This window comes from Protomyctophum bolini, assembly GCF_963924005.1.
Source record: "Protomyctophum bolini genome assembly, chromosome: 11".
NCBI lineage: Eukaryota > Metazoa > Chordata > Actinopteri > Myctophiformes > Myctophidae > Protomyctophum > Protomyctophum bolini.
Window position 1 is genome coordinate 31233629 of NC_137872.1, and position 72089 is coordinate 31305717.

The 72089-nt window shown below is 41.3% G+C and overlaps 3 protein-coding genes across 3 annotated transcripts in view; 1 reads left to right on the forward strand and 2 right to left on the reverse strand.

The window, feature by feature from the left end:
* LOC308324012 (uncharacterized protein) overlaps positions 1 to 13640 on the reverse strand; it is a 15640-nt gene extending 2000 nt beyond the window's left edge. Inside the window, exons 1-9 of the mRNA XM_080775908.1 lie at positions 13501 to 13640; positions 12802 to 12976; positions 11081 to 11212; positions 9827 to 9928; positions 7811 to 7912; positions 6940 to 7041; positions 3285 to 3416; positions 702 to 803; positions 1 to 426 (exon numbers count right to left, since the gene is read on the reverse strand). The exon at positions 1 to 426 is cut by the window's left edge and continues 2000 nt beyond it. Coding sequence (XP_080632034.1) covers positions 1 to 426; positions 702 to 803; positions 3285 to 3416; positions 6940 to 7041; positions 7811 to 7912; positions 9827 to 9928; positions 11081 to 11212; positions 12802 to 12835 — 1132 coding nt within the window. The 5' untranslated portion in view covers positions 12836 to 12976; positions 13501 to 13640. The remainder of the gene's footprint in view (positions 427 to 701; positions 804 to 3284; positions 3417 to 6939; positions 7042 to 7810; positions 7913 to 9826; positions 9929 to 11080; positions 11213 to 12801; positions 12977 to 13500) is intronic.
* A 33218-nt stretch (positions 13641 to 46858) lies between these two features.
* Positions 46859 to 53842, forward strand: LOC308323844 (kelch repeat and BTB domain-containing protein 11-like). The gene is made up of 3 exons (XM_080775698.1): positions 46859 to 47691; positions 48704 to 48932; positions 49325 to 53842. The coding sequence occupies exons 1-3, from the start codon at positions 47121 to 47123 to the stop codon at positions 49830 to 49832; spliced, it is 1308 nt and encodes a 435-aa protein (XP_080631824.1). The 5' UTR covers positions 46859 to 47120; the 3' UTR covers positions 49833 to 53842.
* Positions 53843 to 66813: 12971 nt separating this feature from the next.
* LOC308324594 (frizzled-2-like) lies at positions 66814 to 69929 on the reverse strand. Its single transcript, XM_080776706.1, has one exon. The coding sequence runs from the start codon at positions 69679 to 69681 to the stop codon at positions 68020 to 68022; it is 1662 nt and encodes a 553-aa protein (XP_080632832.1). The 5' UTR covers positions 69682 to 69929; the 3' UTR covers positions 66814 to 68019.
* Between the last annotated feature and the right edge of the window lie 2160 nt (positions 69930 to 72089).

Below are 72089 nucleotides of genomic sequence, written 5' to 3' on the forward strand. Positions count from 1 at the left end.
TCTTAAGATGATACTTTGTGGTGAATATTTTCCCACACTGGCCACAGCAGTGGCCACAGCAGCAAGGTTTTTCTGTTGTGTGAATTTTCTGGTGTGTTTCTAGGAGAGACTTTGTGGTGAAGCTTTTCCTGCACTGGCGACAGCAGGAAGGCTTCTCTTTAGAATGCATTTTCTTTTTGTGTTTCTTCAGATAAGACTTTGTGGTGAATATTTTCCCACACTGGTCACACGAGTAAGGTTTTTCTGTAGTGTGAATTATCTGGTGTTGCTTCAGATAAGGCTTTGTGGTGAAGCTTTTCCCACACTGGCCACAGCAGTAAGGCTTCAGTAAGATACCTGAGGCAGGGAATCCCAGGAAATCCTCATCACTTTCCTCTTTAAGCATGTGGTGGATCTGTTGGTGCCGTTCTCTGTCCATGGCTTCACCTGGACCACATTGGAGAAAACAAAACATGGAATGTGTCACTTGTGTCCCACATGGAGCCAAACATATAGACCTGCTAGTGAGGAATTCACACCACCTTGGGTAAGAACTACTACTACTACTACAAAACTACAAAAAGAAAAAAATAAATGTCTGAATTATGTTTGTGATTTTAACAAAAATAAGAGAGAAAAGAGCTCTAGTCTGGCTGCTACCGCAAAGAGTAAGGGGGCAGAAAGCAAGAAATAATGCAAGAAAGAAACAGCATGAAACATACCGAGGTCCTTGTAGTCTTCTTCGGGTTCCTGTTTAATAGAAACAGTACTGGCTGGAGCTGGAGGACTCATCTTCACCATCAGGCTGGACTGTAGAGACTGGTCTGAAATGAAGGAACAGAATAAGGACTTTCATGTGACATGGATGGCTTGTACACAAAGTCTGAATGTAAAACAGAGGGAACAGAGGATGTGAATTGAAAATTTGAAAAGGTGTCTTCAAAAAGTGTTTCAAAGACCCGGACAGTAACACAAAATACATCACCAACATTCAAGTGATGTTGAACTTTGGTAGAACCTTGGGTTGTAGATACCTGGAAACGTTAAAAAGGCTAAACATTGAACCAATATTTGTTGAGCAAAAGCACATATTGCACTTATGCTTTCAACAGAGGCGTTTTGTAGCACGACGCAAAGTGCGCATTTGCGTAGAGTCCCGAGGCGGTAGAGGCCCCAAGATGATCAACATTGCAGCCCGACAAGCCTGATCCGTAGCAGTTGCTTTTTCCCCAATAGTGAATGAGTTTCCAACCACGCTACGATGGTTAGTCACTGCTGCTATTTCCAATACAATTTCAAAATAAAATAAATAAAAATGTGTTGAACGATCACATATCCAATAGTATAGAGAAAGGAATACTCTTGTCTTGAAATGTGCAATGTTTTAGTTTGAAGGGTACCCCTTAACTTGACGGTCATCGTCAGCTGTACGTCGTTTCCTCCCAATGCATAAAACAAAAACAGCAAACAGACCAGTCTGCCCTGGACATACGGAATATTATAAACTGTAATATGAATACAAGACTTTGGGGTAAAAAAATGTGTTCATCATCCATTTCAGAACTCTGTGAGTAAATGCTGATATGATGATGACGTTTTCTTTCACTGCAGCACCCAGTGATGATGTGTTGGTTGCAAGTTGTCGCCAATTAATCCGTCTCTAAAATGTTCAAATATTAATATTTCATATTCTTGGCATTGGCTCTTGTTGCACAAATGTTGGTCTAATCAAATGCAATGCAAATATAGGCTACATTATATTTTGTCATGAAGACAAAAACAGCTGCCTGTGCTGAGCTTGTAGATACATATTTTTTGGGGGAAGTCGCAGCAATGTCGTGCAGGTGGTGTTCTGTGATTGAATCATGTCGGTTTGTTCGCTTGCACTTGACTGAGTGACTGCAGCCACCACCATGAAAAATTATCCAAATTTATCCTATCCTCAAAAGAAGAGGCTACTGCTATTGGTACTAGCGCTGCTGTTAGGCTCAGTGATGATGCTTCTGATGAAGATGATGGTGGTGGTGGTTGTGGTGATGAAGATGATGATGGTACTACTAGGGCTGTTACTACTACCAGTGACAGTAGTGACAGTGAGGCTAGTTAGTCTGCTAGTTAGTCTGTCATTGAGGACAAGGTGCAATCTGAACAAGCACAGTCACCTGCAGTGAGTGACACCATACCTGATTACCTCTTTGACCAGGAAAGCTGAGTGATAGGGAGCGGTGTGACACTGTCATTAAAGGGCGCAAGCGCACGCGCATTGCAGACGCGCACAATTTCACGGGCGCACGAGGAGCCCCCTGCTAAAGCTTTGCTGACAGCCCCCAGATTGCTAAATCCGCCTCTGGCTTTCAACCATGAGCTGGCAAAAATATGAACCAGCTATACGACAGTTTGAAGGCTGATAAATATGCCAAGCCACTGCAGAACAAATCTATTTTTTTTTTTCTTTTTTTTTTTAAACATGTTTATTCATTTTCTTTATATTACAGAAATATTTTCAACAATTGACATATATTTTTCCCCCCCACATCCCTCTGGCAGCACAAATACAAACAAAATCTTAAAACGAAATGAATTGACAATAATAAATACAAAACAAAAATAAATAAATAATGACAAAACAAAAAATAAAACGAAAATAAAACACATTACATACAGTTAAACAGATTCACAATGTCCATCACAGTTCCCTACCCCCACCCCCCAGCTGACTACTCAGATAACCACTATACATCCAAAGCCTCTTCAATATCACCTCGCCTAATGAAGTTCAAGAAATTCTCCCATATCTTATAGAATACCTCAGGTTTCTTCCTAATTGCATAAGTTAGTTTTTCATGTGCCAAACTGGTTGTTAAATTCCTCAGCCAAAAGCCGATCGTAGGGGCATTGACATTCTTCCAACATAGCGCAGAACAAATCTATTTAATTAATTTCATCATGAATCATGATTACCAAAGAGACCAAAACGTTAAGACTATGTTATCACATTTGGTTTATTTTAGTACATGAAAAGGCTTTTATTTATATTTAGTATAGTAGGCTACTCATTTATGAAAGACAGACATAATTAATAGCATGAACAAAGATATATTAGATGTTAAGATGAATACAGTGCTACACTTTTTTTGTATACCGCCTCTGGGGTCAATAAAGGTGTACATTATCAGTACTCAGTATAAACTCAATACTTATGAGTTTATATCGACTATGACTATGACTATGACTATATCCATATAATTTTACTGCAATAACAACATAGACAAAACATATTTGTTCATGTTTAACACCCCACTCACCACACTCAAAGTCCTGGAAGTGCTGGGGTAACCGTCTCTGTCTCTTCCCCCGGGCTGGGAGCTCTGGTGAAACAGTCCTGGCTGGAGATGGAGGACTCATCTTCACCTGCAGGCTGGACAGTGGAGACTGGTCTGGAATGAAGGAACAGAATCAGTTATGTTAAATGACATGGGTTGTAGATGAAGGTTGGATCTAAAACAAGAGGGAACAGAATGTAAAACATGATTTAAAAGAGGCAGTGTCAGTGATCATCATTCCCATGCTTCAAGCAATCTTTGGTAGAAACTTGAGTTGTAGATAACTGGGCATGATACAACAACAAATACTGTCCATCTTTATTATCCCTGCAATAACAACATGAACAAAACATGTTTTTACAATCTATATATTAGAATGTATTACAACTATGATAATTATATAGCCCTAGGATCATGGCCAAAAGAAAAAGCCACACACCAGTGTAGTTGAGTATTTAGCATATAAGTCATTATAAACAGCTTCATAATGCCCAACGTGTGTGTAAAAAGATTGTAATCTGCTTATAACACTAATTACAGTTAGAAAAACTGTAAATACAGTTAAGCAGTAACCAGATTACAATCATTTTTAAGGAACATTATAAATGCATTATAGGCATAGTCTGTAGACTAAAGCATGGGATGCATAATCGTGTAATTTTTTTTAAAGTAGACTGGTGAGTTTTTACTCTGTTAACATATAGACATCCATATAACTTGATCACTGGCTGCAGGCTTCAACATGGTATCAAGTGTTGCTACAACTCTGCTCCTTAGAAGATGTTTAGATTAACGGCACCGTCGTTTGGTGGATTTATTCCTAAATGCTGCGCATTCATCATCATAGGCTCTGCTATAGAAGAATACCACTTCACATTGAAACATCAACTTCATAGCCTAAATAAACAGGCCTCGGCTTACCTCGCTGCTGCGCTGCACACCACCGTGGGAATAAGGGGGCAAAATGCGTCTTAAAAACAGGCTACAAAAGTATAAGCAAGGACAAATGCATATTCCCGCTCTCGTTCTTGGCTCCTTTTGTCAATGGAAAGCTCATTCTGTTGTAAAGCTCATACTCATCGTCTCTTTTCCTGCAAGATCTTAAGCCTGTTAAATAACATGAGAAATATCCCTAGCCTTGCCATGCCCATGACCTATTTTAAAACAAAATGTGAGACACCATGCAGAGGCAATATTAGATGTCTGGTCAAATGTGACATCAAAGCATTTAATAGCAACTCAAGTAGGCTAGGCCTATTAGGTTGCTAACCCCGTTGTCCCATCCCGTCCCACACAAGCGATACTTCTGTCCCTCAAATTAAGTTTGTTCACCCTAGCTTCATCACAAATGACAGGTTTCATGAACATCTCATAAAGGCTTACATGACCACAGCAGTGTGCGAGAATGTAACAATTAACTTTTGGCCACTTGAAGAAATAACCCTTTTTCCATAACTTAGGTTTCATTAAATCCAATAATTGTGTGCATTTTTGCATAATGATTCAATGTGTCAAGTCTTCAATGTAACATATACCAATGTAACATAACTAATGTGCATGTACTCAGTGGACAAAGTGCTCAATCCCACTCTTTACCATAAGTAATCACTTACTCAACTTAAAAGTTAAAGTACTGGACTACTTCCTTTTCAAAAATAAAAAGTGCATGCTTTTAAAACACTTATTCAAAAGCACACATTAAAATATTTTCTTTAATATCAACTACAATAAAATATATTCAAATTATCAAAACATGTTGTGATGCAACACGTGGTAGTTTTGTATATATATATTTTTTAAAAGGGCTTAATTAAATTCTTTGTATTCTTGTAAGATTGAGTTCCTTCTTTATGTAGTGGAGTCAAAAGTCCAATATTGGTGTTAGAAATGTATAAGTAATAAGCTAAAAACAAGTCAAAACACGGATCTCAGGTAGTTTTATTGTCCGTTTATCACATGTTTACGTGTAAAAAAAGAAAAAAGGTGAAATTATTTTTCATACATGCTCCCATCATTTCAGTTTTCAGGAAAGGGAAGAATAGAGATAAGAAAGAACGAGATAAACAGGTCGTCTGCTATTCAAATATTCCAGATATGAGTTGAGTGAAATAATATACAAGCAGGTCAGATAATCCTGATATAGATAAGAGTCAGATATGGTATACGCACAAATGCTGTATATAGGGGGCATGGTTATGAGGCAGTTATAATAGCACAACGGAATATCTCAAGCAAAAGTATAAATGAAAAAAAAATGATTTTCCATTCTATCGTGACTATCGGACTATTCATGTAGCTTGTTGGAACGGCCAGCTCCAACAGCTGCTGCAACCATTTAAGTGTATGATTCACCGAGTGATACATCCATCCAAAAATGGTTGCTAGAAATATACAGTATATACAGAATACTATATTATTATCCCACTTTAATAGCCGTGCCAGGACTTAGCTTAGACCCTGGTGTATGTTGTTGGTGCCCTTTTAAAGAAATGTGAGCACCCTCCAGTGCCCCTCCAGTGGTCACTGCATGGCATGCTCCCTAAACAATCTTTAAATGTCCCGACTGAGTAAAACTCTTCCCACATCGTTCACAGCTATATGGCTTCTCTCCAGTGTGAATTCTCTTGTGCGTTGAGAATATAACACTGGTCACACTTAAGGCTTCTCTAGAGTATGCTTTAATTTCTGGTGTGACTTAAGACTATTCAAGTAAAGCTTTTCTCACATTATCACACAATCACAGTAGTAAGACGTCTCTCCAGTATGGATGCACCGATTACTTTTTAAATCACCTGAACTTCAGGCTGAAGTATGAAAACTCTCCCACACTGGTCACAGCAGTAAGGCATGTCTTAAGCATGTCTTAAAACGTACTGGTGTGTCTGAAGATGATACTTTGTGGTGAATAGTTTCCTACACTGGCCACAGCAGTAAGGCTTTCCTGTAGTGTGTATTCTCTGGTGTGTTTCTAGGAGAGACTTTGTGGGGAAGCTTTTCCTGCACTGGTGACAGCAGTAAGGCCTCTGTTTACATTGCATTTTCTGGTGTTTCTTAAGATGCTGGCCTTGGGTGAAGCGTTTCCCACACTGACCACAGCAGTAGGGTTTTTCTCTAGTGTGAATTCTCTGGTGTGTTTTTAGGAGAGAGCTTGTGGTGAAGCTTTTCCTGCACTGGTCAAAAGGGAGATGTATTGGTTTCGCTGGGGGCAGTGCAGAACAGGTATCTGAGATAGAAAACAGATTATTCATACATATGTAAAATAGCAATATTGTAGAGATCTGCAATTTCTCAGATGAAGTCATTTGCAGATACAAAGATATATGCTAACATTCTTTAATGGACACCAGCGACATGAAGATACAGCCAACGTTTGTATAATACAAGAACCGTCGGACCGAGTGGTCGGCGGAAAAATCGAGGGGCGAGATGGTTTAGGGGCGACCGTACCCGATACCACTGGAACAGGTCTCTGGTCCTGTCGGTTATTTTTTGAATCAGGAGGGACCCATGAAGAGCTATTTATTTTGATTTATTTTTACTTTACAGAGATCAGAGAGATCAGAGACCAGAGCGCTGGCTGCCGCCGCAAGGAGTAAGGGGAGCAGAAAGCAATAAATGATGTAAGAATGAAACGTACCAAGGTCCTTGTAGTCTTCTTTAGGTTCCTGTTGAATAGAAACAGTCCTGGCTGGAGCTGGAGGACTCATCTTCACCTGCAGGCTGGACTGTAGAGACTGGTCTGAAATGAAGGAATTGAAAGGACTTTCATGTGACATGGATGGCTTGTACACAAAGTTTTAATGTATAACAGAGGGAACAGAGGTAGTGATTTGAATAAGTGTTTTTCAAAGACTGGACATTAACACAAAATACATCCCCAAGACTCAAGTGATGTTGAACTTTGGTAGAACTTTGGGGTTGTAGATACCTGGACACGATAAAAGACATTGAAACACTGAACCCCTTGGGTCAACATTCTTTGAGCAACAGCACATATTATACTGTATTAAATGTAAAGGGAGGAGACAATGAGACATGCACATCCACACCCAAAATTGGGCAGATGCTAAGCAAAAAGATATAACATGAGCAGCAGCACAAATCCTACAACTGGAACCTACAGTGTGCAGGGGTTCTCTTTTTAGTACACATACGGTATTCAACCATTAGCTGGGGTGTAAGGTGCCATTGACTGAAATTATATTGACAGAAATATGAACCAGCAATGCCAGTTTGAAGGCTGATAAATACGCCAATGCACTTCAGAATTTAAACAATTTAATTCATTTCATCATGAATCATGATTACCAAAGTGACCAAAACGTAACACCATGTTATCACACTAGTTTAATGTAATACATGAAAAGGCTTTAACTTGTATTTAGTAGTAGTAATCATTTGTGAAAGACAGACATAACGGATAGCATGAGCAAAAATTATGACTTGCGCAAAGCACAAGCGCAAAGGGGGCAGAAAGCAAGAAAAGAATGAAACAGCATGAAACATACCGAGGTCCTTGTAGTCTTCTTCAGGTTCCTGTTTATTAGAAACGGTCCTGGCTGGAGCTGGAGGAATGATCTTCACCTGCAGGCTGGACTGTAGAGACTGGTCTGAAATGAAGGAATTGAAAGGACCTTCATGTGACATGGATGGGTTGTACACAAAGTTTGAATGTAAAGCAGAGCGAACAGAGGTCGTGAATAAGTGTTTTTCAAAGATAGTAACGTAAAACATCACCAATATTCAAGTGATGTTGAACTTTGGTAGAACCTTGGGTTGTAGATACATGGACATAAAAGACTAAACATTGAACCCCTTGGTCAACATTTGTTGAGCAACAGTACACATTTCACTTATGGTATTCAACCATGAGCTCATGCAGATGTTGGTTGCCATTGACAAAAATACGAACCAGCTACGCCAGTTTGAAGGTCGATAAATACGCCAAACCACTGCAGAACAAATCTATTTACCGACCAAAACTTAAGACAACGCTATCTCACAGTAGCTTATTTTAATACATGAAAAGGCTTTCGCTTGTATTTAGTAGTAGATAAAGTTCTCAAACTCTGCCCTGAACTGGACCTGGCCGGACCGGTACCGACCCAACGGTTTAGGGCCGAGCCTCAGGCTCAGTGATTCTTTCTTTTTGTGTTTCCTTTTTTCTAAGAATGTTATTATAATAAAAATAGCAATTCTGTTATGCGTGTAAAGTGTAGGCTATAGCCTACATGTATGTATTTATTATAAAGAGGGCTGCGCTATAGGCGATTCATTGTGACAGGAGGACGACGAGTGGAGGCGGGTGGCGCAGTGCACTGGCATTACTGCACGCAGGTAGCACAAAGTGAACGGAACGGTGGTTGGTTATACTGCTGGCTGGCCTCTGGTTTGCAAAACTTTACACACCAAATGAGCTTCTAACCAGTTAACTTGCCATATGCTTAAATGTTTTATCACACATTATTATTATTATCACACGATAGCTGAAGCGTCAGGTTTCCGTCATGTTGCACTGAGCCATCTCGTTAAACCCAGCTGGCTGCGATGAATAACCTAATCATTAATCAACGTCATCAAACGATCCATATAAATGATATCACACACACTTACGTGTATAGCGTTTAGAGTTATGAGTTGATGACCACGCAATGTTACAGTCCACTCCAGGCTACTACAGGCTATTTGATTTCCAAAATGCTTAGTATTATAACCTCCTTCCATCAGTGCGCCGAAGCCTATGCTCATGCCTATGCCTATGCGTGCCTATGTCCAAAATAACATCTGTATAAGCTGGACTGTAGAGACTGGTCTGAAATTAAGGAATTGAAAGGACTTTCATGTGACATGGATGGCTTGTACACAAAGTTTGAATGTATAACAGAGGGAACAGAGGTTGTGAACTTTGAATAAGTGTTTTTCAAAGACTGGACAGTAACACAAAATACATCCCCAAGACTCAAGTGTTGTTGAACTTTGGGGTTGTAGATACCTGGACACGATAAAAGACATTGAAACACTGAACCCCTTGGGTCAACATTTTTTGAGCAACAGCACATATTATACTGTATTAAATGTAAAGGGAGGAGACATGCACATCCACACCCAAAATTGGGCAGATGCTAAGCAAAAAGACAGGGTTCTCTTTTTAGTACACATACGGTATTCAACCATTAGCTGATGAGGGTGTAGGGTGCCATTGACTGAAATTATATTGACAGAAATATGAACCCGCAATTGCCAGTTTGAAGGCTGATAAATAAGCCAATGCACTTTCAACAGAATTGAAACAATTTAATTAATTTCATCATGAATCATGATTATCAAAGTGACCAAAACTTAACACCATGTTATCACACTAGTTTAATTTAATACATGAAAAGGCTTTAACTTGTATTCAGTAGTAGTAATCATTTGTGAAAGACAGACATAACTGATAGCATGAGCAAAGATTATGACTTGCGCAAAGCACAAGCGCAAAGGGGGCAGAAAGCAAGAAAATAATGAAACAGCATGAAACATACCGAGGTCCTTGTAGTCTTCTTCAGGTTCCTGTTTATTAGAAACGGTCCTGGCTGGAGCTGGAGGAATGATCTTCACCTGCAGGCTGGACTGTAGAGACTGGTCTGAAATGAAGGAATTGAAAGGACCTTCATGTGACATGGATGGGTTGTACACAAAGTTTGAATGTAAAGCAGAGCGAACAGAGGTCGTGAATAAGTGTTTTTCAAAGACATCACCAAGAAAGAAGTGATGTTGAATTGTGGTAGAACCTTGGGTTGTAGATACCTGGACATAAAAGACTAAACATTGAACCCCTTGGTCAACATTTGTTGAGCAACAGTACACATTTCACTTATGGTATTCAACCATGAGCTCATGCAGATGTTGGTTGCTGTTGACAAAAATACAAACCAGCTACGCCAGTTTGAAGGATGATAAATACACCAAGCCACTGCAGAACAAATCTATTTACCGACCAAAACTTAAGACAAAGCTTATTTGAATACATGAAAAGGCTTTCGCTTGTATTTAGTAGTAGTAAAAAAGTTCTCAAACTCTGCCCGAACCGGACCTGGCCCGACCGGTACCGAGTCTACCGACCCAACGTTTTACCTTTTTTCTAAGAATGTTATTATAATAAAAATAGCAATTCTGTTATGTGTGTAATGTGTAGGCTATAGCCTACATGTATGTATTTATTATAAAGAGGGCTGCGCTATAGGCGATTCACTTGTGACAGGAGGAGGACGAGTGGAGGCGGGTGGTGCAGCGCACTGGCATTACTGCACGCAGGCAGCACAGCAGAGAGAAGTGAACGGAATGGTTGTTTATACTGCTGGCTGGCCTCTGGTTTGCAAAACTTTGCACACCAAATGAGCTTCTAACCAGTTAACTTGCCATATGCTTAAATGTTTTATCACACATTATTATTATCACACGATAGCTGAAGCGTCAGGTTTCCGTCATGTTGCGTCCGTCATTTCGTCATTTCACTGAACAGACAAAACATAATTTTATATGTTAAACATTATTTTGATTAACTTTAATTAAATAATGAATCAATCCTGGAGGGCCCCCTTGTGGTCATGTGTATGGGTTCACATAACCCAACAAGCTTATGCAAATTAGTAATTACGCCACTGAACACTACACAGTCCAACCATGAGCCGACCAACACTCTCCCTAGTAACCCACTCACCCCACTCAAAGTCACACTGTCTCTAGTAACCCACTCCCCCCATTCAAAGTCACACTGTCTCTAGTAACCCACTCACCACACTCAAAGTCCTGGAAGTGCTGGGGTAACCGTCTCTGTCTCTTCCCCCGGGCTGGGAGCTCTGGTGAAACGGTCCTGGCTGGAGATGGAGGACTCATCTTCACCTGCAGGCTGGACAGTAGAGACTGGTCTGGAATGAAGGAACAGAATCAGTTATGTTAAATGACATGGGTTGTAGATGAAGGTTGAATCTAAAGCAAGAGAACAGAAGGTGTAAAACATTTTCAAAGTAATCCAGAATACATTCCCAAGCTTCAAGCGATCTTGAGTTGTAGATACCTGGGCATGATACAACACCAAATAGTGTCCATCATCTTTATAATCCATCTTTATTCCCTGGAAATCATTTTCTCAGCAATAAGTTTGGACCAAATTAGACTTGTTTTCTGATTCACTGGCCCTCTGGTTCTGGCCCTTTTGGAGGGTCAGTGGCTTTCCAAGATCACTGGCCCAGAAACGTCAATCAAGAATTAACGCTCATAATAAAGGAAGAAAACATACAATACAACTAACTTCTATGCATTGCTATGAAGCAATTGTTAATTTATTAGATTGAAAATATCATGGTCATTGCATAATAAATACAATAACATATCTGCTATGAGTATTATTTTTACAATGCACTTTCAATTCAAGAGGTAGCCTACAGTAGAAAGATTATGTTAGGCTACTCTTAACATATCTGATTATTTTAGTAAGTGGTGTCACATTCTTGTCACACATTTGTACTGCAGCTACCCAATTAATTTGTAGGCTGATTCAGTAGAACTCATGACTTGCGTGTTGTGTATCATAATATGTTGGCAGACGTACACTTCTGTATACTTTAGAAAGTAGCCTATATATTTTATTTTATCTTGTAGGTCGGCATTAAAATAGAGATGATACCATCGATCGGCCAATATTCACTCCAAATGACGTGATTGGTGATCTGCAATGTACCCAATATGGATAAACCAATCTTTTATACCATTTAATTAAGTGGTATCAAAGTCAATCAGATATATAGTATAATATTGTTTTACATATGATAGACCTAAACATCCCTCCCCACACACAGGGAACAGTTTTAATGTGGGGTTTGACATAAAATAATTTAGGAAATATTACAATTTTCGCCATACGTACATCTGTATCGGAAGTCCCAAAAAACCTGATCGGAGCACCTCTAATTAATACAGATCTGACAAAAGGCTAACAGTATAACAGTATAACTCCAGCAGTTAAACCCAAGTGGGCAAAACCTTCTCTCTTGTTTACAACCTGTCACTCTCCCTCAAATATTCAGCTAACTTTCTTCTCTGATTTTGCCTGGTATTTGGCCAGTTACCAGTGGATTTAAAAACATTTCCATTTCCAAAATTACCACACAAGATGCATAGTGTTCAATATCACTGACTGCATCGGCGTTGATATTTTTTTAAACTTCATTCAAAGCACCAATGACCACGTGGAGCCTGCCTGGAAAATTACATGGGGGTCCTTAATGTGGTGTGGGCATGGCAACATATAATAATAACGCATTATGAAATGATTAGAATGAATTACAATTGTGAGAATTATATAGCACTAGAATCCAAAATAAAGTCTGTGAGTGACCAATGTAGAAGTGTGATACTTTACCATAGTCATATATAAACAGCTTTATTATCATTTAAAATGTGTACTTGTGTAAGTGTTTCTAACCAAACTAACTTTAATGTTAACTTATGTACATACCTATTCTGTATAACTTGACCACTGGCTTCAACATGGTATCAAGTGTTGATGCTACAACTCTGCTCCTCAGAAGATGTTCAGATGAACACTGGAGAATGAACTGTGGGCTGTTGGGTTGTCTCTTTGTTGTGATGTTTTCCAGTTCCTCCAGGAAATACACGGCACCGTCGCTCGTCTGTTTGGTAGATGTATTAAGTTTAAATGCACTTCATTCAACATCACGCTAGAAAATGCACCAATGCATATTGCATATAATGATGAAACACAATAATTAAGTAGCCTAACGCATTCGTTTTAGGAGAGAGATATGGGCGGAGCCGGAGCGTGCCTAAAAATGACTTGTTCCCCGGTCACCATGTTGTTTGTTTGTTAAGACAAAACAAACTAGCTACTCGAAAAGATGAGTCAGTTTCTGAGATGGAAGCCTATGGTTGCTTGATCGACAGATGAAAGATAGTGTGTAGACAGTCCAAGTATATAGTTGCTTGCTCGACATGAAGCATGCATAGGACCACGTGCAGTTTGCGTTTGCAAACAACGTGACGCCGAAAGTGGGCTCTATAGGTCACTCACTACGTCTAACGTCTCTAGCCCTGAAACATGGGCGTCATGTGAACCATGCTACTACGTCCAGTCCTCACTACGCTCGTTAAACATCAACCTCATAAATAGTCTAAATAAACATAGGCCTATGCTTACCTCGCTGCTGCGCTGCACACAAACGAGAAGGGAACGAGTCCACTTCACCAAAAATGCGTCTTAGCAACAGGCTTACACTGTTCCTTAAACGATTACAATGTTAAGCATGCATAAATATTGCCGCTTCTCCTTCTTCTTGGCTGCTTGCGTCAAGTTGCGTGGAGCTACAAACCCCGCCCCCTCCCTCTGGGACGCGCGGAAGGAAGGAGGGAGCGCTCGTTTTTCCCATATTGACTTCAGACCTATGCTTCAGACAGACAAACACTAGGAAACTAGTAATCAGGACTGTTTTTAAAAGGGATGACATATTCTATTCACATATTTTAGACTTCACAGCAACTGGTGCAAAAAAAATAAGAATAATTCATGAATAAACAATTCAACACATCTATGCTATGTGTTGATCTGTCATTCAATATTGGCCTTTTTTGTTGATATAATTGTTAAATGCTTCATCTACAGGTGACCAGATGTTCCCCTTTGCGTGGGACAGTCCCTCATTTCCAACTAAGACTTTTCAGGCTTCCCACTCCCACAATTAAATTGAGACCCTATCCCACATTGTGACTGGCAGGCTCAAATGCCATAATAGTTGGCTTTCTGTTGTACAGCTTTCGTTGTCTCTTTTCCTACAAGATGTGTTTTAAGCCTGTTAAAATAACAAGAGAAATATCCATAGATACAACCCATTTAAAAAAAAGTCAAGCTCAGATCTCAGGTAGTTTTATATCACAGGTTTACATGTGTAAGAAAATAAAAATAAAAAACAAGCTCCCATCATTTGTAGTTTTCAGGAACGGGAAGAATAGAGATAGAAAGAACAAGATAAACAGGTCAGCTATTCAAATATTCCAGATATGAGTTGAGTGAGAATTATTATATATATAGAATATAGCAGCTCAGATATTCAGTAGAGTCAGATATGGTATTTACTATTTTCACAAATGCTAGGGTGCATGGCAATGGCAAAGATATGATGCCATCCCCTTCCGATTAACTTTCGGCCCCAACCTGTAAATACTGTATATTTCATGTTTAGAGGAAATGTATATGTTGCCTTAAATTATTATTGTTATATCACTTACTATTACTATGTTAACTTATTATTCATGTCATGTGTGAGTGGATAGGACCCGAATGGAAACAAGGTCGCAAGGTCTTTCTTCGGTGAAATCCTTTTTTGGACAAAAATGCATGACTGTACTTTGTGCTGTTTGCATTTATGTTGCCTAATAAAGTATTCAATCAAAAAAAAAAAAAAATGCCGTGAGTGATAGTAGCACAACGGAGTATCTCAAGCAAAAGTAAAAATGAAAACAATGATTTTCCATTCTACCGTTGTTGGTAGGACTATTATTTCTGTAGCTTGATGGAACGGCCAGCTCCACCACTGACCCTGGTACATTTGAGGTGATTCATACTAAACTCATCATGCATTTATGCACAAATATTATTCTGATGAACTTGTTTCTTTGTGGCATATCAGAAACAGAAACTCAATGTTGAAAGATATCTGGATTCCTCCTGTACACGTATACTATAAAAGCATTATCAAATAATCAAAATCAGTTTGATCAAAGTTATCAAACACAAATTATTGGTTTTAATAGAGATAAAATCACACCCATGTGAAGTGAGGGGAGCTCTTATCATCGTACAATCGTACATCATCATGGTGTAACATAGACACTTTGCCTATTTGCTCAGACACTATGACATAAAATTCTCCATTCATTGTCAATGGGAATTTAATGTTTGTGTAAGACAAAAATCACAGCCGTGTGAAGTGAGGGGCGCTAATATGTCTAACTCATGTTTATTAGGTGATGTATTTGATATAAAACAAATGGTGCCAGCACAAACCATTAACTCTTAAATAAAGAGACAATATGACATAATGGACAATATGACTTTTTCCCTTCATTGTCAATGGCGTTTTCAAAACAAACATTGAACTAAAAACAAACATTAAAACTATATACGAGGCTCAAACATTGACACTAACACGATTTGCTCAGACACTATGATGTAAAAGTCTCCATTCATTGTCAACGGGATTTGTTTGAGACAAATATCGACACCAATAGCTGAATATAGGAGGAGCTAGCGCCCCTCAAAAAATGTTAATAACTGGTTATATGCAAAGTAGGGACTGCTTTTATACAGGTGGGGATGTTGAACTTGAATGTGAGGAATAGGAAGGAGGCGCTTCATCCTGATCACTGTCAGGTGAGCCAGTAGGGTAAATCAACAGCATTGGCAACACAGAAATGTGTGGGTCATTTACAGAATTAAATTGAAACAAAACAAAAGGAGTAAAACGAATTGGCTACTCTAAAGCTGCATGCACATAAAGGGCACGTTCGGAAATACTGCACCGGCGCACACTCGCCTATTAGTTTGCATTGCACTCAGTGCACTATTTCTGAACGCATCCAGTATGCAGATATTGTTGCACCTGATGTGATGCCCAGTTTCCTTTGCCACTATCTGTCAATTTCACTTTTCACCAGTGATGTGTGCCCTCCTGCCTCGTAATGCTTTTAACCATTTAATGATTCACTGAGCGATACTCCCTCCATCCAAAAATAGTTGCTAGAAATATACAATATATGCAGAATATTACAGGACCACCCTTTAAAAAAACATTTTCCATATCATTTTCAGAATTCTTATTTTTTGTAATTATACATTTATTTTATGGACAAGTTACTTATAAGTACATTATTTTTTCATATAATTTTATCATTCTTTTCCATATAGAGTTCACTTTTTTATTATATATTAACATGATTAAATACATTTAATATGTTTTTAACATTGTATCATGGTTAAAAGATAATAACACAAGTTGACAAATTAATTCATGAGGAAGTATATTAATTTTCTTATTGGATGATGTACAATAAGAGCGCCCCTCACTTCACACAGGTGCGATTTGTTTTACACCCCCACTATCCCACTTTAATAGCCTTGCCAGGACCAAGCTCAGACACTCGGATGGTGTGATGTACCCTTTTGAAGAAATGTGAGCACCTGCCCCTCCAGTGGTCACAGCATGGCATATGCTCCCTAAACACTTGAATCACCTAATGAAGCTCTTCAATATGGATGCACTGGTGACACTTTAAATGTCCCGACTGAGTAAAACTCTTCCCACATCGTTCACAGCAGAAAGGCTTCTCGTCCAGTGTGAATTCTCTTGTGCATTTTGAGAATAGAAGTTGTTTTGAAGCTTTTCCCACACTGGTCACATCAGTATGGCTTCTCTACAGAATGCTTTAATTTCTGGTGTGACGTAAGACCATTCAAGTGTCTAAAGCTTTTCTTACACTGATCACAGTAGTAAGGCTTTTCTCCAGTATGGATGCGCTGATGACTCTTTAATTGACTTGCATCACGAAAACACTTGTCACATTGTTCACTCGCTTATGATACTTTATTGCTGATAAATGACGAAAACTCTTCCCACATTGTTCACAATAGAAAGGCTTCACTCCAGTGTGTATTTTCTGATGATCCTTAAGTTTACAATTTTTGTAGAAGCGTTTTCCACACTGGCCACAGCAAAAAGGCTTCTCTCCAGTATGGATGCGCTTGTGATAACGTAATTTAATTGACTGACGAAAGCTCTTCCCACACTGATCACAGCAGAAAGGTTTCTCTTCAGCATGGAGGAGCAGATGAGTATTTAACGAAGTAATGTGAGCAAACCTGATTCCACACTGGTCACAGCAGTAAGGCTTCTATCAAGTGTTAATTCTCAGGTGTGCTTTGAGGTAAGATGTTTTGAAGCTCACGCTCACACTATTATGGCTTCTCTACAATATGCTTTAATTTCTGGTGTGACTTAAGACTACTCTGGTGTCTAAAGCTTTTCTCACACTGATCACAGTAGTAAGACTTCTCTCCAGTATGAATGCGCTGATGATGAGTCTTTAATTGATAAGAATTACGATAACTCTTCCCACATTGATCACAGCTATAAGGCTTCTCTCCAGCATGCATGAGCTGATGGTACTTGAATGCTGCTGGACTACCAAAATACTTCCAACATTGTTCACAACAGTAAGGCTTCAACCCAATGTGTGTTTTCTGGTGATCCTTAAGTTTACACCTCATGCGGAAGCGTTTTCCACACTGGCCACAGCAATAAGGCTTCTCTCCAGTATGGATGCGTTTGTGATAATGTAATTTACTTGACTGACGAAAACTCGCCCCACACTGATCACAGCAGAAAGGTTTCTCTTCAGCATGGAGGAGCAGATGATTATTTAACGAAGTAATGTGAGCAAACTTGTTGCCACACTGGTCACATCGGTAAGGCTTCTCTCCAGTATGGATGCGCTGATGAATCTTTAAATTTGATTGTTGACGAAAACTCTTGCCACATTGGTCACAGCCAAACGGTTTCTCTCCTGTATGAAGGCGCAGATGAAGCTTTAAGCTTTGTTTATGACGAAGACGCTTCCCACATTGGCCGCAGGAGTAAGGCTTCCCTCCACCATGAATGCGCTGATGACTTTTTAAATCAGTTGAAGTACGAAAACTCTTCCCACATTGGTCACAGTAGAAAGGCTTCTCTCCAGTATGGATGCGCTGATGACCATTTAAACTTCCTTTATGACGAAAACTTATCCCACATTGTTCACAGGAGTACGGCTTCTCCTCAGTATGTATTTTCTGGTGTGACCTAAGTTGTGACACTTGTTTGAAGCTTTTTTCACATTGGTCACAGCAGTAAGGCTTTTCTCCAGTATGTATTCTCTTGTGTATCTCAAGAGAAGACTTTCTGGTGAAGCTTTTCCCACAGTGTCTACAGCAGTAAGGTTTTTCTCTGTGTATTCTCTGGTGCTTTTTTAGGACAGCATTTGTGCTGAAGCTTTTCCCACACTGGTTGCAACAGGGACGTTTTGTTTTCACTGGGGACAGGGCAGGACAGGTATCTGAGATAGAAAAACAACAGATTATTCATACATAATTAATGATGTACAATAGCATGTATTTATATTGTCATTTGCAACAAATGAAGCTCTGGTCTCTGTCTCTTACAGTATTTATTTTACAATGTATTAAATGTTTTACATTATGTAACATTTTCGGTCATTGATCATCCTAGCTGAAGAGCTATTTAAAGCTATATTACTTTCTTCTTACTGTATAATTCAGTCAATGCTGCCTGACCACTCAAACCTACTACCAGGGTCCAAAACATCTGCATTAGATTATAATAACTGGAAATGGACACTTTACTGAGAGGATCTTGCACTGAAATCTGTGCAGACACTTTGGTACACTTTGATTATTATAACAGGACATTTTTATTGTCTCCACCAGGCCGAAGGCATGGGGAGAATATGTTTTGCAATCCGTGTGTGTGTGTGTGTGTGTGTGTGTGTGTGTGTGTGTACAGCAAATCTCCGGAACCGTTGGCCCGTTCGATGTAAAATGTGCACACACACTCCATGGTTGCCAACGATGAACCTCTGCCCCAAATGTACACATTTTATACATACATCACGCAAATCAGTATACACTATCTCTATAGTCATGTGATCAACACGGATCTGTCCAATTTCCCATATTCCATCCCTGAACAAAATGCCTCAAATCCTGTACACAGTGCGCCTTCCGTGAAGTTATGCACACACATTCCCACTGGGAAATGCCACTTAATTTATTTTCAAATCGGCCTCATGGTGGTTGATCTGTGTACAACTTGCTATGCGCACTCTCCAGAGGCCAAGGAAAACCCCTAGATATGTTAACATTCTCTTAAACATATCTAGTGGCAGTGCGGTCACAGGAGGGCTGTGGCCTGGTTGCCGTGTCAGATATTGTTTTTCAATACCATTACCTGACATCAGTGGCACTACATATATTATCACTATTGTGATATTTCTGTTATAATAATCCTACAGTGAAAAGTTGAAAAGGCAACAGCCAACTGGAAGGCATAAGAACAACCGAACGAAACAGCATGAAACTTACTGACGTCCTTGTAGTCTTCAGGTTCGTGTTTAATAGAAACAGTCCTGGCTGGAGCTGGAGGACTCATCTTCACCTGCAGGCTGGACTGTAGAGACGGGTCTGAAATGAAGGAATAGAATAAGGACTTTGATGGACCTTTTTCATTGATCCCATACAGATCCCATACATTTGGACCTTCCTGGTTGTCCTACGAACTGTGGCGAGAGCATTGCCACTCCCGTCCACTAAATATGTTTCTATTCAGTTCAGTAACGTGATAACATTGCCCAGCCACACGCTCTTTTAGGAATGACGTCACTCTACATGTCTGTGTGTCGGTGTCAATGAGTCGCTTACCACCGCGACATGATGTCATTTTGTAGTTTTCAGTGCTCAACTTATCATCTAAAACTGGAGTATGATTAGGCCTTAAAAGAGGACACATTTGCTCTGATCGTTGTGGTCGGTGTGAGTAAACCCTCAAAGGAGTGCATGTGGATGTAACCAAGCGAACGCTTTCTGTCCGTGAGTAACAAACGAACAACGGAAAACAGAGGTGTTCATTATGGCAATCTGAACATTCTACATGTCAGGCGAAACACCAGTTGGCATAATCATCCTATAGTGTAAAGTTGATAATAATATCAATATCCCAACAAAATAAAGAAAGAAAGAAAGAAAGAAAGAAAGCTTACTAAGGTCCTTGTAGTCTTCAGGTTCCTGTTTAATAGAAGCAGTCCTGGCTGATGCTGGAGGACTCATCTTCACCTGCAGGCTGGACTGTAGAGACGGATCTGAAATGAAGGAACAGAATATGATATGTTTAAAACATGGGTTGTAGATGAAGATTTAATCTAAAACAAGAGGTATACAGAAGGTGTACAACGTTTTTCAAAGAGAGAGCAGTGATCCAAAATACATTCCCACGCTTCACAAACAAAGATCAATGTTGGTAGAACCTTTAGCTGTAGATAGCTGGGTGTGATAAAACACTAACCAGTGTCCATCATCTTATAACGATCCATATTGGTCATTATGAAAGGGTTGTAACATTTAGGCTTGTTTTCTAATTCACGGTTATTTTCAGAAAAATAATTGACCCCCATAAACACAAACAAACAAACAAAAAAATGTCCCCTTACACCTGTGGTGTGACAATACAGTTGATTCTGATTGTAAATAAGTAAACATATAACCACTAATAATGTGGTCATTGTAAAAAAAGAAACCTATAAATTCCCCAGAGACTTGCTGAAGGGTGAAGTATTATGAGTATTAATAATAACAATTTCTGCTTGTCTGTCAGTCAAAAATAATATAATGAAAAAGACTGAGAATCATGAGAATAGTCTGACGCTGAACTGAAAGTTGGCTCGGCAGTTGTCTCATACGTAATAGGCTTAGGCTATATATGCACGGGGCTTCATATAAATAAATGTTATTTATTTTGTGGCTTTCGCCTTTATTTTATATTTTCTATGGAGGGACATACAGTAGGCTGACAGGAAATGGGGAGAGAGATGGGGGAAGACATGCAGTAAGGGCCGCCGGGATCGGGAGTCGAACCTGCGGCACACTGCCAGGCTGGGTTTCCAGCCAAGGTGCCTGGACCACTGAGCCATGGCCCAGGCCACGGGGCTTCTTATGATGTTTACTTTCTCTGTTAGGACATTCCATTCAGACATCTCATAATTGTGTGGCTAGTGCCAACTGAGAACAGAATGCAGCCATTAAATAATTACTAGTAAAACTAGATTAAATAATACATTATATATGGAACAAATCCCTGCCTATAGACTAGTGCTCATGCATCACTCTTTACTTTATTTAAAGCACCCAAATTAACAGTGATTATTTCAACTCTATATAGAGTATATAGAGTTGAATATTTTTAATTTATACTCGTGTATAAAAGTATACACGAGTATTAAATACTTGTGTATACTTTTATTGTACACTAATTATGAAGCTGTTCTCCATAACATGTGAACATAATGGTCGTGAGTTAAATGATGATGATGATGACGATGATGATGATATAAATAGGCCTATAGGCCTATATTGACCTTATATAAGAAAATGATTAAAGGCTTTATAGTGTTATTTTGATTGCATTATAATATAGGCTACTGAGTGTCTTGTATAGGCTACAGTGCAGTGCTATCTTATGATTATGATTATATTATTATTTTAAGGTTTTATGCCCTGCTTTTCTTTCCTTTCTTTTCTCTCCATTGCTCTGTAAAGCACTTTGAGCTAGCTGCATTTCATGTCATGAAAGGTGCTATACAAATAAAGTTTATTATTATTATTATTATTATCTGCTTAAAAGTCATACAATGCTTCATAACGTGTTATAGCCTATACCTATAGCATGTAGACATAGGCCTGTTTATGCGTGAACAATTATTATATTGTGCCGGGTTAAATACGCAGATGAATTATAATGCATTAATAGGCATACGCAGGCTATAGAATGCAGACATGGAATCATAAGTCAATAAACTAACCGTTCAGGCTAGTAACGTAACTTTAACATTCAAATACACATAAGGCTACATTGACATACCTATTCTGTATAACTTGACCACTGGGTTCAACATGGTTCAAGTGTTGATGCCTATAGCTCCTTAGAAGATGTTTAGATGAACACTGGTTGAGATTCAATGTGAGCTGTTTGGGTTCTTTTCTCTTTGTTGTGATGTTTTCCAGTCCCTCCGGGAAATACACGGCGCCAAGCCGCAACGTTCGTCTGGATTTGTTTAGCTTAAATGCACAGATGCACTGCAGTCAACATCACCGTCACGTCAAGGCGACCGTCGACCTGTTATTGATGTAGTATAAGCACGCATTCATATACGTAGGCCTACTCCTTCTAATGAGCTCTAATGCTATGGACCAGAGAGCTTGCAGACGTAGGCCTACTAAAACATTGCGCATTAAAACAAAAACAAAAAAACGACCTCGCTGCTGCGCTGCAAATAAAATGGGAAATGCATGGGCTATATAGATAGTTCACTTCTTGACAAAGACCTGTTAATAAAATATTCCTTTTAAACGATTAACACAGTTTAAACGAGCATAAAATATTGCGCTTCTCATCCTTTGCAACGTGACATGTGTGTAATATCCGCCGCCACTCTGGGCTTCACGGAGGAGGATCCGAGTGAGCGCTCGTTTTGATTCTCGAGTCGTGATAACTATAACCCATGCCATTAGTTACATCTAATAGAAGCTGACAGCAATACGATATAGAGGGGGCGAAAATCTCCCAGAATGTTCCCCAGTGAGGGGTGGGAGAGGCTGGACAGCAGACGGCTGGACTTTGAATTTCTCTAACTATAAACTTTCATGACAGCAGACAGGCAGCCTATACAAATATAATTTATGAAAAGCTACTACAGTGAAGTCTGTTCACAGAAGTTGTTGTAGGATATGTGGGGATTATCTGACGAGGTATTATAATATTATACATAGATTATACTTTATTATTATTATTCTCAAATGTATATTTATAAGGCACAGTAGCAGTGGCACTCTATTAATAAGGCTATAAGGTTAAATTGGTTAAAATGATTGTGACACTATATATTAAAATAAAACATCTGCTGGGGACACCCAGCATGCAGGACCCCTGGGGCCCGCGGACCCACACATAGAGAACTAATGGAACACAAACAGCAGAGTCATGTTAACGGTATATCACAAATTGATTCCATTCCAAGGTGCTTAGATTAGATTGCAGCGTTTGTTTCTGTCAGACTTGTGTCTAGTAGGACAAGGAACAAGAAAGTTGGTTGAAGTTTACACCCTGAAAATGCATTTAAGCATACATGGACCGTTGCACAGTGCAAACAAGGCTTTAGGATTTATAAGTCGTTTTTAGAATCCTCCTCCTCAGGAACATATCCACGGCTTCCCAAGCCGTGCATGCCTATTCCCACTATAGGCTGAGGAAGAAATGCCACTTTTTTCACTTTTTTTCCCCTTTTCAAATCAGCCTCATGGTGGCGCTACAACAGGCCAAGTTGCGTCTCACACACACACGCACACGCACGCGCACACACACACACACACACACACACACACACACACACACACACACACACACACACACACACACACACACACACACACACACACACACACACACACACACACACACACACACAAACACACACAAACCCAAACAAACATGTTTAAATTACTACTACAATCCTCGAAATCTACAGTTAATATGTGTGTGTATGTTAGGCTGCGCAACACTGACACGCTATTTTCGTGCTCGGACACAGCCAGCCAGCCAGCCAGCCAGCCAGCCAGCCAGCCAGCCAGGGACACACATAGCTGTCTATAGGAGTGGTTGCACGTCACGCACTACTCAAAACACTGGCCCCTGTATGAAGTCAGAGTCTACCTAATTTACACTCTGGAACAGTAGGTGGCAACAAAGCAGCCTTGTTGGGAGGCCAGACCACTGGGAGGCCATGGACACTGGGAGGCCAGACCACTGGGAGGCCAGACCACTGGGAGGCCAGACCACTGGGAGGCCAGACCAGACCAGACCAGACCAGACCAGACCAGACCAGACCAGACCAGGCCAGACCACTGGGAGGCCAGACCACTGGGAGGCCAGACCACTGCAGAATGAGTTGAAGTAAATAAATACTACTAGGCCAGAGGTTCCCAAAGTGGGGTGCGGGGACCCCCAGTGGTCCTTGTTTGGAACCTCTGAGAGTGTACAAATGGAACCAAATGGACCCGTTACATTGATTTTACAGTATAAATTGGGGGTCCCAGAGATAGAAATGCCATTAAATGGGGGTTCGTACGACTAATGCATGTCAAACTGGGGGTCCTTGAAATTAAACGGGTTGAGAATCACTGCTAGAGCCGTAAAAATATTCTCTTGGCATACCGGTATCTCTTTAAATGGGGGTCAGCATGCTAATTACTAAATTAGTGCCAATTTGGGGGTCCTTGACATGAAAAAGTTTGGGAACCACTCCACACAAAAGATTGAAAACCACTCTGCACTGTTCTAATTGAACCCTGCAGTATAAACACCCCCCACAGAGGCTCTGGACTCTTAACCTTTGACCCCGAAGGTATTCCCTCACACAAAAGTAACTCAAATGCCTGTAATATATATGTTTGTGATCATTAGAATGTCTTCTAGAACATGTACATTTATTATAGTGACAGACATCCCCCAAATGTAAATTATTAATGTTATATTATGATTACTGTAATGACTCTGAGTATTATAAATGTGCATAACATTTGCAACAAAACATATTTTCCTCTGCAAAGTCCTAGCTAGTACAAACAAAAGTAGTAGTAAAGGTTGAAATCTCTTCTTTTTTTTGCAGGTATAAATTATATCCGGGTCCTGCAATGCAAGGAGGTTAATTAACGCAAAGTGTAACTAATCAAGACATGTGGATTGCAGCTGGCATTAATCTCACTCCAGCCAAGTCAACTCAATTTAGCAGCCATGTTGAGGTGCATTCATTTACAGTAGCAGATTTCACGCTTCACAGACAGTATAAACCTCAGTGTGAGAAGAAGAAGAACTTAAGAAGAAGAAGAAGAAGGTGTAATTATGAGTGACAGAAGAGAGACTGCAGACTGGATGGATCTAAAGTTTGTAAACCCCAGAAGGTTCTTGGACATGCACGGCTCCATCGGTCTGACCGACTGGGACATGGGCGAGGAGATGAAATTAACCACTACGACTGATCATCTTGGACAAAGTATGTATGGAGTATTTAATCTAGTAGGAGAGTTATAAAACTCATAACAACACACATAATATTACATTCCATTAAACACTGCTGCGGGGGAGGGCCGGGCGGGGGTCTTTGCGTCTTTGCGCAACTGCTCCGGGATTTAGATACCCAACATCTCGGCCACTCGCTCACTCACACTCGGGTCACTTCACTTCAGTCCAGCATGGCAAATTATGGTGAAATTGTTGACCTGCCGAAATATGTGACCATCTTGTGGACTTGACTTCACACAACTTTACATGGAGGTCTTTAAATATGTGGCCTGAATAATTAATGAACAAACTGCAATGATTTATACGTTCGGACACTGACAACGTTATGTGTGATGTCAACACGACACGACATAATTCAGCAGGTCACCAATTTCACCGTAACACCACCCTGCTGGAGTGACCGAGTGTGTGTGTGGGTGAGTGGGTGAGCCGAGATTTTGGGGTATTGGAATTAACAATTGAAATGATATAGTTCCAATGTTTAGAAGTATAGCCCACTATACTCTCTGACTAGATTACAGTATGTGAAAGTAAGTAGCCCTGAAACATGACTGTCATGACTCATGATCAGTAGGAGTCATGTGAACCAGGGGGGGGGGGGGCTGAAGTTATTTTGGGGGGTCCCCAGATCATTAAAAAGTTATGTATTTATTTGCAACTGAATGGCTGGAAAATATGGGAATTCAGAGTTTACATAGTAGGCCTACACTTAGTGCATGCATAAACTTTACTTATTGATTATATCTGGTTTCAGTATTTATATATGCTATATTATTAAGGTTATTGTAGTGAGGGGTGGGGGTCGCGAGACACAGCCAAAGCATATCCGGGGGTCCCCCCCCCCCCCCAGCCAAAATCATCTGATGTACAGAATAATGCAGTGTTTCTTGGTGTACTTTAATAAGGCTTATTTGTTTCTCAATGTCTGCATGCTGGGGACCACCTAGCACTGGTCCATGGCATTAGAGCTATGGACCAGAGCTGGGGACCACCTATAGCTCTGGTCCATGGCATTAGAGCTATGGACCAGAGCTGGGGACCACCTAGCGCTGGTCCATGGCATTAGAGCTATGGACCAGAGCTGGGGACCACCTATAGCTCTGGTCCATGGCATTAGAGCTATGGACCAGCAGCAGTCCAAATATGGGTCTGTATAAGTGTATAGTACGTACAAATGGACACAAAATAAATAGGACTTTACAACGTTAATTGACACTAATTAGCCTTGTGGACCCCCCATTTGAAAAGATGCCAGGGACCCCCATTTGAGAAGAGAAGATTTTTGTACGGCTCTCGCAGTGATTCTCAACCCGTTTAACTTCAAGGACCCCCAGGTTGACGTGCATTAGTCTACGGACCCCCATTTAATGGCATTCCTATCTCTGAGGCCCCCGATATATATATATATATTGTACACTATCAGAGTTACAGACCGACAAGGGGTCCATTTGATTCCAAACTATCATTTAGCTGCTGCATAGGGACCCCCTGGAATTCCTTCAAGGACCCCTGGGGGTCCCCGGACCCCACTTTGGGAACCTTGCATTAGGCTACAGACCTGATCCATATGAGATCCATATGAGAAGCCTTTAAGCCATAATTATAATGCCTTATGCATTCAGTGTGACTGTTCACACCACTGGCCAATGGCAATCCAGCCATTTTTAAATCTGTAAATGATTGCTGTCAGGTGTGGATAAATAACTGACATGATTGATGCCTGTCCGTCAACACTGACAGGCGACAGGCTGAACGGCCAATACCTGGACCGGTGGCAATCTGCCAGAAGATCACGACAAGGTGAGAGGGAGATCCTTGAAAACCTTTGACAATCATCATCAAATTTGGACATTTGGACAACAAATACAAAAATGTATACAGTATGGGAGTTTACAATAATTGAACATGAAATGTATGTCTTGCCTGTATTTTATTTTCCCCACATCACAGAATCCCCTGTGGACCCAAACCTGTGGTTGTTGGTGAACCCCAATCTAGTTTGCCCTCCTGTGAAAGTCCAAGCACCTCACTCCCTGTCTGTCCCTCCTGTGGAAGTCCAAGCCCCTCGGTCCCTGTCTGTCCCTCCTGTGGAAGTCCAAGCCCCTTGGTCCCTGTCTGTCCCTCCTGTGGAAGTCCAAGCCCCTTGGTCCCTGTCTGTCCCTCCTGTGGAAGTCCAAGCCCCTTGGTCCCTGTCTGTCCCTCCTGTGGAAGTCCAAGCCCCTTGGTCCCTGTCTGTCCATCCTGTGGAAGTCCAAGCCCCTTGGTCCCTGTCTGTCCCTCCTGTGGAAGTCCAAGCCCCTTGGTCCCTGTCTGTCCCTCCTGTGGAAGTCCAAGCCCCTTGGTCCCTGTCTGTCCCTCCTGTGGAAGTCCAAGCCCCTTGGTCCCTGTCTGTTGTGGAGGAGTATGACACGGTCCAAAAGAAAGGTTGTCGCTTCACGCTTGGTCACCCTGGAGCTCTGCGTGATGGCGGGGGTTCACTGCAGGTGAGTGTTTATGTTTAGAGAAAAAAAAAATACTAAAGGAAGAGGACTGTATGTGTTTCACGTGTGTCATCATTGTAAAAGTCATGATACATTTGCTTCTAACCTTTCCAACCCTGGGTGACTGTACAGGTGGGGAGTGAAAGTGTTAATGAGGGCAGAACAGCCACGACCAGGAGGAAGGACCGCTCGGCCAGTCCTGAACAGGGTATTCATTTTATACCATTTTGCACAAGTCTACTACTACTCAATCATTCAGAAAGCTCTTTTCCAACATTTGCCAATTAGTAGGTTGAGGGAGGGGTAACTTTTTGCTGCAGTGTTTGATTGCATTTTTTTATTCACAGTATTAGACAGAGTACATTTCAAAAGAAAGTCAATATGTGAGATGGAGGCTGACTGATTTAACCCATTCTGGGCGGGAACCCCTTTTGGTGTTTTAATTTAGGATTATGTTGGACATTTTGGGGGGGGGGGGGGGGGGTCATTTGGACAACAAATACAAAAATGTATACAGTATGGGAGTTTACAATAATTGAACATGAAATGTATTTCTTGCCTGTATTTTATTTTCCCCACATCACAGAATCCCCTGTGGACCCAGACCTGTGGTTTTTGGTGAACCCCAATGTAGTTTGCCCAGGTTTATACAGCAAAGAGGCAGCTAAACAACCACAGAGTCCTCCTCCTCCGAGCCCTCCTGTGGAAGTCCAAGCCCCTTGGTCCCTGTCTGTCCCTCCTGTGGAAGTCCAAGCCCCTTGGTCCCTGTCTGTCCCTCCTGTGGCAGTCCAAGCCCCTTGGTCCCTGTCTGTCCCTCCTGTGGAAGTCCAAGCCTCTCACTCCCTGTCTGTCCCTCCTGTGGAAGTCCAAGCCCTTTGTTCCCTGTCTGTCCCTCCTGTGGAAGTCCAAGCCTCTCACTCCCTGTCTGTCCCTCCTGTGGAAGTCCAAGCCTCTCACTCCCTGTCTGTCCCTCCTGTGGAAGTCCAAGCACCTCACTCCCTGTCTGTCCCTCCTGTGGAAGTCCAAGCACCTCACTCCCTGTCTGTCCCTCCTGTGGAAGTCCAAGCACCTCACTCCCTGTCTGTCCCTCCTGTGGAAGTCCAAGCCCCTCGGTCCCTGTCTGTCCCTCCTGTGGAAGTCCAAGCACCTCACTCCCTGTCTGTCCCTCCTATGGAGGTCCAAGCCTCTCGGTCCCTAGCCTCGGCCCCAGGCATTCGGTCCCTGTCTGTTGTGGAGGAGGATGACAAGGTCCAAAATAAACGTCGTGGTCGTCGCGTCACGCTTGGTCACCCTGGAGCTCTGCGTGATGGCGGGGGTTCACTGCAGGTGAGTGTTTACAGAAAGAAACAAATACTAGGGGAAGAGGACTGTATTTGTGTCACGTGTGTCATCATTGTAAAAGGCATGATACATTTGCTTCTAACCTTTCCAACCCTTGGGTGACTGTACAGGTGGGGAGTGAAAGTGTTAATGAGGGCAGAACAGCCACGACCAGGAGGAAGGACCGCTCGGCCTCAGAAAGGTCCCTCCAACATGTCCCGCAGGTATACAGTAGCTGACGGTGTAGTTTTTGGCAGCACATTTTTATTTTAGTCGTAGTCTCTGTAAATAGTTTTCATTTAGTTTCAGTCACATTTTTGTCACCTAGTGTCTAGTTTTAGTCGATCATAAGATTTTAGTCGACTTGCTGAAAATAGGAGATCTACAAGCTCACAACGCGATCTCCTATTTTCAGCATGCAACCAAGTGTAAAATGACTTATACTGGATCTCTTGTCCACTAGTCCCTGCCTAACATTTTAGTCTAGTTTATATTTGTTGACGAAATTGTCAGTCTATCTAGTCATAGTTTTAGTCGTCATAGCTTAGTTTTCATTTAGTTTTTATGTAGTTTATGTCAGTGAAAAAAGGTACCGGTAGTCATAGTATTAGTCAACGAAAACAACACTGGCAGTTGAGTGTCCACTAATTCATAGCCTGATATGTGCTATTTCTTTACTTTAATCTAAACAAGGTTAACGAGCTTCATATTTACGGGCATTCAGCGAAATGGCTAAACATTTCTGCGATAAACTACAAACACTCACTGCATCACAATACGAGGTGCTGTGAGCTTGTAGATCGGTAATCATCTGTACATGATAGTGATTTTGGTGTTTTTGATTTATGTGGAGATTATGATGACATACTTTATTCTGCACTGTATTTGCAGGACAGCGAGACCCTAAAAGAGAGAGTTTGGGGCCGCCCTCCTGTCAAGACCTGGGTCCTCATCGCCATGGCGCTCAGCAGCGGAAGTCTCATTGTCCGGCAGATCTACGCCTTCATCAGGTCTGTCCAATTGTTTTACACTGCAGGTTTACCTGGCATTCCAACTGAATGTTCAGATACGGTGGAGATTAAACCCCATTTAGACCTGACGACGATTCTACAAATGCCTTCTAAATCCTAACCGTTCTCTGAAAAACCCTATGTTTCTATGTCAGTGGTGGTGCTCAACCTTTTTCGCGTCAAAGACCCCCAGAATTTATATGTAATTGGCCGCCAACCCCCCCCCCAGAAGCAAAGATTTGACTTAAAAACGTTCGCTCTGAAAGAATATTATATTCAAAAATCTGCACTACATTTTCACGATTCTTCAAAAATAGCCGCGCTATGAGCTTGTAGATCTGCTCTCCAATAGCTAAAGTATAACATAATGCTTAAAACACCAAAAGGGGTTCCCGCCCAAAATGGCTTAACAGTTTGCATAATTACAGTACATTTCAAGCACAACTCAATACAAAAAATTCAGATTTTATGGGGGCCAGTTTCGAATTGCAGCCTTCCGTATAGGTGCCCTCTGAGAGCGGTTTTGAAGGAGTCAAGGGATTGACCTGTACTGTCGGCTTAGGGCATTATAGGAATATGACATTTCAGGCAAAACAAATGGGGTGATGGTTATCAATCATGGAGATTAAAATGTTTGCAATATAATCTACAGTTTAGAATGAGAATAAAATTGAATTCAAATCGATCTAGTGGAAAAAACTAGCAACTTAATTGTCTCATTCACGGTATTCTTTTTTTGTCCATGTAGCGAAAATTTCCCGTTCTTCAGAACGGCCCCGAAGAGCTGGAAGAACACCATCCGCCACCGGCTGTGTCTCACCACCATTTTCCACAAGACTCTAGTAAGTTAAAAAAAAGGTTGGCAGAGGTTAGACAAAATGTGATTATTGTGTTTCTCAACTGATTCCGTCAGGACATTAGGGCCCTCATTTATCAATTGAGTGTAAAATCTGCCCCAAAGTCGAGTGTAGGTTTCATAGTACACCCACGTCGCCACGGCATTTATAAAGTGATCGCAAACAGCTGATCCTTCCTTAATTTCGTTCCGACGTTAATAAATGTGACGGCTGAAATCTATCTGGCACGCCCTATGAAATCAAGCCTCGCCCTCGTTTTTGCGACATGAACAACTACAATACGACCTGGAAACCATGGTTACAGGGGGGAAAAAGTTTCCCCCGTGCCTTGCCCCCCCTCACCCCCCTCTCTCATACACACACACACAGACGCACGCACGCAACTTACAAGCCCAACTAACTGGTGTGTTGTATCTTAAATAAATAAAGAACGAACACCTGCATGAATTAAATAAAGCTGTAGGCCTACCCTGTCTGTTTCCCTCTCACCTTGCATGCCTTGCTGTCATGTCCATGCACGCACGCACCTCAAGGCTACATGACACAACACATCGGAAATGGTAAATGCCGACAATTGCGGTAATTTCGGCGTGCATATTTTGGCGTACGCAGGGTTGTAAATGAGGGCCTAGGTCTACTAGCCAGGATAAAAAACCTACCCTAATCTGCTCCCTGCAAATACCCTAAATTTGCCTTAATCCAAGTTGGCCCTATTGATAACCTATTATAAGGCAATATTTTCATTAGGCTTAAAGTAGCATGTGACGTGTCAAACTAGTATAGGGGGTTTTCATGATTCTGAATCCAATACAAGCATTCGTTTTGCATGAGAAACACTCCTTGGGCTAAATTTGGCCGTAGCCACTTACCCAAATGTCCCCAAAATGTAGCCCAATAACTGTTTTTTGTGCCTTATAAAGTTATAATAGGTTATCAATAGGGCCATATTGGATTATGGCAAATTTAAGGTATTTGCAGTGAGCATATTCGGGTAGATTTTTTTATCCTGGCTAGTAGACCTAATGTCCTGTCAGAATCAGTTGAGAAACAAAATAATCCAATTTTGTCCAACCTCTGCCAACCCATTTAGGCCTGACGTCAAAATAAAAAAAAGTCTTCTAAATCCTGACAGTTTTCTGAAATACCTCATCAGTGGTGCTCAATATTTCATGTCAAGGACCCCAAAAATGATATGTAATTGGCCTCCGACCCCCATCTGAAAATATGTTGTTCCAGGGACCCCCCCAGAAGCAAAGATTTGAGTTAAAAACGTTATTATTCCAAATTTGCACCACATTTTCACGATCTTTCTAAAATAGCAGACCTACAAGCTCGTAGATCTGCTATTTTTCAATAGCTAAATTATAACATGTTTAAAACACCAAAAGGGGTTCCCGCCCAAAGTGGGTTAATTATTGGACTCCTCACCCCCAGCAGAGCCCAGGTGGCAAGAAAAGGCTGATCCTGTGGCAGATGACCCTGGATGGGCGTCAGAGACTCCAGGGCGAAATCCAAACTATGACGCATGACGCATACAAGGAGCTGGAGAAGTGCATGTCCCATCCCGGTGAGATCTTAAGGCTTATTTTATTTTATTTGCACCCAAAAATATTCAATGAGATCTTACTTATAGAGCGCCGAAGTCCTGACGTCACTCGCTCGTCCCCTCGATTCCCCTGGTTCAACGGAAGTAATTTCTTTATGGAGAATAACATGGGGTGATCTTAATATCGTCTACTATAAGCATTGTGGTCCAAAAATAAACAAGCTGTCTCTGCGTTATTGTCGGGGAGGTGTCTCTGTATGGTTTATGACAGTCAGTCACTCATATTTTTCATACAGTCTGTTTCTAGCGAAAATGTAACTAATTCAGTAGCAGTAACAGATACAATGGTGTTTTCTCTCAGTCAGTTGATTCTTCATATCCATATGAGTGAAGCGTCCTGGATGATTTGTTTATTTTTCAAACACAATAGCCTATGAGGCGATCTAAAATCCCCCCCATGGGGATTACAATGCAAATAAAAAGTACATTAACCCGTGGAGTTTCGCCCTCTACCGATATGGACGTCAGACTTCGGTGCTCTATCGACTAAATCTAGTCGTCTATTTTCAGCATGCAACCAAGTGTAAAATGACTTATAGTGGATCTCTTGTCCACTAGTGCCTTCCTAACATTTTAGTCTAGTTTTTATTTGTTGACGAAATTGTCAGTATATTTAGTCATAGTTTTAATCATCATGGCTTAGTTTTCATTTAGCTTCCATGTAGTTTTCGTCAGTTGTGGCAACCCAGGGGAGAATAGGCACAGATTCACAATAAAATAAGAGGCTCAGAGTCAGATTCAACATAAACTTAAATTGTCTTTTATTAAAGTGTTAGGGAAAGGGGAAAACGGGGCAAAACGTCAACATAGGGTTCCTCTTGTCAGGGGCTTGGGCTTCTATTCACACATGCAGTAGTACACGGAAATATTTCGTCTTAGTTTTAGTAGACGAAAACAACACTGCCGACACCGTCATGCAGTCAAGACAACTCTTAACAAATTGAACAGAAGGCACTTTTAATTTAAAAATGAAACTAAAAGTGTAGTGCATCAATAGGCTAAACAAGTTAACTAATGGCTGCATTTTCTTCTTTCACAGAAATTCTTCCAAGTTGGTCTTCCTTAGAATAATAAGCTTCCAGAGTTAGGGTTAACCCTAACCCTAAGCGTCCAGAATCTGCTTGTTTATTTTATAATTTTTTGTTCCTAATGGGATACCTATTTCTGAACTTTCCAAGTTAGTTTGAGCTGTGTTACTCATGAAGATGTCAAGTTGGTCTTCCTTAGAATAATAAGCTTCCAGAGTTAGGGTTAACCCTAACCCTAAGCGTCCAGAATCTGCTTGTTTATTTTATAATTTTTTGTTCTTAATGGGATACCTATTTCTGAACTTTCCAAGTTTGTTTGAGCTGTGTTACACTCATGAAGATGTCAAGTTGGTCTTCAATAATGTGCTTGTTGAATAAGCGTCCAGCATCTGCTTGTTTAAAGAACAACTTATTATTATTTTTTCAACCAATTTTTTGTTTGTAATGGGAAACCCATTTCTGATCTCGTTTAGATTTATTTTCAGAATATACAAAAAAATGTATAAACTAAATGTTTGAACTCCGCTGTCACTCAACTGAGAGGATGTAACTCACTGGGAGTGAGCCGTTTATGCTAGGGGTGTAATTAATGTTAATAATTAACATTTTAACAGCAATGCGACGCATATCACGATGCACGATTGACGATACGATGCTCTGTTCTCCCTACTGGAAATTGTTACTGGATGTGGGCTAGGGGGGTTTTGTTACTGGATGTGGGCTAGGGGGTTTTGTTACTGGATGTGGGCTAGGGGGTTTTGTTACTGGATGTGGGCTAGGGGGTTGTGTTTGTTGATGGTCTGTTTAATTATGACATCAAAATAAATATGTTTCAGAGCATGACTTGTCGTTTGCATTGAGATGTGAGGGGACTTCTGTTTTGAGCGTTATGTTATACTTTAGCTATTTGAAAATAGCAGTTCTACAAGCTCGTAGCGCGGCACTCGTAGATCTGCTTTTTTTTTATCGTAAAAATGTGGTGCAAATCTTTGAATATTATATTCTGTCAGAGCGAACGTTTTGAACTCTGCTGGAACAACATACTGGCGGCCAATTACATATAAACGGCCAATTACATTTAACAATAAAATGTTAAACCAGTTGTTCCCCCATTTAGAAATGAAATACAATCATAGACATATTACAATTCCAAAATAAAATAGACACCAGAAAGGACTACACTTCCTCTGGTGGAGGTACTAGATTCTGTCTGAGGACTAGTGAGTGAGGATCAGAGAACCAAATATTGGCGCCACATTTCATTTCAAAAGGGTCTTCTCTTCTCCTGAGTGCACTTTGATCGATTTATTGAATACCAGACAACAATTTACAATTTAGGCATTTAGCAGACGCAACCATCTCAGTGGCCTTGTGGTTAGAGTGTCCGCCCTGAGACTGGGAGGTCGGGGGTTCGATCCCGATGGATTGGGTGTAAATCCCTGCATACTAGCGTCATGTACAGGGGTTGACACTAAGGGCCGATTCATACTCCTATTTTACCGCTGTTTCGGCGCTGTAGTGCCGAAATGATTTCGGCTCGTCAGAAATTTTCAGTAGCACCGAAGAAACGACTTTAGGACGGTACCCGTCCCCCCGAACCTCAAATGACGTCACATTGTAGGCTCTACAGAGCCAAACCGACTTTCTCTATCTCTATATCTCTATCTCTAAAATAGGAGGTCTCAGAGGCACTTGCCCGTCGCACAGGTCATGTCCTACTTTCTGAAAGGTCATGCCCACTTAAAAGTAAATTGTCCATTATAAAATTATAGGTAGAATTTGAATAACCGTTTAACTGTGTCATAAAAAAATCTCACATGATTATGACTGTTCACAGTTGAAAATTTATATTTGTGTTTAGACAGATATCTGGTGTTGTGTTTATAGACTACCTGGAAAGGTTGAGAACCACCACAGATCAAGTGGGCACCATGGACACCTGTAGCCTGGTGTAACCACTCCCTCTGCTGGCAGAGTCAGGTAAGGACATCTGGGCACCTCAATGTAAAATTGGCTATTTATAACCCATAAAGGAAGGCGATATATTATCCCGATTCCCTATGCGGTTCTCTAACCTCTGGCCAGGCTGGACTCTGGAGCTAGAAGAATATGCAAAGATTTGATTTGATATTGTTAACGGAAAGACGAGTGAACACAATATTTTTGCTCATTGTTTCCAATGTGGTCCTGCAGTGACCCCTGACTCCTAGTTTGGCTGTAATCCTATGTCTGCTGTGCGTCTGCACTTTGGCTTGTCATTTAGGTTAAATGAAAGAATCCAAAACCCATGACCACATTGTGGTTGAGTCATGTTGACGGTCGGAGTGACAGACAAATGGAACCCAGCAAGTATGTCCAATTGTCCATTGTTTAAAAACTTGTCTATCTAGTTCATTTACCATATCACTGCTTCATTGGTATGCCATATTTAACCCATTATGATTGCACACTCATCCGCACCATGCACCAGACACCAGTCCCTATAGCTCTATTGCTCTGAGATCAGAGGGATCAATGTCCTTCATTGGAAACATAGCTGAGTTACTAAAAATGTAATCTCTCAACAGAAAAATATACAAAGTGACTTAGTGAGTATAGCTAACGTTGTCTAATAATTGTTGTGGAGTAAAAAGTACAATATTTGGCTCTGATGTAGTAGATTAGAAATGTCAAAAAATAAATAAATATTCAAATAAAATAAAAAACACCTCAGTATTTTTATTTAAGTACAGTACTTGAAATGTAAGTCTACTTAGTCCTTACAGTAGCTAGTATGTCCCACCACTGCCTCTAGGCTTAATTTTCAGCATGCACATCTGTAGAATCAACATAACACCAACCAGCACATTAAGGGTAATCCTACCCCACGCTGGCCTGCAGTGACAACTCATGAAAACCACACTCCCTCCTGGCTGAATGAACTGGAAGCCAACCTGCAGGTTTCCTCAAGGCACATGCTCTTAGCATAATTAGGTTGAAAACTTATTTTCACCATAATCTCCGGCTAAGATTTGACCGTGTGTGTGCGTGTGCGTGTGTGTGTGTGCGTGTGTGTGCAACGTAGAAACACTGTTACAATTAAAAGGCTTGTAATCAAAATGTACTTGAGTAAAATAATTAAAGTATTGGCATCAAAATATACCTAAAGTACCAAAAGTAAAAGCACTACTCATTATATGCATCGCTTCACATCGCGTTGTGAGCTTGTAGATAGATTTCAAATAGTCAATGTAAAAATATATGGCTGAAGTGGTTAATGTACGTTTTCGTTATAATAATCCAAATCTACAAAGTAACTAGCAACTGAAGTTCTCAAATAATTGTAGTGGAGTAAAAAGTATAATATTTTCCTCTGGTATAGTGGAGTAGAAGTATAAATTGTAAATAAAAAGAATACATACTTTAATAAAGTAAAAGTGCATCAAAATTGTAGGCTACTTAACAGTACTTAAGTAAATGTACTTTCCACCACTACCCGAGTGGAAGTAGAACCTGCTGACTAGCAGACAGAACGGTCGATAGGTCAGAGTAAAGTTGACCAAAGAGTCAATTAACCCTAACCGACAGATTACTCACTCAGTCATCTATCGTGAATCTTCTAATCACAATGCAAGTCAAAATAGTCAGAATAATTAACCCTAACAAAAAGGACAACGTGAAACAATTTAAAGTCATAAATAGGCCAGGAAGCTTATTGTGTCATCCTTAACAAGAAGTGCTTGTTAAAGAAATCAGAGCCATGGAAAACAGCGTTTCCAAGTTTACATAAACAAGCCTCGGGACATTTTCACTTCAGTTAGCATAGAATAAACCTGTGATTTGAAGTTGATACTGAACCGTGAACAACTGAGTCATAGAGAGAATGTGAGTGAGGTCAGCCAACATCTGCTCCCAGCTGCCAGGAGGCTCTCCCAGCTGTGAGCAAGGAGGAGAGAGGATGATTTGACTTTGATATCTTTATTGCTAATAAAGATAGGGGGGGGGGGCGATGACAGTGCAAAACAATTAAAAAACAAATCCTCACAACGCTTGTGAGCTTGTAGATCTGCTGTTTTTGGCGAGCCATACTGTCCATGCCTAACAGAAACAAACTTTTCACCCGTATTGCTTCCAGGATCATCAGACTCCCTATAAACCCACCCGCTTTACAGCAGATAATAGAAGATATTAAAACACATTGCAAACAGTAGGCCTATACATGGTTCTGTATACAGTGGGGACCTCATGTGTTTGTAGTGTCTTGGTGTTATGTGGTGTTTTTGATGTTGGTGTTGGAACAGACTGTGAAGACAAATATATCAGGACAATAAAGATTCATATTATTTAATGACAAATTATTAATCAAAAAAAAGTCACAAGTCAGTAAGTCACAAGTACTACAGTATATGATGGGGGGGTCCATGCTGATCCTGACTTTTGCTTTAGCCTTACGAGCTTGCGGCCTGATGACACATTCACACAAATGATCCAAGTTGCCTGTTTGAGTGTCATCCTGACATCATCAGGATGAATTTGTGTACATTCATTGCACTTGAGCTTTGTTCAGACCGTGGGCAGGTCAGTTTGTTCAGACCGTAGGCAGGTCAGTTTGTTCAGACCGTAGGCAGGTCAGTTTGTTCAGACCGTGGGCAGGTCAGTTTGTTCAGACCGTAGGCAGGTCAGTTTGTTCAGACCGTAGGCAGGTCAGTTTGTTCAGACCGTAGGCAGGTCAGTTTGTTCAGACCGTAGGCAGGTCAGTTTGTGTCTCAAGTCTTAGCTAGGACTGACTAATGCAGGCATCAGAGACCTAACCTGTTGTGGCAATGAAAGTGAAGACATACCGCTGGTGTGAGTAATGCTTTGGTTTATACTATAGCCGATGTACAAGCTCTCAACGCGTTGCGATGCTTGTAGATCATCTATTCTCGGTGAGCAACACAAGTAAAATCTGCCTTCACTGTCTGCGCATCCAGACTGATACTGATCTTTAGAAATCAGATTGTAGTTGAACTACAAACCACCTTGGTTGGAATGTGGTTCAAATCTGAAATCTGTTTCCATGGCATGGCATGGCGTGGCATGGCATATGGCGTGACATATGGCGTGACATGGCATGGTATAATGGCTGCCCTCTTCAGGCCAAATATCAGATTTGGGCTGTCAGTGTGAACATAGCCTTGGAGACTAAAGATATTTCCACTCCAGTGAAGTGGTCTGCAAATAGCAGTGAATCCCCTTTACAGTAATGGGAGGTTTTTGTTTGAAACCAAGAAAGGATGGATGTTCTTTCCACACACAATGTCCCGACAGACACTGGTTTACAACCAGCTGGGATGAGCTGTGTCAACATGCACGCACGCACGTACGTACGTACACACGCATGCACGCAGGAAGTGACCCAGGAACAATGGAACCTCTATGAGTCAATGTGACAGAATGAACTGATGAACTCTCTCTCAGTCAGGCCTACTGTCAGATGTGACTTAACTACAGTATACAATTACAACACTGCTGCAACTATAACCATTATCTTCTTAGTTTATTCTAGCCAGTAGTTTTTTTTTTTAATTCATCGAATAATTGAGAAGTAAGCCGATTCTATACAAATGCCTTCTAAACCAGCTAGTTCACACTTTCAAGATTTTGCAAAAAATGTTAAAAGATATAGCAGATGTACAAGCTCGCAGAGTCGCAGCATGGCACGAAGTGACACACAGTGAGTTTTTATATCTGCTGTTTTTGAGTAGCCAACGCAAACATCTCGAAAACGTATGGTTTTAATGAGTTGATAGATTATATCAACAAAATATATATATTTTTTATAATCATTTAACCACTTTATAGTTTCTTGTATACAACAGTGTCTCTGCTATCCTATTTTCTTCGTAAAATAGTCTGCCTTTGTCAATATGTGGAGAGCCACTATCTTTACAAGTTTAATTTAAAGCAAAGTAGCCACGTCACCCTCATTGACATTCTGAATGTGTACAGAACCCACCCAATCCAGTCAGTCACCATAGTATTTCCGATGAATAGACATTGTGTCGTTTTATTTTTCCTCTATTGCGACAGGAAACAGAGATCAATTTATGCATCTATTACAGTGTGAACTCAGTATATAAAGACAGTGTGTACAAAATGTGCAGTCTCTCTGAGTTACAGGTCCATTTCACTCGATTAGGGGGCGTCTGATTGAATTAATATATAAATATGGAATCATTGAATCAAGTAACTTAAAAGCTGTCTGACAGTCTGGGGTGATTACAAGCGTCTGAGTTTATGTGAAAATGAACACTCAGGATGTTACTGGGTAAGATAGGGCTGGCAGTCAAAATGTTAAGTCATGGAACTCTCAGGAAGGGACAAATTTCCACATTCTGCTTTATTTCCTTTGTTTTCATTGGATAGAGAGAGGTGAAAAAACAGTTGAGGAGAAAAGCTTCTCTTCGAAAAGTAGTGCAGTGTGTACTGTCACAATGAAAACCCAGATGCAAACAGGGAGGCAGACAGGATGAGGTTGCAGTTTTTAGAATATAGATTTATTCAGAATGCTTTCAGAGAGGTGAGTGGCGAGAGTGTGTGGTAGTCGTGGCACATATAGTATACACTTTGTGACAACATGGATATTTCCAGTATGCAAAATCTAGCAGATGACATACTGTCCAGATTGTCTTTTGTGACATGTAACATCTGATTAAATCTAAACAATGGACTCTTTTCACAGACCAGTCAGCAGGTACCTACAGGCTTACAGCCGCAGCTAATAAAATTTCAGTCAGACAACTCTTAGAGTGAATTTAGAATATATATTTATTGCGCATAGATATATGAAGCATAGATTGGCGTCCCTATAACATTAACATTTTAGTTAGATTATAAGCCAAGTAGAATTACATGGAATGAATAAGACCCCCATGCAGGGGGATCTAGAAACAGAGCCTGTATAAAGGTGGATGCTGGGGAGGTGGTGAGATTTGCATGAGCAGCAGGTTAGCAGCAAGCGAGGCAGGGAGACAGCAGCAGCAGTAGCACACAACCGCACAGCAGGAGAGAAGCCAGGAATGAGCAGGTAGGCATAGGTTTAAATAGCCACTCTGATCAGGTAAAGAGTGCATGTGACTAGTCTCATGCACTCTTTACCTGATCAGTGATCAGGTAGGAGATAAAGATTACATTTAACACTAAACAATAAAATGCAATATACAAATGAACATCAACTAACTGAACTCACTTCAATGACGCATAACAAAGGCCTGAGGCTCCAGGACAGCGGGCTCTCCAGTGGTGGAGTTGTTGTTGTTGCTGCTGCTGCTGCCAAACACTGACTGCATGGACAGGCACTCAGGCAGTATATATACTGTAGCTGGCCATTGATTGAGGTGTGAGTGGGAGCAGGTGAGATTGCTGATGGAGAGGGCGTGACAGCACGTGAAGTGGGTGGGTCCACATGGAATAGGCCAGGGGGAGGGTTGTTGTTGCTCACTAGGATGACTCTTTTCTACAGTACATATTAAGTTGAGAGGAACTGGGAACTGTGCAACCCGAATGCAGGAAGAAATAAATAGAGCAGGCTCATCATGAGGCACTGAAAACTGTTCTGCATTCAGGTAAGCATTTTATTCATGAATGTCAGGGGGAATAAGTATAAACACAAAGCCAACAAGGCTCCTACACTAACACTGTCCTTAAGTCTCAGAAAGTGAATCAACTCTGACAACCAAACTGACTGAAAACTATACAGAGAGGCAAAACATGCTTTCAGAAAAAAGATCAAATGGCTTGAACACATTAATGATTATTCATTATGGATACTCTGTTCCACGCCAGCAACGCTACCATATCGTTGCTGTCGGGGGGGAAACCTCTTATCTCCATATTCTAACGTATTGTGTTTTGTTTGTAAATGAATGCCCTACGAACCTGATCATACTACAGCAGGGGTGCCCAAAAGGTAGATCTACCAGTAGATCACAAAGGCTGTGCAGGTACATCACAGGACCTGTACCTGAAGAATATTTAATTTAAATATTTATATAAAAAACATTTTTTGGAATCTGCCACTTAAAGGTTAAAGGTGACTTGATTGATTGACAAAAGGGCCTGTAAGCTCAAACTCACAGTGCAATATTTTGTTTTCAACAGTGTTGCTGTGCACAAATTAAATACAGAAAACCTGTAACTATTCGATTTCTCCCCCTCTATTTCCCATTCCAAGTGCATTTGTCCTATATGTAATGCCAGCGCCCCTATTCTAAATTATTATTGAGGACCAATTATATGAAGATAGGTTGAGAACTGGTGAAGTGCTCCTTTAAGAGCAATGGGACTTGAAGACACATCTCAACAACATAAACATCGAAACGTTGACCGGAAGGGAATTGGATCTCGAGACCTTTAGCAAGTGCATCGCATTTTAATTGTACTTTGTACGATTGAGTTTGATGGCCCTTAAGACTAAACATACTAGCCATTAAAGGTGATATAGGCAGGTTTTCAGCCAAAAATCAAAATATTTATCTATCTATATTTGTGGCCTTATTCCCTCTATCTTCCCCTATATTTTGATGCTGAGCTGCTGCCCTGTAGACATACACTCTCCCTTTGTCTCCCTCTATGTGTTTGTATCTGTTTCAACCCGTGCTCGCCAACGGTGACAAGCCGTCGCTGATCATAGCGATTTTTCTTCATTGCAATGAATAACCGTGGACAAAGTAGTTCACATGAACGATGCTGTAGTGGCTGGGGCATTTGAGGGGCAATATGTTTTATATGCACGATTACAAATGAAAGATAATTGAATTGAGAGCCAGTGAGTCTGCTCCACTACTTCCTACTTCCTCATTTGCGGGACTCGTCGTGTCAGTCTTGTGATATTGTGATTACGCTACAGTTACCCTTAAAAAAACATGTCAACTCAATGTCATTGTTGTAACTATGATATCGATAGAAATTCATATTTTTTTAATGTCATATTTAGCCATACGAGCGCAATATCCATAGCGTCCCTCCCAGCAGCAACAACAACCCCATAGCCCGAAGTGACCTGGCTCAGCCAATAGAATGACGGGGGGAGGGGGGTGGAGCTAGATTTTAATTTGTTTGGAAACACTCGATCAATTCTGTGTACAAACACTGGAAACTTGTCTACAATACCTTTAAGGTATCCATCAAAACAACAACAGCAATAATAAAAACTAATATGGCATGATCATTTTAGAATCCCAAAAGTTTTATGTTATTTTTGTTATTACAAGACAAAATTAATTATTGAGTTTGTAACCTATTATGTGTGTGTGTGTGTGTGTGTGTGTGTGTGTGTGTGTGTGTGTGTGTGTGTGTGTGTGTGTGTGTGTGTGTGTGTGTGTGTGTGTGTGTGTGTGTGTGTGTGTGTGTGTGTGTGTGACACCCACATACGTTCCCTCTTCTCATTAAAGCTGCACAGAGCACACTGAGGCTATATGCAGGTTTATAAGGATTTAGGAACAGTAACCATAAGACAGCTAATAACATCTGACTCTGCACTTTAACAGCACTCACATTCAGTGGTGTAAAGTGACTAAGTAGTACATTTACTGAAGTACTGTACTTAAGTACAATTTTGAGGTATTGTTTTTTATTTCCAAATTTCAATACAATTTACAATTTAGGCATTTAGCAGACGGCACTTAATCCAGAGCGACTTACATTAAGCAAGAACAAAAAGCATGGGAATACTTTTACTTCTACTCCACTACATCTCAGAGGCAATATATAAACGTTTTACTCTTATTTGACAGCTTAGTTACTTTGGCGATTTATTATCATAAAAAACCATACATTAACGACTTCACCTGCATATATATTCCGCCGATTTGAAAATAGCCAATGTGTGCACAATGTGTTGCGACGTGACACATTGTGAGCTTACGTAGATTTCTTTTAATACATTTTGAACTTGGGAAATGGGACATTCTGCACAATGAGTATATTTTGATGCTCGAGTATAGCCTATATTTGAATTACTTGTAACAGAGTATTTCAACATTGCAGTACTGATACTTTTAGTACAACATGTGAATACTTCTTCCATCACTAGTACTGCTCACATTGTTGCTCCCGGGAGATGTGCTGTTCCTGTCCCTGTAATGAGGTCTGGGCTCAGCCTGCTTAGGCTGCGTTGTGGGTCAGATGGGCACACACGTGGCTGCACTGCACTCACATCAGAAGCAAATCATTATTCATGAAATCTCTTAAACAAATATTAATGAGAGAGATCACATGACTGGAATGATTTTATACATGATGCTTGCTTAACCTATATGTTCCTATGCTGTTACATGTGGCGCAGCCACCGGTTTACACGACGCATGTACAATGCATAGGCCTATGTGCGTTCACCATTATATAGTTCAAATATCGCTCATCTCTGAGACTACCGTCAGGGTTTTTACATGGTCAACAAAGGGCGTCAATGTTTGCTGCAAAGTTGTCATGGAACCATTAAGTGAGAATCTAATCTTTTCAAGCTTACGGTAGAATAGTGCGTCTTTTATCCATCCGTTATGTGTAGGTGGGGAAACTTGTTTCCATTTCAGGAGTATAAGACGTCTGGCTAAAAGAGAAGTAAAGGACATTATTCTCTTAAGGTGTAGAGAGGAATGTTAGTCCCTGGGGGAATGCCAAACAAGGCCGTTAACGGGTTGGGTGGGATAGGTACACCCAGTATGTCAGAATAGGATTGAAATATAGCTGTCCAAAAAGTCCACCAAAAAAACCCTGTTAATTTAAGGGAAATCTTTTCACATATGGACCTTTTAAAATGAACCAAACCCAGTCCTCCAGTCTTTGAGTGGACCGAGACGAGGACCAACAAAAGAACAAGGTTGTCTTTATCTTCACATTGTCAGTTCATTTGAAAAGAGGACTCATTTCTCTTCAGCTCTGATGGAATGGGCCCATGGACAAATGGATTAAGACTGTGAGAGGAGAGGAATGTTTAGAATGCCTCTATATAATAAACAGCATATACAAGGAAGTTGTCACAAATTCTGTCTCACTCCTGTTTCATCGGTCTCCTATTCTGGCCACTCCAACATTCCACGCAGCTGACCTCATTCCCATCATATCTGTTACCTGTCCATCTACACCTGGTTCCTCTTACCTTACCTCGTTAGGCCTGCTGGTCACTTCCCAGTTCCTACTCACTCTGCCAGATCCTAAGGCAAGCACTGTTACATTGTGTTCCCTGTGTTAGCTATTTTTGTCTGCATTTTCCTGTATTCTGTTCCGAGTCTTGTCTCAGATTTCCATTTTGCTTGCATTCTGTGTCTTTGACATCTTTCACCACCTCCGGTGGAACTCTGGACATGGTCAGCATGGAAGGAGCGCAGGTGTGTTTTATGAAAAACGTATGTTGCTGTATGGCTGCAGTAGCCTATATATATTAGCTCAAATAAATGATACAGATGCTTTGCCATTTTAATGACTTAATGAACTCTTGAGTATGCCTCCTCCGTCTGCACTTAGCTGAGTCCTTTCCACACATCTTGACAGGAGGAGACGTATACATTATCTGTGACCTTTGTTATGTCATTGTCCATAAGAAGAGAACAACACCATGGTAACTTTATAATGTCAACCAATCTGATCAATGCAGACAGGAGGTCAGGCGTGTAAGTGGGCTGCAGACATTCCTGCTGTATACAGCAGACACGGATCAGCAGGCTGAAGCCTGATTATACAGTACTCAATAATACATTTTAACTGAGGAACTCAATGTGCCGTGTTATGTTTTTCCACTTGAAATATATTATAGGCCTACCCGTGTGTGTGTGTGTGTGTGTGTGTGTGTGTGTGGCATCTACTGTATCAAGCATTGTAGCAAGGCTGAAAACATGATACACATCAAATATAGCCTTCAAAAAACATAATTACGACATAAAATGAGCATTTCAGTGTGGTTAAAATTATCTGTGCTCCATCTGAACAGGTTTATGACATGGTAATCAAATGACAAGTTGTTCATTCCAAGTCAGAACAATGAGCACATGGTGTCCATTGACATTTTAGCGGGTGCTTATTATGGGGGCAAGTGCGATGCTGTCCATGGTGCTGAACACTGTCACGTTTTTATTGTTATATTTCATATTATTGTCTCCACCAGGCCGAAGGCATGAGGAGAGAGTATGTTTTGCACTCCGTCCGTCCGTGTGTGTGTGTGTGTGTGTGTGTGTGTGTGTGTGTGTGTGCGTCCGTCCGTCCATCCATCCGTCTGTTACCAGCTAATCTCCGGCACCGTTACCCCGGTCGATGCCATTTTCCAGAACAGACTGTTATAGCGCCACCAGGAGGCCGACTTTTGTAAAAAACAGTTATTGATATTACTCCAGATTCTGTCCAAAAATCACGCAAATCGTTAAACAGTATCTCTATAGTCATGTGTTTAAGACGGATCTGTCCGATATTTCAGATTCCATCCTAATTGGCTAACATTAATTGGCCCATTTTGAACAAAAAGCCTCAAATCATGAACGCAGATGCATTTACGTGAAATCTTTCATGGACTTTCCTACTAGGCTGAGGAATATATCCCACCCTTTTCACATTGGCCTGTTATAGCGCCACCAACAGGTGTATTTTTGCAAAACACTTTTTTGGAACAAAATGTCTAAAATCATCCAATTGCCATCCAAGGCATAATAAGAAATGTCACCCTTTTCACATTGGCCTATTATGACACCACCAGGAGGCCACAACCTGACCCTCCTGGTGGAGACCTGTGCCATGAGGTGACGAGGGGCACTTTTTCTAGTTTATTATTATAATGGAACACGGTTTGTTTCATCATCTGACTGTGGAGATTCTGCAGGAGATTACTTTCCAAAAGATCCCACAGTGGACAAGCCCTACATTTTGACATTAATAATTTTAAATAAGGCGAAACCTATCCAAAATCAAATGAATGATTTTCCCATTCACAAAACGGACAATTAGGAGGAGTCACAGTCACACAGCATCACACACAATGTGTGACTTGTTGCTGTTGTTGTTATCAAACCAACCTGAGCTCTTTCTTTATTTAGTTGCAGTAGGTTACCACACCGCACTGCCAACGCCCCTGATAGGCAGTGTACACAAGTAGGATGTGTCTGCATGTGAAAAGAATCGGCGACAGTACAATCCCAATCATTTTAATAAAAGGAGTTCCCTCCCAGGCGAAGTAAAGGGTGGGGATTCGTTTCTACGCTCCTCACGTAGGCGCACATAGTCACACACAGACACAGCAGCCAGCTGATCGGGGACACACACCGACAGGCGACGACACGCAGCACGGACGGAGACCCGCGGCTTCACATCCCAGACAGAACAGAACCGGAGAGGGTAGTGGGTGGAAGGAACTGCCTATTCGGAAAAAACGTGTCAGGGGCAGCGGGGCAGGCCAAGAGGAAACGGATCTCCGGGGAAGAGAACTTCAGAGAGAAGAGAGCAGTCAGAGATCGAGGGATCAGGGAGATCAGTCAAGACGCATGCAGTGAGTGACAGACAGGGTGGAGTTTCTTTATGACTTTTTAAGATATCCCCGTGTTATTGTTGCACCGCCAAAAAAATGGAGGACGGCAAAGAAAATGCCACGGATAATAATATCACCGGGGATAGAACCCCACCGATCGATCCCGCAGTGCCGCCGCCGCAGCAGCAGCAGCGGATCACCGCAGACAACTGCTACGACCTTCTGACAAAAGCCAAGAAGCAGCGGCTGGCGGAGCTGAAGGAGGACGTGTACAGGTACATGAGCGACAATTTCCTGCACGTTCTGAGGACGCCCGGCGTCTACGGCCGCCTGACGGGCGCCGAGAGAGAGGAGATCCTGGCGCGGAGGATGGAGGGGGGGAACAGGGTGTTGGCGGTGGCCGAGATCAACGAGGTGTACGACCGCGTGCATGGGAGCAGCAGCAGACCGCCGAGCCGGGAGAGCAGCCGCCCCCAGAGCCCGCTGTCATCCTCCTCCTCCTCCCAGTCCTCGGTCAGCGTGGAGGAAACGCAAACGCACAGCCGCTGTATCTTCTACTACTGCAGCCAGACAAAGGAGTGGAAAGTGCTGACCAAGATGCCGGAGGACCTGCTCCACACAAAGGGAGCCGGGATGTGCACCATGTACAACTACCTCTTCGTGGCAGGTGGGCTGGCTGGCTGGCAGTGGTGCTGGAAAGTAACTAAGTACATGTATTCAAGTATACGCCTACAATGTTGAGGTCTTTCTGTATACATTACTTGAGTATATTTCTAATTTACAATACTTTTACTTCTACTCCCACTACATCTCAGAGGCAGATGTTGTACTTTTACTCGACTACATTTATTTGAAAACTTTATGTACTATAGTTACTTTGCAGATTTTGATTATTATTACAAAACATACATTGCCCACTTCAGCTCTATATACATTTCAGCCATTTTTAACTAGCCAATATCTTACAATAAATGCACCACACCACATGTAATGTAATGTCATATAATGTCACATGATTAATGTCTGTAATCCACATGACATCGTAATTAATTCGAGTCGCCCCACCGACTTCACACCAGACTCCACCACAGGGAGTGCAGTGCCCGGCCTTGAGCCGGTTGTATGCAGAAAAGGCTCTGGTCAGGCTCTGCCACTGTGGACATAATGAGAAGTCCCACACCTGTGCAATTTCCAGGCTCTGCCTGAGCCAATTGATTGCCATGGCAACCCCAGCCTTATTCCCCACACCTGCCATTTAGTCTGTATCCACTTTTCGCAGTCAGTTTGCACTCTTCATTCTCCCACAAATTCTCCACAGACGTTTACCACTGCACAGGGATTTACACACAGTCACAGACAGACAGTTAAAACGGGTGGTATGGCAACGGATATAACAGACCGCATACTATAGTGTGGGGTATGTGATGCCGATTTGCATTGTTCCCAACTTACATTGTACCCAAGTAGGCCTGATGGGCCTACAGGTCTGTGTTTATACATTTGAAAACTTGAAATGGGACATTCTGCATATAGTGCATGTACTTTAAGTACATTTCGATGCCAATACCTTTTGTACTTAAGTTTTACTCAAGTAGACTCAAATCACCCAGGTTTAGTGTACTTTAGTCAGTGTACTAAAACATTTGAGTGCTTCCCCCCCCCCCCCACCACCACTGCAGGCGGGATCAGAGGCACGCAGCAGCAGCATCAGACTGACAACAACAACAAGAGCAGCAAGGTCTCGGCCGCCGTGTTCTGCTACAACCCGGCCACGGACCACTGGAGCCAGGTCCGTCCGCTCACGCAGCCCCGCTCCCAGCTCAAGCTGGTCTCCATGGAGGGACACCTGTACGCCATCGGAGGCGAGTGCCTGTTCACCGTGGAGCGCTACGACCCGCGCGCCGACAGGTAGGGCTGTCGGCACCATTTTAAGTTGACGATGAGTTGTCGCACAGATAATCGCGATTTGACGGTTTTAATTGTGTTTTTGGGCACTGGAAATTTGAACATTGGCTTTTAGGATTCATATAAAAAAAAGTGCACAGGGCAGATATGACGATGAACTAAAATATACCAAGAAATTAGGCCTACTGGCATTTTTTTAATACATTTTAGACCTGGTGTAATACGTTTGTTTGTTATACAGTACCTTTCATGCCGGGAGCTACCTCTGTGTTTCAGACATCTCTGTCTCATATAGCAACATGCATGGACACGATTATGACAAAAAGAATTGCGATCACCTCAAACAATCGCCATTGGACGATTATGTAATAATTGTGACAACCCCGTGCGGACAGGTGGAGCCCTGTGGCGCCGCTGCCCAAGGGCGCGTTCGCCGTGGCTCACGAGGCCGTGGCCACCTGCCACGGGGAGCTGTTCGTGTCCGGCGGCTCGCTCTTCTACCGCCTGCTGCGCTACGACAGCCGGCGCGACGAGTGGGAGGAGTGCCCGTTCAACAACAGCCGCAGGAAGTCCACGGACATGGTGGCGCACAGGAGCTTCGTGTACCGCTTCGACGTGAGCCGCGAGCAGCAGGAGGGCCACGCCGGTGGGGTCGTCACGGTGCACAAGTACAACACGGTGGTGAAGGTGTGGCACGACGGCGCCTCGTTCCCCCGCGACAGCCCCTCGCCGTTCCGCTGCGCCGTCATCGGCGACCGCATCTACTGCGTCAACAGGACGCAGACGTTGCAGTTTGCCGTCGAGGAGGACAACGAGCGCTTTCTGGAGGAGGCGCTCCCGGCGCCGACGGAGGCCCGGGGACCCCTGGTGCCGTTCGTTCTGACTCTGGATAAAAGACATTAAGTAGGAGGCATATTAGTTGGACAATCGGACGAAGTTCTTTGAATTCCAGCCACACAGGGTGACACAGACTTGATCATGACAGAGTATAGCCTAGCCCTGTGGTTTGTCAAACTGTTTCAAGGATCCTTGACTCTGAGAGTGTTCAAATTCCACTTACACTCTCAGAGTTACAAACCTACAACGGTCCATTAAGGAACCCTGAGGGTCCCTGGACCTCACTTTGAGAACCACTGTCCTAGCCTATAAATAATCCAGGCCAAGCAAACGCACATCCAATTAGCGGAATCTATCTGAAATGCAAGGCAATTGCAATAACATCTTAATGAATTAGCTAGAATAGTGCACACGGTGCGTGATGTTGGGTGAAATGCTCCTAATAATCTGATTTCATGTGCTTTGTGTGCCACTATATCTCTGTGCCAAATTAACGCAATCAAAGGAGTTCCACTTTCATTGTCGGGACATGATAGCCTGCTATTTGTAATTAAAATGAGTCGGCAGATATACTAGGTTCATTAATTTATCTCAAACTCATCCAGGGAGATTTTCACTATACAGTGAGTAAGCACTAAGCATTGAGCAGGTATAGAGTTCAACTCAAGGACATTTTGATAGAATACGCTTTGTTGGTTTGTGACCTGCTTCCTAGGTACTAGGTAGGACACTACACAGATAATGTAGGCCTGTTTCTCAGAAGGCTAATTATTTCATGAGCTGTCATGAACAAAACCCAACCATTGTCTTTGTTGTCATCCTATTATTTATCAGAACTAACTCGCAAAAAAAGGAAGTTTGTATACTCGCTAAGGTTAGTTTTGTACTAGTTAAGGTAGGGGTTAATAATGTGTTTGGTTGTGTAGCACCTTTCATTCATAGAATGTTATTCACCTTAAGCCCTGGGAGCTGCCCTGACCCAACAGACTGATTATCTGTTGGGCCACTAAGCAGCAGACAACTGAATGTGAAGTGCCTTAAGTGCACCTTAATTGTATATGTCAAGGACCCCCAAATTAAGATGCATTAACCATAGGCCCCCATAAGAGATTTTGTGCCATGGAACCCCCTATGAATTGTTAAACATTTTCAAAATGATCCTGGAATGATGTTTAGGCAGACTGGCAGGCAGCTGTGACCTGTGATGCTTTGACAGTTGACTCCATGAAAACATGCACTGATATTAACCCCCTTTTTTAAAGATTAGTTTTTGGCTTTTCTGCCTTTATTGATAGTATCACGTGAAGATGGACAGGAAGGAGAGAATGGGAGAGACATTCAGCAAAGGTGGTCATGAACGGTACTCGAACACGCGGCACGCACCGCTGTCAGGCCAAAAGCCTACATTACACTAATTTGTGCTGTACGAAAGCAATATATCGTGTGGAAGGAAGTAAGGAACTAAGGAAGGCACTGGAGCAGAAACGACAACGTTTCAATGTCACTACAGCATCTTCGTCAGGTAGACCCGACAAAGATGTTGTAGTGACATCGAAACGTTGTCGGTTGTCTGAGACTGCTCTAGCGCCTTCCTTCCACTACTGTGTATACAAGTCCTGTTCCTGACATGCACCGGACCAGCCTAAAATAGGCTTGAGGCACGACAGAACCCTGTTGTGCTTAGCAATATATCATGTTTAAGTTTTTGTGTTTAAAAGAATGTCACTGGGCATGACCAGGGATTTGATTTCATATAAACAAAAAGTAGGCTATACCACATTTGGTATCAAACATACATGTGGCATACATCTCTTTTTTTCTCTCTTTTTGTGGCATGTTGCAGCTTCATGTACTGTATGTACAGTACATGTGGCAGGTTGCAGCTTCTTGTGCTCTGCAGCACAGCATACTGTACTGTCTCGTGACATTGCTGGGCCTAATTTCATAATCCACAATCCTGGAAACTTGAATTGTCCAGTTCAAGTTCCAGAATTTATAAAACGTTATTATAATGCCAGATTAAAGGGAATGCAAGCAGCAACTTGTAGCAAACCAACTGTAGCTTGTTATATTGCCAAAGATTTAGATTTAGAGAAGTAAATCTAATACATCTTAGTGACTGTGCTGTTGTCCATTATACAGTAATGGTGACACTGGTTATATAAAGAGACTATTTTAGCAGCATGTTAGGAGTATTGTAAAAGAAACATGCCACCGAAACCAACAGTGCTTCCTGGAAGAATCTTTACTGGATTATTTCCATCTAACATAATATAAAGTGCAGCACTATTACTGAGGCTTAAACTGTTTCATAAAAGCTGCTTTTGGGATTCAAGGCTCTGGTCTACTCAGCGCAGATGCTTGGTTGTGCCACGCTATCGTATACGCAAAACACGGATGCAATGCACTGTGAGCTTGTATATCTTTGATTATCAGTATAAATCAGTCTTTATAACACTCCAATGCTCTGTCTATTAAATATCCTGACATTGTATATTGTCTGCCGGGTAGAAACCTCATACTGTATGTCCAAAACTGTTACATTTCAGGATTTCAAATTCAAAAACGGCGGTGGTGGTTTTCTGGACCCACTGAAAAATCGGCCATTCCTTTCTTTTTACAAAAGTATTTGTTATTTAAAGCCTAGAATCCAGCCCTCGAGGATTGATTGATCATTCACAGAATATGATATACTACATTTAATACATAGATTTAATACCCTTTGTATAGCGGTTTTCATTTTCATTTTTTCACATAATCAAAGGTGTTGATTCACCATGGTCCCGGATGGCTGGATTCTAGGCTTAAAATAATTGATAATATTGATCAATATTTTTGTAAATCTCTACGGGAAAAATGAATCTCAGTGGGTCCAGAAAACCATGGCCACTGCTATGCTCTATTTATAGAAATAATAAAACATAAAAGGTTAGAATATGGAGATTTCTGCCCGGCAGCAACGGTATCCTGAAATGCCAATCTTTGGTCACTGTTATATAGCGTTTGTTGCCTTTTTCTAAGGATCCAATGCTGTGGATTCTACAGTACCCTACCAGACAACACAGCCTTGTATCCATGTTGTCGCCTATTAAGATCTGTCTGTCTGTCTGTCTGTTTTCTGTGATTCTCCAGTCTGGGGGCCTTTGCAGCCCGTCTGTATGGACAGCAGGGCTATAGAGCTGTCTGTCTTGTGTCACAGTGGTCTGTTGGTTTGCTGCTTTCAAACATTTGAAATATACAAAGCCTTGAACTATTCCGTGTTAACTACCTGCAGGTCTCTCTCTACTTACGCACACAGACATATAATCACATATTATGATGGATGCATGGAATTGCTGTATGTACTGTATCTTTGTGGATATATTGGCCTACTATCTCCCTGTCTGTATACGTGTCATTGTATGACGTGAATGCACTATACCGGTGTCATGGTTTATCTCCTATTCAGCTGGAATGGCAGTCAACTGAACTTGGTTTTGATTTCTCATCACTCATCAGACACGCTATTAAGGTTACATTAAAAATGTAATTTGTTACTCTGTACAATCATATTGTCATTTTTATCAATTAATGCCTTGCGTGATCATACTACAGCGTCTCAAAAGTAGCAGATCCACAAGCTTGAAATGTGGTGTGAAGCGACACGCTTTGAGCTTTTAGATCTGCAATTTTTGGAATCCTGAAAAGTAACTGTTTTGGACATACAGGCAGATCTATACAATATCTCAGTTGTGTCATCTGTTTAATTTTAATTGTCATGCGTTTGCTTTGACTACTTTGCCATGATAATATTGGCATGGGAATTATAACGACTAGAAGCTCGACCGGCCACAATGTAAGCATAAAACACATTGTCTAATTTAATTTATAATATCTACATGTGTGGCATGTGGATGTGTGTGATTCTTATTTTTATTCTCGATGAAAAACTGTCCCTTGTATTCGTTATTTTTGTCTACCCTTTGACAGTGACCAGTCTGTCCCATCCTATCGTGCTGTTCTGAAAACCATTTCCACAGACTGTTGGTTATGCCACAATACATATTTGAATAATAAAAAACAATTGTAATTCCAAATCTGACTTGTATCTCCTTGGCCTTACTAGTATTCCTGCAGGTGTATTAGTCTGCAGGGTGATCAAAGCGCTGAGTAGAGAGATTTATAGCAGAGCTAAAGTGCCTCGGGAGGCTCTGTCTGTACACTACCTAATCCAACACACACTTTACTCAAGAGTGCTGCCTGGTGCATAATTACACCTCAGCAAAGGCAAAACGGGAGCAGCTACCTTTAGTGTAAATATCACAGATCTTGAATAGGGGATTTTATTATGTAAGCAATGAATACCAACATGACATTACATTCTATCCACCTCTGCATCAGTGAAGATGTGTTTTTTGTAGGTTAGATACGTTCGTAAGTCAAACTCAAACCTGTTCTGTTGCCTTGTAAAAATATAGTTTACACAATTTGACTTCTCAGGCTACTTACAGTGTAAATGGCCTGACAAGTTAAACCGTGTAAACTTTATTGGAAAATCCTGGTTATATATGCATTCTACTCATGGTGGTACATGTCGCGGTGGTAGGCCTACATGTCCCACAGACTGGCAACGGTCCATGTACAGGTGGTTGGGAACCTCTGATTTACACAACACAGTGTGAGATGACGAGTCTTCTGCCAAAATGAGACATCTGACTGGTATTACCTGGTTTTACTATAACTCATTTACTGACAGTGACAAATTGGTAACTTTCCGTGCTCTTTCACATATTGAGCAATGAGCATGTTCTGGAAATTATATATTGAACTTTTCGAATGAACTAGAAAGTACACTAGAGCCAATGTAATGTAATTCACTGGTCACTGAGCATAGAATCCATGCACTGCACACAGTTAATAGGAGAGAGTAGAGGTTACCATCTGACGACAGATGTTCCTGAATCCTGCTATGAGTAAACTTATAGTACATAACAGAGCAGTGCAACCTGCAACGTAAATAAATTATTCTAGTCAACTACATGTATATTTCTTTGGAGATATAGTTACTCATACTTAACTAACATGTTTTTGTTATTTATATTTGGGCTTTTTTCTTGACAAGACATGTTAAAAATAGCATGTAGATACTAGATAGCATATTGTTTATACAAATTATAGGTTTGATGTTCACCCAGTTTCTTTGAGGCACTGCATATTGTTCTCTTTTCTACAGTACTTGTGTAACTATTTACCATGTTGTTGGTTGTTGTGTTTACTCTGCTTAATCTAAGCTCACACTTGTAAATTGTTTTCCTACGTTTTTTCAGAAAACTCAGGATTTAGAAGGTATGCCTTTTCTTTTTAGAATTGTCCTCCGTTCTAAATAGGTTAAGCCAGGGAGTGACAGCATGGGCGTCAGTCCCTCCCAGGGTTATGTCCTCTGTGACACCCTGTGTCCTTTTGTCCGGGACAAAGACAGACAGGATCATTTACCCCATGCAGCCTCCAGGGACATCGGCCTGCCAACATCAATGGAACTGTGTCAACGTGCACACCTGCTCAGTGCTCACACATTAGGCACTGTCAAATCCTACGTGGTTTAATATTTATTTTAAAGGAGAATTCCCGACTAGCCGTTTTCTTACAGAATTGAGATGTTATTATATCCATTAAATATATATTATATATTATTATATCCATTAGATTTGGCCGCAGCTTTTTGTCCTTCTTGTTTCCTGTACTTTTTGCAGATGATACAAATTTATTTATTTCACATACTGATTTCTGAATACTGAAGGCTAATCACGATCTTGAAAATATTTCAAAATGGTTTAAATTAAACAAATTATCACTGAACATAAAAAAAATCAAATTGTATTATATTTACATCAAAAAATAAAAAGTATTGTAATTCTAACACCTGTCTGTCTATAGGAGATGATCCAATTTCTCAGGTTACATCAACAACCTTCCTTGGTGTAATTATCCATGAAAGACTAAGCTGGACAAACCACATTAGCCATGTCTGTAAGAAAATATCAAAATCCATTGGCATTATTGGCAAATTCCGTAGTCTGGTTAATCAAAACCGTCTCCCAACTCTTTATTATAGCTTAATTTATCCATATCTTATATATTGCAATATCATTTGGGGAGCTACTTATAATACACATCTTCACAAACTCCACATTTTGCAAAAAAGATTCTGCAGGATTGCCACATACAGTGATTGGTCTACTCATTCTGCCCCTCTTTTTAAACAACTCAATATTTTTTTACTTTTAAGTATTGTGCCAGCCAGTTTAATTTCCTTTGCCATGTAAAGACTTTTTCCAGTTCAACAGTGATGTGCACCACTCCAATACGAGACAGTCAAATCAGCACACACGGCCTGTGTGACCGTGACCTATTGACTCTAGTTGGCACCAACTTGTTGCCAGGTCTTGGTGAGTCCATATGCTCAAGGCTTGGCTGTGAGGGGCTTCACTCTAGACCCCCCATGGTTCCCTTTATTACTTCAGTGTGCTGCAGTGCAGCCTTGATTTACACATCAAACAACCACTAGTACTATATATATGTCCACACACCTGTGTCTACATTACACATCAACCCTGGTGTCCATATTCATGACATATGTAGTAGCTAAACAGACATAAATATACAAACATTTGGCAAAAATAGCAGATCTAAAGGACTATTCATAGTCCAGTTTTTGTGTGTGTGTGTGTGTGTGTGTGTGTGTGTGTGTGTGTGTGTGTGTGTGTGTGTGTGTGTGTGTGTGTGTGTGTGTGTGTGTGTGTGTGTGTGTGTGTGTGTGTGTGTGTGTGTGTGTGTGTGTGTGTGTGTGTGTGTGTGTGTGTGTGTGTGTGTGTGTGTGTGTGTGTGTGTGTGTGTGCGCGCGCGCACCCATATGAGAAGTGTGAGACAGTTTTCATCTGTTCAGAGTCAGATTCTTATCACGTAAAAGGGTAGTCCCAAGAGAAAAGTAGAAGAAGCCATTGCATTCTCTGTTGTGAGACCCTCCCCAATGTATACTGTACAACTCTCTCTCTCTCTCTCTCTCTCTCTCTCTCTCTCTCTCTCTCTCTCTCTCTCTCTCTCTCTCTCTCTCTCTCTCTCTCTCTCCACAAATGAAATGTAAAGCTTCAGAGTTGAGCAGTGTTGTTTTTGTCAAGCGATAACTCACGTGCCATACTGCCATATTTATATATACCATCACTCATTTTTGTATGTGTTTGGGCTATCAATAACTTTAGATTCATAGTTCTGACATTTTTATAATCCTGCAACGTGGATCTCTGGATGGAACTCATAACCTAATGCACTTGCTGGCCGTTTATTGTGGAGATTTATAATCTTACTTAGTGAAATTGACTCTCTCTAAGGAAACCAGTTCTGTGGTGACTTTCTGCATCTGTATTTCATATTTCTGTTCTGAAAGACCTTTGGTGTTCTTATAGGACACATCCTGCATCCTACTGTAAATAAAAGAAACCGATGCAAAGGAATAAGAAATCAAAATCAACACGGCCTCCGTCCACGTACTGCAGTGAGATTAGAAGCATGCAGAGTCACCTCCTCTGGAGGCCACGTTGGCCTCCATTCTCTGGACAGCGTTCAGCTGTGGTGGAATTAAACAAGTACTACATTTCTTGATTTAAGTAAAAGTATCAACATCAGTTGCAAATCATCAGGATGCAGAGCCAGGATCGAGACACCATGGCTCTGCATCCAGGTGCAGAGCCAGCTGATTTATCAAGCAAATTCTTCAAGATAAGCACAATATTTTCCACACTGATTGTCGTAATTCTCAGAGTTTGTCCTCAGTCTACGATTTGCTGCTACCAGATGCAGCCCGTGAAGGTGAACAGTGTCTTGAAAAACAATTATTCGTCACTACAGTATATTAGCCTATGTACTCAATTCTGCCTTTGAGCTCTAAGCCATGGTTATATTACCATGGTTGGTTGTACAAAATCCATTGACAGTTTTGACACTCTATGCCATGCTATATTATATGACTGAAATCTCAGGTGAATCTGTTTTCCTAGCTTGTGTATACATGTATTTATGCTGCACACTTGCATGTACTATCAAAGAGGTGCAGATCGATTGCACAGCAATAAACAGCTGGTTACTGTGTGTGGAAAAGAAAAAACCTGTCGGTCATGTTTAGCTCATTTCAGAATGGTTGTCACTCAGTAATGTATGAGAGAGGAAATGTTGCTGGCTTACATTCCGAAATTAGATCATGTTCCCATTTTAAGTGTCTGAGACACTCTCTGACAAAATAGAGCAGTGATTCCCAACTTCTTTCAGCTCAACATCCAAAAGAGGTCTAAACATATATTTTAATCTTTTGGAAAATTAAATAATAATTTATTCACAACCCATTAAAACCTCCACACCCAAAAAGGTGATGATGATATGAGACACTGAGACAGAGCCAAGCTGGATCACAATTAAGCACTGATTGGTAATGTTTTGCAGTTTGAACTTGCATAGTACGTGTTTTGTTCTTGTTTATGTCAGGTATCCATGATGACATGGTTACCAGAGCACATCCATCACTGATCTCATCCCCATGTCATTACACAACTGTCTTCCTGGAAACCCCCCACAGGCACTTTCACACTTCGTCTCTGTCGGGCGGAAACCTCAAATGAACCTGTCCTACCTTTCAGGATTCAAATAAAGAAATAGCTATAGTAGCAGATTTACAAGCTCAAAGATGTGTCGCTTCGCACCGGGTTTCGAGCTTGTGGATCTGCTACTTTTGATGCTTTTGTACTGTATCATCAAGTAGGGCATTCATTTACGGAAAAAAACAGACACCAATGACTTGCATTTTCAACTCAGAGTAAGTACAAAAGCAGTGGTGGAAAGTACTGTACATACAGTAAGTACAATTGTGCTGTACTTTTACTTTACTTGATTATTTGTTTATTTTCGCTATACTTCCTATTTTGTACTGCAGTACATCTCAAGAGACAAATATTTTGTCTCTCCACAGCTATTGGACAGCTTTTGGACAGCTTTATACCTTTGTTTATGTCCTTTCTGTTCAGTATGTCCTATTTATTTTACTTTATAATTTGTTTCTATCTCTTTTTTGTTCTTTGTTTGTATTTGTTTGTTTTTAATAATACAAAGTTCAAAATGCATGTAATGTAAATGGTGAGGATCTCATATAAGCCTCTCTAGGGTTTCACCTCACTGTGTAGGCCTAAACTACCTGTCAACTTTCCCTTGGAAAGAATACCATATTAGTATGCATACGGTATGTAGGCTATATGTTCTGTTGTGCAAAATAAAATAAATCAAATCAAGGCTGAATGTGCTTGCAATGTCATCAGTGCTTTAGTTTACAATGTGCTGAATGATTGACGCACAACAGGGGAATACAGCTGTACACTATATGGTGTAAAGTTTGCACAAGTAACTCATGATGATGACAGTAGCAATGAGTCAATGGTGCCATCTTTTGGTGACAAAGAGAATTGTCAGTGTGAGTGAGGATGTGTACATGCATGGTGTTGAATGTACAATGTTTGTCACTCACTCACTGCCACTACTTTGTGATAAGAAATCATCCAAGTATGTGCAGGGTGAATGACGTGTGTGTGCAGTGTAGATGTTCCCACTTTTCTCCCTCAGGGGCATATGATCTGTTATTATACTGTACGATTTGTGTTGTGAGTCATGAATTAAATTATCAGGGTGGGTGCTGTTGCTATTAACCTTTCAGATTATTTTTGAAAAGATTTTTTGATTAATGAAAGTGACTCTTTGTGGTAGAACTTTGCTGACGTTAACATTAAGCAAGGTTATTTACTCCCCCACCAGGTCCACATGCATGGTGAGTCTGACACACACGTACAGTTCTTACTACATCTACACAAATACGTTCCTTTTCAAACACTGATAATTTAAATAGTGTAGCTACACACTGTAGGTAAAGTTAATTCATAATCATAATGTCAATATTTGTATAATTTTGAAAAACAACTAAATGGAGAAATATGTCATGGCTGATGTAACCACAGTAACTATACACCTGTATATCAGTGTGTTCATATTAAAGTTAAATATAATCATGTAAAACTGAAAAACGTAATACCTGTATAGTCCACAATTCCTAGTGTGTCTATGAATCTTTGCAGAGCAGTCTGCCTCCCCCTGGTCATTGGTGGTTTTGCTAGTGTAAATATTGTCATCACCAAGAATTAGGAGAATTTATGAGATAGCTGTGAGTTCAGTGGAGGTCAAAACAGGGCGCATTTGCAAAGGCTGCACAAACAAAGAAATGAGCCGGTAAGACAGAGGAGAGAAGGGAGAAGAGAGCAGCAATAACTTCTAACTGGACATAGTTTGTTTTGTAGTATTATTTTGTATTATAAGTATTATTTTGGTGAGACAGACAAGTGAACATTTTGAGGTAGGCTTTGATTTGAGGAAGGAACCTGTGCTTAAGTTATATTGTAACCTCTGTGCCCTGCAGAGTCACATGTGTTTCTATGTATTTACTATTTTTGTTTCAAATTTATTGTGCTTTGTTATTTTCTGTTTAATCTGATGATCCATGAAGCCATTGAGTTATTTATTGACTGAGAGTCTAGCAATGATTGGAAAATCACTCCCAAGACTCACCTATATTGGGCTAGCTTAGAGTGAGTGATTGGCACTCACAATGTTTGTGGCACCTGGAGAGTGGGGGCTAATAAGACAGACTCAAATCACACTGGCATTTTTTTTGCCAACGGCTGATTTGGTAGCCAGACTAGGTCTGGCAGTCCAGAGGCTGAGCAGTCTTTGGGAGCAAGAGGATTATTTCCCCAATAATTATTAGATACTACCACTGGATTATTGGATTTCTTGGATCAAGACTTTCTATTGAAGGACAAACTGTGCAAAGGAGTTAAAGCCGGGTGTAAGATCACGGCATAGACTGGTTTGCATTTTGCTTTATTTTGGACACGTGTGTTTAGTTTTGGACAGTGCCAGGACTTGTCGGTAAACCTTTTGAGGACTGTTATATTTTATTGTTTTAAGTGAATATTTTGTTATTTGAAGCTATATTTGCTTTGCTGTTTAATCAATCTCAACTAAACTCATTTACTGATTATTTTAGTGATTTTGTTCTGAACTGACCACCACCTCCCTCATTTTTGCTATAATTGGTACACGCCTACACGGTGAGTGAAGTGTATTATGAATGCCAGGCCCTGTCAAAACAGGAACCTCTCACAGCACTGAACACGGCTGTCATTGGTCCTGTCATGTTACCATGTGCCCATACCATGGTGGTACCATGCTATGTTGGGTCCCGTCAAAGTGTAATATGATACTGACCATGATGATACTCGCATGATACTGACCATAATACTGTCATCATCAGTATCACAGTGTGTTGAATCCTGATGACAAGTTGTGACAAGTTTCTGAATTGTGTGCAACTACACACAATTCAGAAACCATGCCTCGTATAACAAAGTCTAGGATGAAATGAAGAAAACGTGCACATCAATGTATTAACTCTCCCTCCCAAGAGCCCATCAGTTCCCCCCTTTAAAAAATATTGCTTCCAGCGCTCCACAGGCTTCTCTACGCCCCCGTTGAGAAACACTAATGAATTATAAAGAGTTCCCATGCACTGCAGCTACACCATATGCTGGCTGTGACAGCCCTTTTCTTAACTTACGTCTTCACTGGGAAAGTGAATTGTTTTAACAAATTTGTTGTTCATACTCCATTAGTTCCACACCTTTTTGAATGTGTTCAGACACATCAGACAGCCAGCTCAACAAGAGACACCACAAAAAGACTGCATTTGAGGAGGATTAACAAGCTACTGTCTTTCCCCCTCCCATTTCATTCATTCTTAGTTTCAACTGCTCTTAAGATTACACACACTAAAGAACATTACTAACATTTGGTGCAATTAAATATAACAGAGTTCTGGCAATTCCTTTGCAATGAGGCTCCTCGATCCATCCATCTCCCTCTTGCTGCATGGGGAGGGCCCAGATGGAAGCAATTACCTTCAGCAGAGAGAGGGGAAATTACAGAGAAACCCTACAGAACTCTAGCCATGATTCATAGAACTACTCATTCATTCACCAAGATTAATATGCAGGCACACAGATTCATACCTGTTGATATACCGTTAGTATACTCTTGGTGCACGTTGGCCCTGATCATCATGCAACACACAGTATATTATTGCTAAGAAGTTTAAATTTGTCAGGGGTCCTGAAACCTATTTTTGTATATAACTGAGATATAACAATAATAATTTGTTCCCCATCTTTAGGGTGTTTTTTGTCACTGTATACATTTGCACATGGAATGAAACGTACATTTTAATTGTGCAAGTGTCTTGCTAGCTTGACACTTTGAAACATTTGCCTTCCCATTCAGCTATGGCCCCCTAAATCATGACCTATAAATGTCATATTTGATATTTTTGTTACAACTACACCTATAATCCTAATCCAAAAACTACTGTAAAACTCAAAATCCCTATCCTGAAAATCCCTAAATTTGACCTCAATATTTTCTTAACTAAAATAAATGGGGGGACCGTTTCCCCAATGGGGACCAGACCAATATTGATTGATTGGAATTACTATCATCCACAACGATAGCACATGGTGTACTGTACACACACACACACACACACACACACACACACACACACACACACACACACACACACACACACACACACACACACACACAGACACGTTCCCTCACAATCATATGCCCATGATTATCTCGAGCGTAATACAGGGGCCCAAAATATCTGTCGTGCAGCTGTCTGTAAGTCTCTGTGCAACAGCTGGACAAACTCTGGCCACTCTGCCTTGCTACCATGTACAACTTTACCTTGAATGAGAGGAACCAATGGCCGAGTGTTAATTCAACTACCAGAGTTGAGTAAAGACTCTTTCCTTTTTTTTTTTGCTGTGTAAGAAGTTTGTTTGAAAATACATTTTACAGCTTTTGCTTTGCATTTGCACTGAAGACATCGTAACTTTCTAGTAGGTGTGTGTGTGCTCACGGTCTTGTCAAAGCCTAAAGTGGTCTGAGTACACAACATGGGCAATAGAATTCCAGACAAAAGTTGCCCAAACATCATTGTATTACACTCTAATCATTCAATTATTGTAATATATTGTGCGGTTGATCTTTTTTTTTGGAAAGTGTGGAAAGTACAGTCAGAATGGCAATTCTTTCTCAGATAATTAAATTCAGCCCTCTTTTCTATTTTTAATTCATGAAATAGGCTGAAGTCTGAAGACAGTGGGAGTTTTGTTTACTTGTGTTTTGACGTGTACGTGGTAGTAGTACATTAAATTATAGTACATTGAAGTACATAGCCTGCCAGGACAGGGCATGGTTTTACGTTTCTCAAATAATTGGTATCTGAATGCTAGATTTCATGGAATTATAGGATCATACTTGTCAACACTTGTTTAATCACAAACCCCATACGTTGTTGAGTGGAGTCCCTCAGGGCTCTAATCTAGTCTATTCTATTGTCTTTTCTGTTTTCGCCCTACATGACATATCTTAATACAGACAATTGGTTCAGGGGCCCCTCCCTCCAAGATATGAACTGGTATTTCTTTATTTGTGCAAATTAATCTAATAAACGGTATACACAACCACATTTTTTAAAGCAATTACGATTGTATAACTCAAACAAAATCTCAAATACAGTATGCCTATCTAATGTAATTGTTTTCTTAATGAATATTTAATGCAGCTACACTATATCTACATTAGTTGTTATGCTTTATTAATAGGCAGATTGGTTAATCTAAAAAGAACGTAAACCAAAGCTAAACTCTCAAAACTACACAAACCGCAAATGGTTGTAATGGAGTGTTTTCCATGTAGCATTTTATTTGTTGACGTTATGCAGAAGACTGGAACATTTCTTTGAATATGACCAAGAGAAATCCTTAGTGATTATAGGCCTTAAATGGATTTCTTCTCGCCCCACAAGACAGACCAAGAAACGTAAATTTGCGTATATATCTGGGACTTCTTTCATGGACGTTTACATTTAGTGGAACCAAAGACAAAAAAACTTCAGTGTATTGTATGAATGTTGTACAGGGAGTCGGGGACAAGCATTTTGTGTCTAGATAGCCTGTATCAACCGTTGAAACTAAATGCACATTTGAACCTCCAATCTCCTGCCAACTCTCTTGTCTCACTCCCACTTCAAAAGTGGCCGCCTCTGGAATAAATGATAGGAGAGGGATAGGGAACATATTACACTTCCTGTTGGGATTTCAAAGGAGAAGCGGAGCGATAGATGTAGTACTGTGTTCTGGATAATCTCAATATTGCACTATAGTTAGTATAATATGCTTAATCCATCTTCAGACTTCAGCACTGGTGCTGCTATAGGTCTCACCCAAAAACATGTTAAGTAACAGACTTTGTCTTTGCTTTCTCCCCCCCCCCATTGTCCATTGTCCATTTACAGGCAATTCAATTCAATTAATGGGCTTTATTGGCATGAGTAAACATACGTTTACATTGCCAAAGCAGAAAGAACAATACAACAATACAGCAATACAATCAAAACAAAAATTATGTACATTTGAAGGTCAGAATCTTCAATAGCTAATCAAATTCTATGTACCAAGATCACTCGATGCAGGTATATAGTGCAGGAATATACACAATGATTAGTCTTTAGGGTGGTTGTGTTCCATTTTATATCCTTCTCCTATCACAGCAACTCACAAATCTTGCTGCTGTGTTTGCACATTGTTGTACTTCGCCCAGCAGATATGGGAGTTTTTTGTCATTGGTCATGTTTTCAAAATATCCGTGTGTGGTTGTAATCGGTGGGAAGTATGTGTCTCTGATGTCTTGGTACAATGGACAGATCGTATTATCAACACTTTCTGCCTCACCTCTTTCTTGGCTTGTCCCTTCTTGTCCCTTCTAGCGAGAGGAAACCGCATGCTTTAACTGAGATCCAAAATCAAGAGAGGTTAGAGACAGTAAGTGCACGGCCTCAATCATTTAAAAAAGCAGCAGCCTAAACATCTGACTCATAAGACATCCACCCCTTTTTGGGCTATTTAATGATTTCACTTTGATAGCCAGGTCAGCTAATTATGATATACAGTATACTGTATACCTAAGTTGTATACATAATCTTCCAAAAGCCACGTCTGCCTTCCATGTAGGCTACACATCAAACTCCAGTCTGAGTTTCTGTGTAATTTCCATAACCAAATTATGATGGTATAAAGATATTTATAGAATATTTAACATAAAAGGGAATTTGCTGGCAAAAGTGAAACTCTGATAAATTAATCTGGGAATCTGATTCCATTAGATTTTCTTTCTCCCATAGCTTCACAAAATCCCCCCTTTCCCCTTTCTTTGTTGTTTTTCCTTAGAGAGAGACAAAAGCAGCCAAATTACACAGAATTTTCCATTCCTCCCTCCAATTTCTTCCTCCCCTGTGTGCACTGAGACAATTTAACTCATTTTACCTCCAGCACCCCACCCACAAACATCCCGCTTCTCCTTCACTCTCCTAGCTAGTCCATTTGTCTCCCCGCTTCACTGGAAAGCCAAACAAGCCAGCCATTAAGTTGAGTTAAGCGCAGGAAGCGGGCCTTCGGGCCAGGCGGTACTGTTTACAGGGACCTCGTCGGGTTTCAGCGGCCCTTTGAAGCGAGCAGCACACAGGAGACTGTCTGTCACTGGACTCTCACTCACATTCCATCCATTCATTCATCTGAGCAGAAAGAGAGATGGAGAGGAGGGCTGCTGCAGCAGGGGCAGTCGTGGACAGTAACAAAGTACATTATTTACTCGTACTGTAAATATCTTGAGTACCATGTACTTTACTTGAGTGTATTTTTCAATACTTTCACTAACAGGTCAAAGACAGATGTTGTCCTTTTGACTCCACGACATATCTAGGAAGGTAAAAAGTACATTATGAATCAACCACTTAAGTACTTTGTCCACCACTGTCCAGTGGGGGGGAGGGGGGATAGACAGATAGATAAAAGATAGACAGATAGATTTAGTGGATTTCCCCCTAAAACACAATCTTTTACCAACCTTTCTGTTGTTAATGTGCAGAACTCTGCTCAACCCTACATGGAGACAAGAAAGACAACTTTTTGAGTGGTGCAACCACTCCTATAGACAGCTATGTGTGTCCCTGGGTCTGTCCCTGGCTGGCTGGCTGGCTCTGTCCAAGCATGAAAATAGCTTTTGGTTTGTTTTCACAACCAAGTGTCACTGTTACACACACACGCCCCCTGGGCGCGTTCTTGTGGGTCTGGAACTTCCGGGGACCCCCACATGGTAACTGTCATTTCTCGACCGTTTCGGATGTGAGGCAGCTCGCCGGAACCGGGCTGGCACCCTGGCCGCGTTCCTGTGTGTCCGGAACTTGAGTTACACCACTCACTTCACACGGTTGTGATTTTTCCCTTCTTTTTACTCTGTTGAAACTATTGCAGTTCAATAAATATAGGCTAACTGCCTTCAAATTTAAAGCACTCGTGTATGGCAGACACCCTCTAAATATGTCCTGTAACTACATGCAGTATGTCTGGGGACAAGTATTCCTCAAGTACCTACTTGTAGCCCAGAGCCACTGACTGTGCTGGGACTAAAAGAGTATCTACTTTCTGCATTGCTTCTAGTCTAGTTCATGACATCACACAGATAGATTTCAGCCATGTATCAGTCAGGGGATTCCAATTTGACACTAAAAATGCAGCACTGGATTCCCCTTAAGTTTCACTGACAAACATGATGACTAAACTAAACTGTCACACCTAATCTGCAAACACACACACACACACACACACACACACACACACACACACACACACACACACTTTAGAGGCAAATTCTGGTCAAAATAAAACCTTCTATGCCCATTTTAGGTTCAGTGAAGATTGCACAGATTTAGCATTTGTGGTGCTAAAATCAGTTGGGAACTGCAGGGAACAATAATTGTATTGTGCCTTAACTCCAAACAAATCTTAAATTATGAATAGGCAAACATATAAACATCTGAATGCAGAAAGATGAGGTTTGAATTTGATTACATATTAGCCTGTTTCTCTGAGGAATTAAACTCCGACTTTATTGTCACATTACATCATGGGTTTACAGGTGTCAAAAAGTGGGTACATTTTTTTTTACAAGCTTCCATCATTTGTAGTTTTCAGGAAAGAAAGGATAGTAGAGGTATAAAGAAATAACAAGGAAAAGGGATTGTAATTGTCTAGACTTCATTGGCTGCTACACAGCCCACCAGATGCTTAGGTGTGACTCAAATTCAAAAACATTTGCAAAGGAATTATTGTAGCATGCACAAACAAAGATAATATATAGTTCTGATGTAGAGGAAACGGTTTCCAAAAAGCGGAATTGAGACAGAGGCACATTACAGCCTTTTGCAATTTGCAGTATATTACTACTGTGTAATGAAATGGCCTACGTGTGTATGTAGCAGCGGCCCAGAGCCTCTGCCTGATGGCCTCAAAAGTCTAATATCTCCCCCAGTCCAGAGGGGTATCCCTTTGGTCTAGTGGTTAAGATATTGGACTTTCACGTGGGAGCCCTGAGTTAGAATCCTGGGCATTTTGTCTTTGTGCACATAAGCATGGCAGCTGGAAAGAAAATGTTTACATATGCAAACTGTTACTGTTTCTTTATGAAGAATTTAAGATCAAACAACCAAATGAACATTAAATGGGAGCCCTATAGAAAAGTTAAAGTTAACAGGAATGTTTTCTTATCAATTGCCAGGATATGAATCATATGATGAAAAGGACAGGGAGTCTATGTGATATTCTTTCAGTGCAAATGTGAAACAAGCACATTATCCACTAAGAACTTTTTCTTACTTTCTTTAAATACATACATTTTCACAATTATTTCCACAAATACTACGTACAATTTCCTTTAATTACAGCCATGTAATAATATTCTAGAGTGAAATCCTACATGGCCATCACTGCTGTCACAGCCTGTCAGTTCAATTCAGGCTCACAGTAAGTTTATGAGGCATATGAGGAGAGTATTTCAGCACATGGCACCCGTATCCATGTTTGTTTGTGTTTCAGACAGCTTTAGTCATTGTTTTTAAAGCCTGTCTTTTGTGTGAACTCTCACTCGGTGAGCAGCATGCACACTATGTACAACATCAACGCCACATAAGTTCTGATAAAATATTAAAGATGTCCCATGGATTGGTGTCACACTACACTGCAGTCTCTCCATGTTTGCCATTTGTGAACCTAACGTAGAATTTGTGCCAGGCGTGCAGCGTCTTGCTAGACCAAATCCAGAATCCAGAGGTGATGCCTACTATGAGTGTCATGAGATATTTGATCATGTAGACGGTGAAGTCAGGGGTCATGCGTGGAGCCCCCTGTGCGGGACAGGGGATGGCCAAGCTTTTACAGTTATGGCTCACCCAGCTGCGCTCCCACTGATGCCGAAACGCCTGCTCGTAGAAGAAACAGGCGATGACGATAGTCGCGGGGACGGTGTACAGCACGCTGAAGACGCCGATCCGCACCATGAGGCGCTCCAGTTTCTCAGTCTTGGTGCCGTCATGCTTCATGATGGTGCGGATGCGGAACAGCGACACGAAGCCGGCTAGCAGGAAGGAGGTCCCAATGAAGAGGTAGATGAAGAGTGGGGCCAACACGAAGCCACGCAGGGGGTCCGGGTTGCTGACGCCGATGAAGCAAATACCGCTGAGCACGTCGCCTTCGATCTGCCCGATGGCCAGGATGCTGATGGTCTTGACCGCGGGCACGGCCCAGGCCGCCAGGTGGAAGTATTGGGAGTTGGCTTCGATGGCCTCGTGGCCCCACTTCATGCCCGCTGCTAGGAACCAGGTCAAAGACAAGATGACCCACCAGATGGAGCTGGCCATACTGAAGAAATAGAATATCATGAATAGGATGGTGCAGCCCTCCTTTTTAGTGCCTTGGGCAACGGTCTTGTAACCCTCAGGGATGAAACTGTCATTGCACACCACCTTGTCCCCCAGGAAGTAGCCGGCAATGTAGGCTATGGAGACCATGGTGTAACACCCTGACAAGAAGATGATAGGCCGCTCTGGGTATTGGAAACGCTGCATATCCACCAAGTAGGTGGTGACAGTGAACAGGGTGGATGCACAGCAAAGTACTGACCAAATAAGAATCCATAAACGTGCAAAGTATATCTCCTTGTCATTGAAAAACATGTAACCCCCACTCCTAGAGTGTTCACATGGGGCCGCGCAGTCAGTCTCTTCCAGGAACTTATAATTTAGATAAGAGGGGACCTTGAGTACGGAAGGACACTGGAATGGCTTGTCAGCTGTGGAGGAGTAGACACGGACGCCCGGGGTTCCAGGGACCGGCATGTGAACCACGGGCGGAACAGTGGCAGTGGAGGAGGAGGATGAGTCGTTTTGGCCCACGCAAATGTGATCGTGTCCCAAAACGGGGAAATTCTCGCACCGGAGACGCTCCGGCCACTGAAAGCCAAACTTGTTCATGAGCGCCTCGCAGCCATGCTTCGCCCTCTCGCAGATGGAGCGGCACGGGGGGATTGCTCTCTCCAACACTGTACACACTGGCGCATACATTGAGCACAGAAAGAACTTTAACTCCGGCGAACACTGTACCTTGACCAGGGGGTAAAACTGATGCACCTCGAGTCCAGCGTCCTCTTGGTTGTAATGGCCCACTAAATTGGGCATAATGGTCTGATTGTAGGCTATGTCCGTACATAGTGGTATTGAAATAGGTTGGCAAAATCCATGTTCTGGCGTAACAATCCCGTTGTCCCCTTGGTAATGTGCCGATGTCACCAGAGGCGACGTTAGAAAGAATGCAAAGGTCCAACTTTGACAAAAGTTCATTTTCACAAGGATGCTTTCAGTTTTGTGCTATGGTTTCAACAGTTTCAAATAAAAACAGCCTACTTTGGCGTGTAGAATCAGGACCTTTGTAGCAGAAACATATCTGTCCCGTTTGTGAAGAAATTATATCCTTTTTACTCCTCAGTCCTCACCAGGTTGGCTCGCTGTTGTTAACTTGTCTTTGATCCTTTGTGCAGCCGTGGCCCGTGCGTGTGTGTGCCGCTGATCACACCACTGCATGTGCCAGATGAGACTGTTTCAAGTTCCCCATCGGCAGATGGAGCCTTGAATCATCCCACCCCTAAATATGACGACCATGGGTGTTTTTGGACCCCCGCACGCACGCCCTTACGCACGCGCGCGCGCGCGCACACACACACACACACACACACACACACACACACACACACACACACACACAGAGAGAGAGAGAAGGCTGCCTTTTAAATTCATGTTTTATTTTATCATAATCTCGCAAAAACAGATTCCGAGCTGCGCTAAACAAACAACAGAGGGTGCTGTTTCCCCTCTTTTTGTCGATGGGTTCCCAGGCCGAGGCCAGGTTGATATAATCTGTTTTAAAGTTAGCCTTATCATCGTTTTTAATAACCAATAACCATATCTCTTTGTAGCTGGTTTGGGGTTTTTTGTAGGTTTCGCTGGGGATTTTGCAGTTTCATTTCATCCCACACTGCTTTGTAGAGGAACGACTGTAACGACATATTTGCCAAAAAGAACAGATAAAGCAAGCTCGTTCGTTGTTATAAAGACCATATATAGTAATATAGATTATTCTAGATCTCTGTTCTTTTAACGCACGCGACACCGTCGTATATAGGCCTATAACTATAGCCTACATACAGTATAAGTACTACTACTCATATCAAGGACAAGGCCCATTATTTATTCTTAATTTTGTGCCACGTACGTACGTGGGTACGGACCACCATTTGATGAGATTTAGCCGTGCAGACCCAAAATAAATGAATATGTCCACAATTCCATGCTGTATTGTCATTGATGTACGATTGGTACAACAGGGAAACATGACTTCTACATTCTCTAACTGTGTGGACTTCTTGTAATTTAACTTAACTAATGCAGATGTTTAACAACAGTTTAACTCTTGAGAGTGTAAACTGATACCAAATGGACCCTTACGGGTTACCAACTCTCCATCATTTAGCTGGGGACCACCTGGAACCCCCTCAAAGACCACTGGTGGTCCCTGGACCACTTGTTGAAAACCACTATACGAAGTTTAAGCATCTTGACCTAGGCTGAACTTGATAGGTCGGTGCGGTAACGTGATTGGTTGCCATGCCGTCCCATCCCATCCCCCACAGGGACATCGTGATGATCGTGGGAAAGTGGCATCTCCTTGCTTCAGTTCGCGGGTTCGGCGCGAGGCGGATGGACTAATTTTCATCAGGTAAGGATGGAGTGGATTTTTCCATTGACATTTTATCCGATAAAATAAACAATTGTGCACTTTTTTTGGAATACACGATTGGTTAAACCTTGGCCCAAAACGTTTTCGGTCGGCCCATGCATGGAGAAAACATGGGTGATGTTTATATCAATTGAAACATCTTACTTGTTAAAGTTGACTAGAAGTTAAGATGGAAAAGTACAACGCCATAGTGTATAGTGCACACCGACTTATTTGTGTATCCCTATCAAGTCAAATGTAATATAGCCTTCGTGATTTTGGGTGATAAACAATTGCATCAAGAAGTTAAGAACATATTTACAATTGGTGTAATATCACTTATTTCCCGTTATCTCTTTGGCTGACCAGTTTAAACACTTTTAAACCCAAAATATCAGCCATTTCCCCCGTAGCTACTGCTCTTTGGCTTTGTACTGTAGGGCAGATCAGCTAGGCCATCCATGTGGGCGAATGTACATTTTAACCCTGAAAACGCTATTCTGATCGATCGAGGTTAACTTTTGTACTGCACATTTATAGGAACTCCACCACATTGCAAATATGTGACTATTAAAGCTGTTATAAATAACCAAATTGTCCGCTTCTGTCTGACCAGGTCAATGATGCAATAACTCCGAACTCGATAATGTTAAGAAGAGAAGCCATGATGATGGCGTTTGATCAGTATTCTCTCTTTTCATCCAAGCGTCATGAGGTAAGTAAGATGGCGTGGACTCGTGGAGACTGAGGTTCCAAACGTGGCTAAAATGTCACCATAACTTAGCAAAATGACAGATGTACATTTGTCCATTAATTTGTAATGTTAATTTTGCATTCTCAAAGAAAAGAGGTCGCCACGATGCAATAACCTTTTCACTAACATTTTAAGGTTATGAATAATTTAGCAAACGTCAGCAAAGTAAATTTAGGCTAAACAGTTTCCTTTCCATCTGTTTTTCTGAGATCTTTGTGCTCA

Coding starts and splice junctions, on each gene's coding strand:
- LOC308323844 (XM_080775698.1), top strand. CDS start 47,121: ATGGAGGACGGCAAAGAAAATGCCACGGATAATAATATCACCGGGGAT. Junction 47,692..48,703: donor CAACTACCTCTTCGTGGCAG/GTGGGCTGGCTG, acceptor CCACCACTGCAG/GCGGGATCAGAGGCACGCAG. Junction 48,933..49,324: donor TACGACCCGCGCGCCGACAG/GTAGGGCTGTCG, acceptor CCGTGCGGACAG/GTGGAGCCCTGTGGCGCCGC.
- LOC308324594 (XM_080776706.1), bottom strand. CDS start 69,681: ATGAACTTTTGTCAAAGTTGGACCTTTGCATTCTTTCTAACGTCGCCT.